We start from the raw sequence: 65,325 nt of genomic DNA on the forward strand, positions 1-65,325 counted from the left end.
TCATTTTGTTTATTCATATCTATAGTGTAATCAGATATATGTGTCAAAGGATGTAAGTCTATTGATGTGCAAGATAGAGGAGAACACGTCGAATCATATCAGTAAAATTCTGATGCATATATAAAAATATAAACTACCCCTCTACCCTTAACTGGGCACACATTTCAAAAATAATACAGACCTAATAGGTCTCCACAGCACATCTGTTTTGAGAGAGTTGCTGAGGTATTAACCTGTCAATCAGATTGGGAACTTCCTGTGTAATACACCAAGCCTGAGGTGGTGACTAAGTCTGTTACTCAACATGCTGCTGTTTTGAAGGTATTTAAACCCTCATCAGACTGAGCACAAGTCAAGCAGCAGCAGAAAGACAAGGACAAGGACAAGGAAAGATGAAGGCTTACTCCCAGCTGTGCCTTCTTATTGGCCTGGTGATCGCTGTGCATTCAGGTCCCATCTCACGCCCAACTGAGAACAACGATGCTTTAGTACAGGTACTGTGTTTGGAAACTTTACTTCACTAGGTTCAGTTTGTTCAATATGATGATGTCTCGGTACCAGACCCCCAGGACTAAATTAACACTTATATTTTTATTGTCGTTTGCAGAGTTACCTGAAGAAGTTCTACAACTTGACGGAGGAGACGGGGAAAGGGAGGACTAGTCACCTGAGCCTGAAAATAGCTGAGATGCAGAAGTTTTTTGGACTCACCGTGACGGGAAACGTTGACCAGGAGACCCTGCAGGTGATGTTGAAGCCCCGTTGTGGTGTTCCAGACGTTGCAGGGTACTCCACCTTCGGTGAGGGTCTGAAATGGCAAAAGAACCAGCTGACATACAGGTGAGTGCATGAACGGACAGAGTAGAACCGCTCAGAAACCAAGTTTCAAACCGAGTTTCTAACGTTAAAGAGAACATGTGTGCTGTGCAGTTTTAAAGGGTCTTATCCAAAGGCAGACTTTCTCAGTAAAGGTTGTGTACACTTATGCTTAAAAATATACACAAACTTGTCATGTAATCCGCACTGTCTTTTGTATAAGCTGATAACTGTTTTTCTACAGGATTGTGAACTACACCCCTGACATGTCCACATCCGAAGTGGACGATGTTATACAGAGAGCACTGCAGGTTTGGGCCAAAGTCACTCCTCTGAAGTTCACTCGCATCAACAGCGGCGAGGCTGACATCATGATCTCCTTCGGCGCAGGATGTAAGTTCATATCTGAAGCCATAAGTATTTATTAAGTAGTCCCTGAAATATTGTAGCCCTTAACCATGTCAAGAAAGAGTGCGTTCAAAATGCTCCCCGTTCAGACACATCCCACATATTGTGAGTGAAGTAGTTAGAGCCATCGGATCTATTATGTATTTCAAATGTAAAGCCCTAAAGTTGTCTATATTCCAGTGAAACATTTTGTTTGTTAACTTTTATTATGGGTGATGCGTGAAGCAATGTCACGGTCATGGGATGATAAGGGCCAGCATACATATCTTCAGCAAATGTATTCTTTTACGTCACGTAGAGCAGGGGTGTCAAACCAAATCCACGGAGGGCCGTGTGGGTGCAGGTGTTCTTTTCAACCACGCAAAAGACCCACACTACTGAAAGTCAAGATCTATTGATTAGATCCAATGATTAAAAACAGGTGGAATGAGGTGTGGCTTCTGCGTGGTTGGAAAGAAAACCTGCACCCACACGGCCCTCCGTGGATCTATTTTGACACTCCTGACGTAGAGTGACAAAGTGTTGAAAATTAATGCATATAAACATGTTTCTACTTGCTTTGACAAAACAAACAATGTAAACAGAAAGGCACTAGAAAGCTATGTGTATTAGGGCTAGAGTAGAAATTGTTTTGTTAACTGATGCTTATAAAACTGAAGATTGATATCTTTTATATATCATATATATATTGAATGAAATATAGCACATTCCAAAACTTGATCCTGTCTTTTTCATAGCCCATGGAGACTTCTACCCATTTGATGGACCAGATGGCACCTTGGCTCATGCTTTTGCTCCCTCTGCTGGCATTGGTGGAGATGCACACTTTGATGATGACGAACTTTTCACCTTCCGTTCCACTAATGGTAAGTTTTACACAAAATATAATATAATATACACAGGTACAATATATATATATATAAACATTTAATAAACAATGTCTAAATAATGTACTCTGTCTTCAGGGTATATTCTGTTCCTGGTGGCTGCTCATGAATTCGGACACTCTCTGGGCCTCTCTCACTCCAACGACCCTGGAGCTCTGATGTACCCCATGTACAGCTACAGGGACCCAGATAAATTTGTTCTGCCCCAAGATGATGTCAAGGGAATTCAGTCTCTTTATGGTACAGAGTGCTTCAGTTGCACTGACATTAATAAATACTATCTCTCACAAAACTTTTTAATAACGTACCCTTGGATATTTCTCCAGGTTCGAACACCGATGTGAGCCCTGACGAGCCTGGGCCCACTGCTCCAGTCACCCCTAATGGCTGTGACCCCAGCCTGGTCCTGGATGCGGTTTCAACTCTAAGAGGAGAGAAGATGTTCTTCAAAGACAGGTACATACATATATACACAGATATGTCTGTTAGGAACGATCCATCATTTACCACTTAACCCAGATCAACCTAGATATGTCTGGTGGCTTGTTTTTTTTTGTGATGCTGTGAGCTATGAGAATAAGGCAATTTTACAATGTAGCGCTGAAAGCAGCAGTCAGACAATTTAGACAAATTAAAGAAGCAATTAATACATGGGTTAAGACTATCTAATTATGTTTTTTTTTGGTTTTAGCTTCTTCTGGCGCAGCACAGGGAGCGATAAAGCCGACCAATATCTGATCAAGAGCTTCTGGCCCGATGCTCCGAATAATATCGACGCTGCTTATGAGAGCACAGCACAAGACAAAGTCTTCCTCTTCAAAGGTAAAGAACTCAGTATATCATTTAGTTTTAAAATGAACAAGGTAACCTCAAGTCTCAAATGCAGTATCAGATAAACACGAACTTGTGCTCACGCTCTTCAGATCAGAAAGTCTGGGCCCTCTTTGGCTATGACCTTGTGAAGGGGTATCCCAAGGCACTCAGCAGCGTGGGGCTGCCCAGTAAAGTGAAGAAAATCAGCGCTGCCCTCTATGATGAGAGCACTGGGAAGACACTTTTCTTCACTGACAACAATTACTACAGGTAGGTCAACAGGAAGTGACATAGTAGAAGATGAAATGTGTACATGTGTAATGTTGGAAGGATTTAACAAACCAATTTAAATATGTTTACAGTTATGATGAAAAGAAGAAGATGATGGACAAGGGTTACCCTAAACTGGTAGAACAGGGCTTCCCAGGGGTCAGTGGGAAAATTACTGCAGCGATCCAAGAGAGAGGTCAGTATTTAAAAAACACATTGACACTGTTGACTCTCTTTGATATCATCAAACTTTAGCCAGTAACCCATACGGTTGCTGATTGGTGTAGCATATTTTGGTGAGGAATCTGTTCTTACAGTGTAAAAAACCCAGCGTAGACCTGGCTCTACTCTGATCTAACCTAGTGTCTAATCTAAGTGTCTGAAAATCCTGACATTTTGTCAATGCTCTTTATGTTCACAGGTCTATACTACCTCTTCAGTGGAACTCGTGTATTTGAGTACAGCCCGAGTAGCAAGAAAGTAACACGTATTCTCAGTAACAGCTACTTTCTGCAGTGCTAGATGTTCTGTGCTGGCACACAGTTCTCGGCCTGCTGAATCTGGGCCATCTGAGCAATCCTAAAGTTGCATTGTTTTAGGATTTGTCATTGTTTACATTTGAGAATTTTTATTTTAATTTTATGTATTTTATTTAAAACATTTCTGTTATTACTTTTTATATTTCAGTAAAGAGTTCTTGATCCTTCTTTGTAATCAGAGTTCATCAGATTGAAAATAAATGTTATTAGAAAATTTTAAATTTGTCCCTGAATTTCTGTTGTAATAACTGCTCTTACACACAACGGCTTTTATTTGAAGAATGCTTTTAAGCCTCATTGTTTAGTAAGGGACTCTTTGTTTAATCTGGGTTCCGTTTGAAAAAAGTCTGATTCCCAAATATAGACCTTGTGGTGAACATCACAGAAAAGCTTTCAGAAAACCATTTCACAGGTAAAACAACACACCTTTAAACCTGAGTGCTGTATTCACTCCATCTATACCTCCACACTGGTTCTCACACCATGGGCCATGGGGTAGTCAGGGCCAAAAGATCACTGGACCTGCTCCTCCAAAATCAGTCAACTTGGAGGAAAAAAGAAGTGGGAGAAAGACTGGAAAAATGTGATAAATGTATCAGTGTCTGGATTAATTTTGATCCCTGTTCTGGACAATTCATTCATTATCTGTAACTGCTTATACAGTTCAGGGTCGCGGTGGGTCGGAGCCTACCTGGAATCATTGGGCGGGAATACACCCTGGAGGGGGCACCAGTCCTTCACAGGGCAACACACACACTCACACATTCACACCTATGGACACTTTTGAGTCGCCAATCCACCTACCAACGTTTGTTATTGGACTGTGAGTGGAAACCGGAGCACCTGGAGGAAACCCACGCAGACGCAGAGAGAATACACCACACTTCTCACAGACAGTCACCCGGAGGAAACCCACGCAGACACAGGGAGAACACACCACACTCCTCACAGACGGTCACCCGGAGGAAACCCACGCAGACACAGGGAGAACACACTACACACCTCACAGACGGTCACCCGGAGGAAACCCACGCATACACAGAGAGAACACACCACACTCCTCACAGACAGTCACGTGAAGGAAACCCACGCAGACAGAGGGAGAACACACCACACTTCTCACAGACAGTCACCCGGAGGAAACCCACGCAGACACAGGGAGAACACACTACACACCTGACAGACGGTCACCCGGAGGAAACCCACGCATACACAGAGAGAACACACCACACTCCTCACAGACAGTCACCCAGAGGAAACCCACGCAGACACAGGGAGAACACATCACACTCCTCACAGACAGTCACCCGGAGGAAACCCACGCGGACACAGGGAGAACACACCACACTCCTCACTGACAGTCACCTGGAGGAAACCCACGCAGACACAGAGAGAACACACCACACTCCTCACAGACAATCACCCAGAGGAACCCCATGCAGACGCTGGGAGAACACACCACACTCCTCACAGACAGTCACCCGGAGCGGGACTTGAACCCACAACCTCCAGGTCCCTGGAGATGTGTAACTGCGACACTACCTGCTGCACCACAGTGCCACCCTTGTTCTGGACAATTGAATTATAGAAAATGACTGAATAAATGAACATGGATTTCCAAGGGAAAACAAATCAAGCATAAATACATTTTTCAAGCTTCAAATACTCTTGAAGCTTTTTTGTAAACTGAACCAGTGAACATATCATGTGAGAGTTGCTTATGTGAGACGTTTTCATTGATGTGGAGGCAAACATTGGTAGCAATAACAACCACACTTTTCAGTAGCAGGAGTCTTTAATCAAGGAACAATTTTTAACCTTGGTTCCTAAATTATTAAACTGTGAAAGTAAAAAGAAACTTGATGTTACACAGAGGTAAGCAAGTCCCTGTCCCAACGTTTCTGGAGTGTGTTCGACGCATTAAATTCTAAATGTGTTTTTATATCCAAAATACAATCATTTTGTATCTTCTACTAATGATCTACTTGTAGCTGCAGATGCTGGTAAGCATTTGTAATAACATTTTTCTGCTCCTTGATTTGAGTGAAGCCTTGAACACAATGAGTCATTCAATTCTCTTATCAAGACTGCATGAGTTGGGCATTAGGGACACAGCTCTGGAATGGTTTACGTCATACTTGTTAGACAGAAAACAATTTGTTACCTTAGGGGGCCATTCTTCTTCAACATCTGCTGTTACTTAAGGGGGTCCTCAAGGCTCAGTCCTTGGACCTCTGCTGTTTATTGTGTACATGCTTCCTCTTGGTCTCATCATACACAGTTTCAAGCTCAGATTTACAACAGTATTTTTTTTAAAACCCACCCATCACTCTCCTAGAAAACTGCCTAACTGAAATCAAAACCTGGATGCAGCAAAATTTCCTTATGCTAAACAGCAGTAAAACAGAACTCATTCTCATTGGCACAAAATCAGTGCTCTGCAAAACTCCACCGCTATCTCTCTAAATTGATAATGTAACAGTGTCACCATCTAGTTTAGTTCACACATTAATTCCATAGTTAAAACCTTTTTTTTCCACCTCCGTAATATTGCAAAAAATCAATCAAGTCTCTCTCAGTCAGCTGCTGAAACTCCTAATACATGCATTTATTTCTAGCCGCCTGGACTATTATAACTCTCTACTAGGTGCAGAACTCTGCAGCTTGCCTCCTCGCTTACATCAACATATCACACCTGTCTTGCAACATCTCCACTGGCTTTCCATAAAATACCGCATTCAATTCAAAATCCTTGTGCTCACCAACAAAGCTTTACACAACACTGCTCCTTCTTATCTGTCTGATCTACTTACCTGCAAGGTAAGGTCCTCCTCTGCTGGATTACTCAATTACTACACCGTCCAGATTGCAGGGGTATGGTGATCATGCCTTCTCAAGGCTGGCTCCTCGTCTATGGAACTCCCTTCCCTTACTTGTTTAAGAGGCCAACTCTATTTCCACATTTAAATCCAGACTTAAAACCTACTACATCTCTTTTGCCTTCAGTTCCTATTAACGTTGGTCTGTCTGTGATTATTTTGTCTCTCTACTGTGATTATATAATCAGGTTTTTTGTCCTTATGTCTGCCTTTTCTGTGCTAGTTCTGAAAACCGTAAGCAACAGTGAGTACTTGAAATATATATATAATGTATTATTATTATTATTATTATTATTACAAAGTTTTTCAGTAAAAAAGTTGGAAATATATTATTTGTGAGTTTTATCATTAAATAAATCCTCTTTTTATAAACTGCATTTTACAATATGCCCCAACTTTCTGGATTTCGAATTTGTAATAAATTAACTGTTACGATTTTCATAAAGTTTGCCCCATCAATGTGTAAATCACGTCTTAACATTAATTTGCCACAAACAGTTTGAGAGTAATCTCATTAGATCATTGTTCTTTGTTTGCTTTATCTGACCCCACCCCTCCAACATCACAGAAAAGAACAGACTCAACCTCTGATTATCCTTCAACCACACAGTGCTGTTTGTTTTTCCTTGTAATGTTAAACAAAAAATCAAATTCAGATTTTAAGATTAATTAAAGAAATCTGCCTCTATGATGTGACATAAGCCTTATAATGAGAACAAAAGTGCACCCAATACATAACCCTATGTATATCATATTCTTCAAGAAAATGTTCACCTGATGAATGAGTTTCTTCTTTAAAAAACATACCACATACCACATACCCAACTCAGATTTCATGGGCATTCAAGGAGAGTTAGGTGTAAAAGTATAAAACTTTTAAACATTATAAAACAGTAGAACTAAAACCATTAGTAGATGCTCTTAAAGCTGTAGAGGAAACATAATGGTAATGTCACAGGGACTGAACTCGCCCCTGTTTCCATTGCAATGTTGGCTTTTCCATGAGGCCAAGAACTGAAACTTCCTCATGACGCACTGAGCAAATTATTGGGTTAAAGGACGTTTTATCAGGAAGAAAGATCTCAAAAAACATGAAAGAGGGTAATGCAATCCTGAAACTGTGTTGTCATTATTATTATTACTATTTTACATATTAAACCCTTGCAGCAGTGTATTGTGAACTTAACATTAAATCTTTTCATTAAAAACCACGACAAACTAATGAATGTGGGTCTTCAGGACCATAAAATGACAAACGATGACAACAGTGCATTGATGGAAACGTTGATGAATGATTTACTGTGGGGCACTGAAATGAATAGAAAAAACATTCTTGTAAAACTACGATTGAAAGCATCTTTTATCCAAATCTATGGTTTTTACATAAAAACTCAAAAATGAAAACGTTCCATACCTTTTACACAATCCACTTTTCCATTTAAATCAGATTTCTCCATAAAGATTTAACTGATATTATTTTAATAATAGCTAATATTATTTAGTGATAAAAATCTAATCAAATGGTCAATAGAGCCCCAAAGGCTTTTATATCTGCTGTTATATAACATGGTAAATGATTTCTCTAACAGCTATAAAGCAGGTAGTAGAATATAACGATAATAAATATGGGAATTTCCTCAAAGATGTGTGTTTGGGTGTGAACCTGTCCATCCATACTGACATTTCCTCACACACTCAGACAATGATTAAGTCTGTTGCTCAACGTGCCTCTGTGTAAAATGTATTTAACCACCGTCCACCTGAATCCAAGCCAAAGAGGAGCAGAAGCACCAGGAAAGATGAAGACCTGCTACATATTCAGTGCTTTTTTTTGCATGGTGGTCATCATTTACGCAAGTCCAGTACCACAGCAACCTGACGGTGACTATGCTTTTGCCGAGGTATTGTAAAAGTTATTCAGTATTTATTCACCTGGAAAAGTAACTACACTTACACAGGTATATGTACAGTTAAATACGTATAAGTTCTTCCAGAGAATATGTGTGCATCTATGAGTACAGGGATCTAGTTTTAACTAATGATTACATCTGGATCCCAAAGGTGTTTAATGGAGCTCCATAGCTCCATAAAATGCAGTTCTACTTCTCCGCAACCCTGTGCTGGTGGGCTTTATCCCCCTCTAGTCAATGCTTGATATTGGGCATGGTGAATTAGACTCATGTGAAGCTTCTCTGGACTATCCCATTGTTTCGTGTGTTACTATGTAGATTATTAAAGATAATTGCACACAAATGAACATCCATGTCTACCGTTGGTTCAAATGGTCATTGAATTCAGTGGTTAGACGTGCTGTCAATAAATGTTAAGATGCAGAGTGGCCCTAAACAAACCTCTCTTTATTTTTTGCAGAGTTACCTAAAGAAATTCTATAATATGACAGAGCAGTCCAAGTCATCCAAAGGGAGGGCAAGCCAAATGAGTCTGAAAATAGCTGAGATGCAGAAATTTTTTGGCCTCAACGTGACGGGATTTCTAGACACAAACACGATCAAAGCGATGAAGAAGCCTCGCTGTGGGGTTCCAGAGGTCGCTCGGTTCTCAACGTTTGCTTCTGGGTGGCAGAAGACGCAGCTGACGTACAGGTGAGGGAAGAATTTACTTGATTTTGAGCATACAAAGACAAATATGAAACCAAGTGTTGTTTTGGCTGGATGTGGGCCAAAGGTCATGAGCTGGGCTTAGCTTGGGTTACGGCATGTGCTGTGTGGGGCAGATGTGAACCAAATATCAATCTGGCTGAACTGAACAGTTGTGTCACATTTTGGCCAGTCATTGATTGTTATCTGGAAACTGGAACTGAAAACTGTTCTTTTCTGCAGGATTGTTAACTACACTCCTGACATGTCTCAGACTGAAGTGGACAACGCTATCACGAAAGCTCTCCAGGTCTGGGCTTCTGTCACTCCACTCAAGTTCACTCGTATCTACAGTGGTGAAGCTGACATCATGATCTCCTTTGTTAGAAGGTGTAAGTACAAAAACAGCAGCTGGATTAGTCAATGTGTAGAAATATATCTAAGAAAGACTTGTTTACATAGGTGTCTGAGCTTCTATTCCACTGAAGGACAACATGTTTCTAAGCACAAGTAATAAACATACTCCTGTAAAAGTCAATGATAGGGGATAACAGATAAAGCCTAGTCCTGTCAGTAAAATTAAAATCAAGTCAGATATATTAAATTAACATAATCAGCTCAAATGTATTTCCCTCTTAATTGTATTAAACATTGAGATGCTGCGTTGAGCTGCTAGTGAGCAATGAGGACAAAGGAAGAGGTGTGAGGACCCCAGCACAAATTACAGGTTTCTTGATATGAAAAAGTAGGTGCATTTTAACATAAGAACAATTTAGAAATACTTACTAAAACCTTAGGAAGATGAAGGTTAGTCCAGTTCTGGTTTAGTAAAGCAAACACATTAACATCAAAACAGAATATCTATGATAAGATATACCACACAGAGATAAGTAAGAAAATATCAGGAGGACGCAAACGATAAGCACCTCAAAGTTTAAATTGCTTAAAATGTTTTATATTTTATTCTTTTTAGCTCATGGTGATAATTCCCCCTTCGATGGACCAGGAAATACTTTGGCTCATGCTTATAGTCCTGGTCAGGGCATTGGGGGAGATGCACACTTTGATGATGACGAGAATTTCACCTCCGTTTCACCTAGAGGTAAAGCTTACCAATCGTCCCTGAACTTACAGGAGCAATCCCTCATTTTCACCACCAAGGAATAGCCAGCAATATTTAAATAATGTTTGTTTATGCTACATAGTGCAGCTCTAATGAGAAGAATAATCAAATTGCTTTGTAGTCCCTAAATGAATCAGTTTATGCTCCATGGAGCGGGTCCCCTACATGTTTAAACCAAAGTTTGTACAAAGTCTCTGATGTATCCAGGTCACTAGACTGACTGCTCCTTTTACAATTGATAATATACCAAACACACAGATTAACTATCCCTGTGCTGTGCTCAGGAGTGGTGCTGTTTCTGGTAGCTGCTCATGAGTTTGGACATTCGCTCGGCCTTTCTCACTCTGACGTACGTGGAGCTCTGATGTTTCCTACGTACCAGTTTGTCAATCCGAATACTTTTGTTCTGCCCAGGGATGATGTCAATGGCATTCAGTCTCTCTATGGTATGTATACGGAAAGGTTAAAGCTTCACTGAAAAAAATCTATATTAGGAAGAAAAATCATATTCCTAATTAAGAGACTGTTATAAAAACATTATGAGATTAATTAACATATTCTGCATAATTTCACTTGCATAATCCACTGAAAATGTCTTATTCCATCGGCAGGTAATTTTACCTTCTTCTAGAAATAATGCAAAGAAGAAGCAACATTAATTAAGAGTTATTTCTTGGATAAAAACCCTTAAAACAAGTAAAACGTAATGAAAACAGTAAAAGTGCTGAGTAGTCTTATAATATTCTTACAACAATCTTTGTGTAATTCTTGTGCTGTTCTAATAATGTCTTTATTTCTCCAGGCCCAAATAGGGCTTAAAACCCTTGATGCCTCCAGCAAGCCCTGATGCTTTGGATGGGACACACTTTCTGTGACGTCCCTTATCCCCAGGCCATCCCTACAGCATAGAACAAATGATTAGATAATTATCAATATTTTTATCAATCCTACATTTAATTATCCCTAAACACATTTCAGTGTATGGTTTTATTTCCAGTGCTTTGGAGAATCAGGGTGACTTTTATAAAATAAACATGAGTCTGAAATGTGGACTTTGCCTCTGAGTGTTCTTTTCATTTGAGATGCTGCATCAAACGTGGTGTAAATGAAGACTGTTAAACATATGGGCCTCAAGTCCTAAGTACAAAACTCCTCACTCAAAATCAAGTGAAATCCAGCCATAAAACTCAATCCTCTTTTAGGCGTGAACTCTTCCAGTGGTTTGACATTCAGGGGCTAGTGAGGATCCAAGGTTTCTGAGTAACGTTATACTGCAGAAATATTTTCCTTTGTTTTTGATCAAGTTCTGAAATGCATTTTCTAAAATGAAGGCCTACCTTGAATTACGACTGTGCTTCACAGATAACTTCTACTTACATTCTTTCACCAAAATCACAGTGTTACACACAGTATCTGATTGACAACAAGGAAGATGTAATAAAAAAACGTATACATGTTTTATTTTAAACACGTTAATCTGGTCATTTGCTCCACCGATTTCATAACGAACATTTTGCTATTATGGACCACGCCCATAGAGGCTGAAACGAGGAGGTGAACTCAGAAGTCTTTTGGGGAAGAGTTCAGGGTGGCTTATGAATGTGTATGAAGCCAGACCCCCAAAAATGTGCAGGAATGCTGGTCATTAAGTGCTGCAGAATGGATAGGTTCAGGTACTCTGGTCAAGGGTTTGATTGGTATCCTGGTTGTGTGTAGATGAATGAAGGGGGTAGTGAGTCTATGAATGAACTACCTTTAATAAACTGGTGCATGACTGAGTGTCATGTGAGACGGTAGAGAAATAGCAAAAGTTGAATGTCCTTTATTGATTATGATAATGGAAATTCTAGCGTGACTGGTAATTCGAATTTTCAGATGCCGCAGTGGTAAAGGGGTGATGATTGCGAAAAGTGATATAGAGTCAGAGTTGGTTTTAAGACGGACAAGATCATCACGTCGGCAGAAATCAAATTGATCAACTAATAATAGAATTTTAAAGGATCACCAGCTAAATGTCATTAAGCTACGGTGTAACAATAATAGTGACATTTATCTGGGGCCACCATGATAGTGCATCATGCTGGATGCACTGGACAGAGTGTTGCTAAGTAATTGATGGTGATTGGGTAATAGTGAGGGGTCTGAGGCTGGCAACAATAGGTGGAAAGTGGATTAGTAGCAGCCTTGAAGTCAAGTACTACAGAGGGGCAGCGTTAATAAAGCGAGATGTGCTTCGTTGGCAGGTGTGCCCTGGTGGTGCCTTTCCAATGGCATAGAGGGAATTGAGAACAGAATGGTGATCTAGAGGGATGAGAGATGAGGCCAGTTAAGAAGCCCAAAAAAGTCAGCACCGCAGGAAAGGCGAGATAGAGAGAAAACTCGGAAAGAGAAAAATACAAAAGGTGCTGAGGAGCTCAAGCAAAGAGGCAAGGTAGAAAGTTGACTACATGATAACGAAGATGCCTAGAGGGTGATGAAAAAACAGGTGTCAGAGGTTGCGTCAAGTGCCTGAGTGCTGGTCCAAGGTAACCTGGGTAGAGAGCATAAGCTGGAACTTAGGGGCTAGATATCAGCGTGGTTGTGAAGATAGGAGGACAGGTTGAAGGTCCACAGCGCCTGGAGGAATCAGTGCGAACAGTACCATAGGAGGCAGGGTGAGGTGCTGTTGCTAGTGAGAGATGAAAGAGTAAGGTCCTCACTGGCACGAGCTGGAAAGTGAAAAGCTGAGAGCGACAAGGCTGCATGTGAGAGGGTAAATTGAATTTGAGGTGGCGTCAAGGGCCTGAGTGCTGTGTAGGGGGGCTGGTCCAAGGCCACGCTTGAGAAGAGAGCATAAGCTGTGAACTTAGGGGCTCGGAGCGGCATGACCGCAAAGAGGGGAGGTCAGGTTGAAAGCCTGCAGCTGCTAGTACGAACAGTACCATAAGAGGCAGTGCGAGGTGCAGTCGCTAGGAGAAGCAGAAGGTAAGATCCAGCAGAAGAGAGTGCAAGCCGTACAGTGGACGCAGGGCGCCGTTTGTTTTTGAGGGGAAGGCATAGGGATGAGCATCCACAGCAGTTTCTGAGGAGAGAGTGCAAGCTGAGAAGTTGGAGGTGGGCGGTGCGGCCAAAAAGCTATGGGGTTGGGACGAAGGTCTGTGGCATGAGAGAGGAGGGCTGTAAAGGAAGAGGCAGCATGCAGCGAAACCACAAGGGGAAGGGGATTAGGATGAAGGTCCACATCAGGAGAGAGGGTGTGCTGTAAAGGAAGAGGTGGGGTGTGGGACAGCCACAAATGAGAGGATTAGGACATGGCCTGTAACGGCACCCAGGTAAACGATGAGCTGGAAAATCAGAGACTCGGAGTAGTGCAGCAGCAAGAAGTGGGGGATGAAGGTCCACCGAAGCACCTGAAAACAGAGCAGGAGCTAGAAGCTGTAGAGTGTGAGCAGCAAGGCAGCACAGAGGAGGGTCCTGTATGATAGTCCACAGCAGCATCTGAAAAGAGAGTATAAACTGGAAGCCGGAGGGTGGGAGAAGCACATCAGCAGAGGATTCAAGATGAGTGTCTGCAGCAGCACCTAAATAGAAAAATGAGAATTGTAATGTTAGAGGCAGGGTATGGCGCAGCTGCAAATTGAAGAGGTTGGGATGAGCGTCCATGAAGTATGCAAGCTGCTGATGTAGAGGCTGGGAGAATGAGACAATCGGATTTGAGCAAATCTAGGGTGTGGAAGCTGTGCAGCAAGGAGACTGCATAGAATGCCCAGAGCACAAGGCAGGAGGCAGGCCCACAACAGCAACCTGTAGAGGGGGTGCGAGCTGGAAAGTAGGAGGCATAGAATAGCAGCAGGGGTACAGGGTGGAAAGAAAATGAATCAGCAATGAGGAAGCCATGCAGTGAGAAGACCGCATTGAGTGCTGGACAGGAGACAGGCCTGCCGCAGCACCTATAGAGGGGTGCGGGCTGGAAGGTCTGAGGCATGCAGCTGCAACTGAAACGGGGGAAGAGGTGGGATGATGAAGTGAGGGTGGGATGATGCGTAGAGTAGATCGTAGAATAGACAGCGTCGAGTGCCCAGAGTGCTGGACAGGAGACAGGTCGCCGCGGCACCTATAGAGGGGTGTGGGCTAGGAGGTCTGAGGCATACAGCTGCCATGGGGGAAGAAGTGGGATGATGAAGGGAGGGGTGGGATGATAAGGGGAGGGGTGGGATGATGCGTAGGGTAGACCTACATAGAGTAGACTGTGTCGAGTGCTCAGAGCGCTGGACAAGAGACAGGCCTATAGAGGGGTCGAGCTAGAAGGTCTGAGGCATGCAGCTGTGGCTGCAACAGGGGAAGAGGTGGGATGATGAAGGGAGGGGTGGGATGATGCATAGAGACAGATGTAGAGGAAGAGAAAGGGAGGGGTGGGATGATGCGTAGAGACAGATATAGAGGAAGAAAAGGGGAAGGGGTGGGATGATGCGTAGATACAGATGTAGAGGAAGCAAAAGGGGAGGGGTGGGATGATAAAGGGAGGGGTGGGATGATGCGTAGAGACAAATGTAGAGGATGAAAAATAGGAGGGGTGGGATGATAAAAGGAGGGGTGGGATGATGCGTAGAGACAAATGTAGAGGATGAAAAAGAGGAGGGGTGGGATGATAAAGGGAGGGGTGGGATGATGCGTAGAGACAAATGTAGAGGATGAAAAAGAGGAGGGGTGGGATGATAAAGGGAGGGGTGGGATGATGCGTAGAGACAAATGTAGAGGATGAAAAAGAGGAGGGGTGGGATGATAAAGGGAGGGGTGGGATGATGCGTAGAGACAAATGTAGAGGATGAAAAAGAGGAGGGGTGGGATGATAAAGGGAGGGGTGGGATGATGCGTAGAGACAAATGTAGAGGATGAAAAAGAGGAGGGGTGGGATGATAAGGGGAGGGGTGGGATGATGCGTAGAGTAGACCTACATAGAGTAGACTGTGTCGAGTGCTCAGAGCGCTGGACAAGAGACAGGTTTATAGAGGGGTTGAGCTAGAAGGTCTGAGGCATGCAGCTGTGGCTGCAACGGGGGAAGAGGTGGGATGATGAAGGGAGGGGTGGGATGATGCATAGAAGCAGATGTAGAGGAAGAAAAAGGGGAGGGGTGGGATGATAAAGGGAGGGGTGGAATGATGCGTAGAGACAGATGTAGAGGAAGAAAAAGGGGAGGGGTGGGATGATAAAGGGAGGCGTGGGATGATGCGTAGAGACAGATATAGAGGAAGAAAAGGGGGAGGGGTGGGATGATAAAGGGAGGGGTGGGATGATGCATAGAGACAGATGTAGAGGAAGAGAAAGGGAGGGGTGGGATGATGCGTAGAAAGGATAAGAGAGAATGAAACGAACTCGGAGGGCTGTGTCTAAATGGGTGCAATGTTGTCAATCAAGGCAGTGTTCAGATTGAAAGAGGAGCCGATTTGGAATGGAGGCTTAAACATGCTGCCTGCTTTCAGATAGGACCATCTTGGCAAGCAGTGTCTACTGCCCTGGAGATGTGCAGAAATATTGCAGATTCTAAGCCATTATCCTATTCAGCTCAGATAATTATATTATTATCAAAACAGCCCTCTAAGGCACCGACCTGTGAGACAGCAAAGACTATAAGACATTGAGGCTAATGTCTCCAGCTTAGACACAACCAGAAAAGGTAACAGGAAGATGAAGAATGCTCCAGCAGGGGGTGTTGAGTAAGAGTTAGAAGGTTGTGACTACAACTCCCAAAATTATGTTATTACATAACTTCACCTATAATTGCGGTTACGCTGCTTTATGTAAACACTGACACCTCAGGGATGTATTATAACTCCAAAAATACTCCAAATGTTGGATGAACAGGTCACATACACACAATCAAGTCATGTCTTTAGCTTTAAAAAAGCAAAATAAGAAATTAAAGTTCTCAAGACCTTTGTTGAGAATGAGAAACCACTGCATATTTTAAAGGTAAATAAGAAGCATTTGCTCATATTAAAAATATCAGAGTGGTACATAGATGAGGAGCATGCTGTTTAAAGTAGATAAGATGTGGGCCAAGCCACAGAAAACAATTTACTGAAGAATGTGGGATTTCACAGGTATTTAGCTGGAGATGTTGTTTAGGAATAAGTCTCGTGGGGGAGGGGGGGTGACTGGGTGTGTGGTATATTATAATGCTTCAGGACCTGCAGCCTCTTTTAGATCTGTTGCCAAGAGAATGCAATGAATAAGTAAGTAAAACCAAATCTTTAACTCCCAGTTTTTAAAATGCAGATTAAAAAATGGATACATGTCTTATTCAGTAAAAGTTGTTAAACATTAAACTGTTAAAATGTCTAAATGTTTTCAGGCTTTGAGTTTGATTATTACACATTTACTGTAAATAACTTTTACCAAAGTGTATTTTCTGATGTTTAATTAAATATTTCAGATGTTCTGAGAAGTAAAATTAAATAAATGACAAAAAATATGCAGTATATTTTCTTGTGGTCTGTCTTTCATTGTCACTGGGACACAGGGAGAACACATCAAACTCCTCACAGACAGTCACCTGGAAGAAACCCATGCAGACACAGAGAACACACCACACTCCTCACAGACAGTCACCCGGAGGAAACCCACACAGACACAGGGAGAACACACCACACTACTTATAGACAGTCACCCAGAGGAAACCCACGCAGACACAGGGAGAACACACCACACTCCTTACAGACAGTCACCCGGAGGAAACCCACGCAGACACAGGGAGAACACACCACACTACTTATAGACCGTCACCCAGAGGAAACCCACGCAGACACAGAGAGAACACACCACACTCCTAACAGACAGTCACCCGGAGGAAACCCACGCAGACACAGGGAGAACACACCACACTACTTATAGACCGTCACCCAGAGGAAACCCACGCAGACACAGAGAGAACACACCACACTCCTCACAGACAGTCACCCGGAGGAAACCCACACAGACACAGGGAGAACACACCACACTCCTCACAGACAGTCACCCGAAGTTAGACTCGAACCCACAGCCTCCAGGACCCAGGAGCTGTGACAGAACTCTAGTTGAACTCTAGTATAACTTCTTCAAGTTTTACATTTTCTATGACCACCATATTGTTTATTAATGATCAAAAATATTTAAAACTTCTGAATTCTGGAGGTGATATCCCGTGGAAAAGTTTGAACACACATGGCATTCTGATGCTGTAATTCATTTTGGGGTAAATATAATGGTCTTCAAGAAACAAAGTAGCATTTTTGAAAAATGTACAATATTAATCATAAATTTATGCAGATTTTATAGCACAATTATACTTTATAGCATTTTTAAAAAACGTAATATTTAAAGGGTGCCATAATATTTGCAAATGCTACTTTTTAAAGAGAACTTTTGATTGGCTATGGATCATCTTAGTGGATGAATATTTAATATGAAATAGTGTCCAAAGCTGTTTATTGAAATTTTACACTAATAACAAAGTATTTCTCTTTTTTAGCTGAAATTAAAGCAAAAGTATTTTCCTGAAAGGACACACAATTCAGACTAACTATAATTTCTGCTTTCTCTCCGGCCTGGCCCAAAGTTTCTAAAAGACACTTACTGGAAAATAATTACAGGAAATATTTACCAGTTTATATCTGAGAAATATTTAAGATTATTAATTTAGATTATTTAAGATTGTGGAAATTAAGCCTAATAAAATCCATTAATGGTGTAAGGATACAGCTCATGTTGTGAGGCAAATTAAATAGTCCCTAAACTTAGTCCCTATAAAAACTGTTTTTCTTTACTATTGTACCACTTATTTAACACCACCAACAACATGAAATATAAAGAAGGTCAGTTAAATTGCTGTTGCTAAGCTGCAGCCATCACCACCGCATGTTTCCTACACCAACACTTTATAGAAACCTGAGAGGTTTTGTCCACAGAGAATCATTTCACAACAAAGCACTCAATGACTTTGTTTACTTCAAGCAATTTATTTAAGTCCTCTTTAACCTGGATTAAATGAAATCTCATCTCAACCCCATGCTCTGCCACCATCCCTAGGCCTATTTGGAGAAATACTACACTCCCAAACAACTGGCTTCATCTCTCCCCAGAAGAAAAGGTCTACAGATATCAGGCCAGTACTAGCTGAAATGCAGAGGTTGATTGCCACCCATGATAATGCTATCAAAAGGCTGAAGACCCACCTGAGATACAGGATAAAGAGCATTGAATTAAATTAGCACTGGACGATCATTACATCAGCTTGACCACAAAGTCTGTTCTTAGATTTGCAGATTGATATCACTAACTCACTCAGTAACTTGTGTTTAGCAGGCTAAAACTCTCCACAGGGGGGAATCAAATTGATTTCAGTAAGTCATTTGGGGCTAGGGTGGCACAGCAGGTAGTGTTGCTGTCACACAGCTCCTGGGGTTGGGGGTTCAAGTCCTGCTCTGGGTGACTGTCTGTGAGGAGTTAGCATTAACAAACATTAAATTAAAACCCTGAAAAATGTGTTGTATTACATTTTAGTTTCTGTTGTATTTTTACGATAGAGTATTTCCTGTTTGAGTGGGTCTATTTTTATTGTTGCCCAGCATCAGGCCAGGTTTATGCTCTCTGGGCAACTCTCCTCTCCAGGCAAGTCTTTATCTGAGACAAGCGGAGATTTCTGTCTCTGACAAAAGCAAAGGGAAAGATGCCTGCAGCAATGAACATGACTCAGAACAGGACGTTTGTAGTCTGTATCATGTCACTTTCTTACATGTTTCTTTTGAGGCCTGGCGTGTGGGTTATTTGTTCAGTGTGATGAGACTTTGAGATGAAGGGTGCTCACGTGATTTGGAAATCACACGCAGACAGAAAGTTACCCCTGTACAACGATAATAATCTGGCAATATTGCTATCAGTCTTAACCAGAGGTTGATAGGTGGGTTTCCTCCTTGAAAAATATGTCATCAGATGAAAAACAAATAAAGGTGGGGTTAAAAGAGAAGCATATGGCCATATATGGACATACAGCAAATACTCAGCTGTGTTGAGGCCTGCTCTCTGCTACCTGAATGTATACCTTTTGCAATAGCTTCAGGCATATGCTATTTACTGGCACAGGATTTGTTATTGCAGACATGCTTCTGTGTCTATAGGGATTATTTGCACTTCAGTAAGCCTTTAATCTCCATCTGTGAATTCCAGACACCCTTTTCCATCATTCAAACCTGTTTTTTTTTATTGTTTGTTTGACTGTGTTGAAAAACAGAGCTCTAATCCATTGTTATTAAACGAGCAAATATAATATACTGAGATTTATCCATTTTCAAAAATAATGCTAATATTAATTGGACGTCTTAATTGACTGTGAGGAGTGTGGTGTGTTCTCCCTGTGTCTGCGTGGGTTTCCTGCGGGTGACTGTGAATGTGTGAGTGAATTTGTGTGAGTGTGTTGCTCTGTGAAGGACTGGCGCCCCCTCCAGGGTATGTCCCCGCCTTGCCCCCAGTGATCCTGGGTTAGCTCCGGACCCACCACGACCCTGAACTGAATAAGGGTTACAGACAATGAATGAATGAATGAATGAATAATTGATTAATCACATCAAGAACTGTTCATTCAGATTGTGATTTTTAATTCTTTTTTATGTTTGCAGAAAAAAACAACTTATCTAAATAATATTCTGAGAAGCTCAAAAACATACTGGAAAACCAATGTCTTTCTTACACTCCTGATTTCTTTTACCCTGTCGTGTGTACGCCACCTAATGGTTAATGTTGTGAAGTACCCAGAGGTTATAACAAAGGAACCTTAAAAGTTTTATCACCTAGCGTTCTTACATTATATGGAGGATATTTCAACTCCTGACACACTTTCAAATATGAAAATGGAATGTTTGTGTACCATTCCTGCGACTTAATGCCAGGTTTGGTAGTGTCTAATAAACTTGAAATAATCTTTTAAGGGTCCACTAGAAATATGTGTACTCTTTATATAAACGTTTTTACAGTGGGAATTTGATTATAAGTTTTTGTGTTTTTCAGGCGTTGATAATTATTAAATACAATATAGCAGTCTACAAGTTACAAAACAACAGTTCCGGAGCCAGAGGGAAAGAAGACGGTCTATTTACAGAGCAGAGTAGCAGAATTTTGTCAAAGAAATGTAAAGGGTGTTAATGTGGATAGAGTGATTGTAAACTCCCAGCATTTAGCATGATGTCATGTGTGCTAATAAACGACTACACACTTTAGCAACATTAGCATTTCTGATTGTGACACACTTGTGTCAAATGATCAGCAAAACACATTGAGTGCTGGTTAATAGCTTATTATTAGACATTGTGATTAGTTTACTCAGACTTGATGATTAACTTACATTGCGTTTGATAAAGGAATTAATCAGTAAAAACTGCTGAAACTTGATTGAACAATGACAACAATCTGAAGCCTTCCAAGGTTTGCTACAATCTTATTTGGGAAAAGGCTAAATTATTATTAGTTGTTTTTGGGGATAATTAAATAAATACAATTATAATTTAAAATCTGATATTTTTTAAATTAGAGCAGTGGGTTCTCATTTATTAAATACATTGATAAATCCACTGATTAATGACATCTATTTTATCTCATAAGTAATGTGAAATACCTACATATTTCCATAATTCACACAGTCTGTCAGTTATTCTGATGTTTTATATGGATTTTATGTGTTCTTTTTCTTTTCCTTTTTCTTTTTTTTTTCTTATCATGGAAATCCTTTACATTGCACGAGGTATAAACAGCTGCTCTCAGGTATGTTCCACTGATGGATGAACGTATATCTGATTGGGGCCCTGTCATCTGCGTCACTACCCACAACAGCTCCCCTCATTCTCTTTGATAAAGGGCTTGTTCGGACAGAGCCCATGCCTCTCTCGATTTGTTGGGTCCCCTCCCACACCCTGCTTTAGGGCTTCTAACACACACCAAAACAACATCACTGCTCCCGAAGACCTTATATAAGCGCTGGATGGGTGCTGGAGAGGCTTAAGTTCCTTTTTTTGCTGAAGAAGAAAGCAGAATATGGAGGACACAGGTCTTTTAGCACTGACCCTGGTGGTGTGTTTGGTGCTTTGTGATGGAGCCCCAGTAAGCGAAACACAAACTGTGTCCACAGAGGATCAAGAAGCAGCAGAGGTAGATGAATATTTATATTTCCTTCCTATATTTAGTGTGTTTTTAATGTTTTGTATGAACAGAAGTTGTCTGCAAGTTTAAGTTCAAATGTGACTGCTCCTGAGAATCCCATCCCATTCTTCTCTTCTGAGATTTAATACCAGCTTAACGTACTGAACAAAGATGTTTTATATTTAAATAATTTTCCACTGTCTTTCTCCAGGCCTATCTGAAGCACTTCTACTCTAACGCTAGTGCTTCATCCTCCAGTGGGAGACGAGTGCATGTACAAGACTTTGAAACTATTCTGAAACAAATGCAGGAGTTCTTTGGGCTGGAGGTGACCGGCAAGCTGGACACAAACACAGTAAAAATGATGAAGAAGCCACGCTGTGGAGTTTCAGATGTAGCCAGATTTGGGCATTTCCAAGGCAGTCCCAAGTGGCAGAAGAAAACTGTCACATACAGGTACAGGGCTTTTCCAGTTTAGTAAGGGACTGAAAATTTCTACACTATACATAATGTAGGGCGACACTTGGCACAGCAGGTAGTGTCTGTGTCACACAGCTCCATGGCCCTGGGGTTGTGGATTTGTGTTCTCCCTGTGTGTGCGTGGGATTCCTCCGGGTGACTGTCTGTGAGGAATGTGGTGTGTTCTCCCTGTGTCTGCGTGGGTTTCCTCCGGGTGACTGTCTGTGAGGAGTGTGGTGTGTTCTCCCTGTGTCGGCGTGGGTTTCCTCCGGGTACCTGTCTGTGAGGAGTGTGGTGTGTTCTCCCTGTGTCTGCGTGGGTTTCCTCCGGGTCACTGTCTGTGAGGAGTGTGGTGTGTTCTCCCTGTGTCTGGGTGGGTTTCCTCCGGGTGACTGTCTGTGAAGAGTGTGGTGTGTTCTCCCTGTGTCTGCGTGGGTTTCCTTCGGGTGCTCCTTTTTCCTTCCACAGTCCAAAAACACATGTTGGTAGGTGGATTGGCGACTCAAAAGTGTCCGTGGGTGTGAGTGAATGTGTGTCACCCTGTGAAGGACTGGCGCCCCCTCCAGGGTGTGTTTCCGCCTTGCACTCAGTGATTCTGGGTAGGCTCCAGAATCCAGAAACTGGATAAGGGTTACAGACAATGAATGAGTGAATAAATTAATAAATAAATATACATAATGTAAACATAACAGCCCTCGTGTGGGAAACCCACTCTTTGGAGTATAAACTGATTAATTCATGGACTATTTACGTGAGTCACACTTTATAAAAAAAACAAGAAACTAATTGTTCACATTCATGAATACTTTAGCTATTTTTGTGGCTATAATAAGCATTTGATTCTTTAATAATGACAAATAGTTTGATTACTCAAATGTCTCAAAAGACTAGCAGGCCCACGGTTACTCTGCACTGTTTCTCTGATGTTGTCTTTTTAAAACCTATGTCAGAATAACAGAGTACACTCCAGATCTGAGCCAGAAAGAAGTGGACACCGCCATCACACAGGCATTCAGACTCTACAGCGATGTCATTCCACTGGACTTCAAACAGATTTACAGTGGCACTGCGGACATTATGATCCTCTTCAAAGCTGGATGTAGGTGTATTCTTCAGAATGGTCAGATCTACTGCTATTTAAATAAAACCTCATTGCATTTTTTTATGTCTTGCTCCAATGTCTCATTTTGTCCAGATCATGGAGATTTTTACCCGTTCGATGGACCCAGTGGAGTCCTGGCCCATGCCATGTCTCCAGGCCCAGAGGAAGGAGGGGACACTCACTTTGATGAGGCCGAGCGCTGGACACTGAGTTCAGCAGGTATGGACACACACCTGACCGGTCAAGAGCTTTAAGGAGAGTTGTGGTTGTCTAGTTGTGAAGTATTCTGAAGACATTGTAAGTAATAACTTTTTTTTTCAGGGGTGAACCTGCTGTTAGTGGCTGCTCATGAGTTTGGTCATGCTCTTGGACTTGATCACTCTCGAGACCCCTCAGCTCTAATGTATCCCACCTACCAATACGTGAACACAAATGGATATAAACTGCCACTGGATGACAAGAATGGAGTCCAAGCCCTTTATGGTATGTATAAATCATACAGTACACTGTAAAAATTTGCTGTATATTTACAGCAAGTCTGCTACAGTATTTTATTGTAAATCACAGTATTTACAGTAAATTATTGTATTATTCAATTACAGTAATATGCTGTAAATTTGAAATACAGCAGTGTTCCTGTAAAAATACAGTAAATGCCTGGGAACTCTGCTGCCAGTATTTTATTGTAAATCACAGTATTTACAGTAAATTATTGTTTTACTCAATTACAGTAATATGCTGTAAATTTGAAATACAGCAGTGTTCCTGTAAAAATACAGTAAAATACAGGAACTCTGCTGCCAGTATTTTACTGTAAAATTTACAAGACTTTTTTTACAGTGTACTTATAAAGCCAAGTATAGCCTACTGCCTTCCACACAGTAGAATAGGGTTCAGTTCCCAGGGACAGGAACACCACAAAGTACAAAATAAGAGTTTGGGCAAGACTTTTAATACTGTCTCTGTAACACAATCAAAATTGTAAGTTGCTATGGATAAGAGCTTCTGCAATGTTTAAATATAATACTAGTTACAAATCCTTTGGAAGGAGAAACTGCCTACAAACTAAACTCAATGTCTGGTTAAATATTATTAGGTGTACGTGAATCTCCAAATCCTCAGCCGAAGCCTGACCCAAAGCCTCAGCCAAAGCCAGACCCTGGATCCAATCCACCAGAGCCATGCAAGAGGGACTTAGTGTTTGATGCAGCAACCAGCATACAAGGAGAGCTGTATTTCTTCAAAAACGAGTAAGGAGAAATTGTTCTCTTTTATACAGATATTCCTAGAGGAAAGAGAAAACTGTTTAAAAACTCATTAAAAAATACAAAGACTTTTGGACTCCTAGGAACCATGTAGGGTTTAATATAATTAATATATATATATATATATAATCAAATTAGTATTTCCCCAGTATTTAACTGGCCTTGACCTTCTCTTGCTGTAAGCTATTACTGGAAAAAAACTGGCGGGAGGAAAATCCAGCAGCTGAAGACCAAGTCCACGTGGCCTGCAATCAATTCTGTTGATGCGGCTTATGAGCTTCGGCATAGAGACATCAGCTTGTTCTTCAAAGGCATGATTTCTTCTTTATTCTTCATTGTTTTTGCATTTTTAGAAAACAGCAACACTCTGATATTAAGGTGTATGAAGCCGGGGATTTTTAGGTCTTCCAGCGAATGTAAATCATAATTTGTTGTTGTTTGTGTTTACTCTTACAGGCCAGCAGTACTGGATGGTCAGAGGGACCGTTTCATTACCTGGTTACCCCAAGCCCATCTCTCAGCTTGGTTTTCCTTCATGGGTCACTAAGATTGACGCTGCAGTCTATGTGGAATCTACGGGTCGTACTCTGTTCTTTGTTGGCAGTAAATACTGGAGGTAATTAATAGATAAATCAATGCTAATAAAATGGTGACAAGATCATGTAAAAAAGAATAAAAATGTGCATATATTTTAAAACACAGCTTCAATGAAAGGACGGGAAAAATGGACACTGGCTTTCCAAAATCTATCCAGAGAGATTTCCCTGGCATTGGCTCCAAAGTGGATGCGGCTTTTGAAAACTATGGTAACAACATATGTTTTCATTACTAACATAATGCTTTAAAATGAATATATAAATGATTTTAAATATAATATATTAAATATATTATATAATAATTATATATAATTATTTGTTTTCTCTTTCAGGCTATCTATATTTCTCTGATGGTGCCCGGCAAACAGAGTACGAATACAGGCTCAGAAAAGTGAGACGTGTCCTTTTGAATTACGGATGGTTGGACTGCTACTAAGTTCATTTTCTAAATGTGAAAAGAGCGTGCTTCAATTTTGTCTCATGATTCTTATTCATGTCGTTAAGCCACTGTTATACCGACACCTAGGGGCTTGGATATATCAGCGATTCTGTCCTTCATCTCACATATAAAATATAATAATAATCAATGTGATTAATGTTGCTTGCTATTATTTTTTGTAATAAAATGATTTTTATTGATTTTCATGGAATATTCAAATATATGGCTGTGCATAATGCTTATATTGTTCATTGAACTGTTTGCAATATTTTGTATTCATAAAAGCACTTGATATCTGTAATTCATTAAAAATAATAAAGAAATATGATTGATTTGAAAAACATTTTCATTCATTCATTCATTCATTCATTATCTGTAACCCTTATCCAGTTAAAGGTTACAGATAATGAATAAATTAATGAATGAATGAATAATTGATTAATCACATCAAGAACTGTTCATTCAGATTGTGATTTTTAATTCTTTTTTTATGTTTGCAGAAAAAAACAACTTATCTAAATAATATTCTGAGAAGTTCAAAAACATACTGGAAAAACAATGTCTTTCTTACACTCCTGATTTCTTTTTCCCTGTCGTGTGTACGCCACCTAATGGTTAATGTTGTGAAGTACCCAGAGGTTATAATAAAGGAACCTTAAAAGTTTTATCACCTAGCGTTCTTGCATTATATGGAGGATATTTCAACTCCTGACACACTTTCAAATATGAAAATGGAATGTTTGTGTACCATTCCTGTGACTTAATGCAAGATTGGTAGTGTCTAATAAACTTGAAATAATCTTTTAAGGGTCCAGTAGAAATATGTACTATTTATATAGACTTTTTTACAGTGAGAATTTGATTATAAGTTTTTGTGTGTTTCAGGCGTTGCTAAATAAACATAGCAGTCTACACGTTACAAAACAACAGTTCAAAGAAATGTAAAGGGTGTTAATGTGGATAGAGTGATTTTAAACTTCTAGCATTTAGCATGATGTCATGGGTGCTAATAAATGACTACACACTTTATCAACATTAGCAATTCTGATTGTGACACACTTGTGTCAAATGATCAGCAAAACACATTGAGTGCTGGTTAACCATAAGAACCCTATCTATATAGCTATTTTGCTATTCCGTTTTTTTCAGTGCCTTTTTCAGTTGCATTTAACCAGCACTCAATGTGTTTTGCTGATCATTTGACACAAGTGTGTCACAATCAGAATTGCTAATGTTGATAAAGTGTGTAGTCATTTATTAGCACCCATGACATCATGCTAAATGCTAGGAGTTTACAATCACTCTATCCACATTAACACCCTTTACATTTCTTTGACAAAATTCTGCTACTCTGCTCTGTAAATAGACTGTCTTCTTTCCCTCTGCCTCCGGAACTGTTGTTCTGTAACATGTAGATTGCTATGTTTATTTAATATTTAGCAAGACATAAAAATCCCTGGCTTCATACACCTTAATATCAGAGAGTTGCTGTTTTTTTTTTTCTAAAAATGCCAAAACAAATGATAAAGAATAAAGAAGAAGTCACACCTTTGAAGAAGAAGCTGATGTCTTTTTGCCGAAGCTCATAAGCCACGTCAACAGACGTGATTCCAGTCAAATCCACAACCCCAGGGCCACGGAGCTGTGTGACACAGACACTATCTGCTGCGCCAAGTGCCGCCCTACATTATGTATAGTGTAGAAATGATCAGTCCCTTACTAAACTGGAAAAGCCCTGTACCTGTATGTGACAGTTTTCTTCTGCCACTTGGGATTGCCTTGGAAATGCCCAAATCTGACAGCAGAATTATGTGTGTGTGTGTTTCAAATAACATATCGACACCTTCCCTTCAATCAACTACCTTTGTCTCCAGACCAAAGAGGTAGAGGGGGAGGCACAGGGCATGTCTGGAAAGGTGTTAGAAATACAGGAGATACAGAGTGGAAAACAAATGGTGGGAAACTCTGAGTTTTGGGAACAGGATACAGCGAAAGATGATTGAAATGTAAAAGAGAGAACAGATGGTGAACTTCAAAGGGTTTTCCAGGTATAAAAGACGCTGATCAAAAATGGTCAGCAGAGAGGTGTAAACAGCGTTGCGCGATGCGTTCCTCACTCACGTTAATAAATTGTCTCATTTGATGCCGACTCAGAGACTCAGCTCTCTTATTTTCTGTCATAATTTTCCACCACAATTTGGTGTAGTCGGCAGGATGAGCAACGGAATGTGGCGGAGAGAGGAGCAGTGAACGCGAATCGAGGATGCTCTCCGGCAGAGACTGGACCCAAAAGCAGGGAAGAAAAAATATTTCTGCAGGGGTACGTGTCTCTGATCATCCCTCTGCTAACAATCCAAGCCTCATCTACAAACATTGGTGGTGAGTGACAATCTAATTATTTGAGATGAATTATAGTTTAAACTATTCCCCTCCACCTCCCTTTAAACACTCCGTCCTGGATGAAGTTTAGTTACATGACGGTGTAATGTGTGATGACTAGCCTGGTCATAGCGAGGCCTCTGGTGGTAAAATATATAACCGGAGTAAAAGAGTAGCCTGCTCATAGCGAGGTCTCTGTTGATAGACGTGTCTCCAGAGTATAGGTCCAGACTGTGGGAAGGAGTGCTAATAGTGTTAAGTAGGTAAAAGGGGGTGAGACGTTGTTGTTGGGGCTAAATTTCTCTGAGTCACTAAATCAAGTAAGAGAGCAAGATGGGATCCCAGTTAACAATTCAAAAAAAATTATACTATATATATATATATATATATATATATATATATATATATATATATATATATATATATATATATATATATATATATATATAATATTATAATTATAAGATTTACACTGCGACTCTTTTTAGTCAGATGACCCAGGACTGTGGCACTGATCACTGATAGTGTAACATATGTCCCATTGCGGATAAGATATTTCGGATTCCCGACTACTGGGAACCTCAGTGTGAAATATTTACATAAGATCAAGGACAGAGTGAAACAACTACACATGAGGTGCCCACGAGTGGTGATTAAACACTGTGTAAAAAAAAAAAAGAAAAAGTACCTGTGGGGAGCCCACAAGCGGTGATTAAATATTTGAAAGGAAAAAAAGGGAAGGGGGCAAAACTAAACCAGTGTCTCAGTGTGTCCCTTTTCCAGCCGATCCTCACCTCGATGCTGCCCCGCCGAAAAGAACCGCACCAGAGAACAACCAAGCCGCAGCAGCACCTGAGCAAGTGGCAGTGCAACCACCTCCACCCACCGGAGCACCAGGCCTCAGTGGACCCGCATACAGCACCCGGCCCCTATGTCAATCTGCAGCGGGAAATCGAAGTGTTGGACAGAGAGCAGGAGGGAATCGGCTTTCACTCTCCACCCGTCTCCACCCGAACCCGAACCAAAACTTCAGGCGGAACTGAAGGGGGAGACCTATTCCCCTGCCCTCCAGAAGCATGACCAACCGAGGACAGGTGATAGCCATGCTCCAGAACCCAAACGGCTCTTTCCCCATGGTAGAAGTGGCTGGCCCAGAAGAACCCCTGTTAGTACGATGGTACAAGCAAGTTGCGATCCCCCCACCAACGTTTCACGTGAAGGAGGCAGAAGAAGTGGACTATGGAGGGGTCGAGGGCAAAGCAGAGGAAGAGGATTTGCAGGCAATGGGCCAGCTTTCCAGCCAAACGTGTTTCAGAGAGAACATGGGTGAATCGGTGCTACAATTGTGGCAAACAGGGACATTTTGTCAGAGACTGCCCGGAGCAATATGCTCAGGAGGAAGAAAAGCCAGAAACAGCACACTGCAAGAAATGATGGGCGGCGGAGAGGCAGGACGCGCTGAGATGGGACCCACTGACACAGCGAAAAAGGGAAGTACTCTCTTCTTCTCAAAACTTAAGTTAACTGCCTGACTAGATAATTACTATAAATCTGCAGATCAGATAATGTTATAGAAACGAATGATAAAAAATAATAAAGGGGTTTTATTGATAGACCATGTGAAGTATTTATTAGGGAAAAATATAAAAATGCTTCTATTCTATGTGTAGATTGGCTGATCCGAAATATGTGATTTCAAGGGATTACCTAAGACTGAATGGAATCCCCCAGAGCTCTGGTGTAAATATATATGCATTTAGCATGATGTATAGATTTATTTATATAGACTGTATGCAAACATCCATTCCATCCATCCATTATCCACCGCTTATCCGGGTCCGGGTCGCGGGGGAAGCAGTCGGAGCAAAGAAACCCAGACCTCCCTCTCCCCAGCCACCGACGCCAGCTCCTCCGGGGGTATACCGAGGCGTTCCCAGGCCAGTCGAGACATATAGTCTCTCCAGCGTGTTCTTGGTCTGCCCCGGGGCCTCCTCCCCGTTGGACATGCCCGGAACACCTCTCCAGGAAGGCGTCCAGGAGGCATCCGAACCAGATGCCCGAACCACCTCAACTGGCTCCTCTCGACATGGAGGAGCAGCGGCTCCACTCCGAGTCTCTCCCGGATGTCCGAGCTCCTAACCCTGTCTCTAAGGGAGAGTCCAGACATCCTGCGGAGAAAACTCATTTCAGCCGCTTGTACCCGCGATCTCGTTCTTTCGGTCACTACCCAAAGCTCGTGACCATAGGTGAGGGTTGGGACGTAGATTGAACGGTAAATCGAGAGCTTTGCTTTTCTGCTCAGCTCTTTCTTCACCACAACGGACCGGTACAGAGCCCGCATTACTGCTGACGCTGCACCAATCCGCCTGTCAATCTCACGCTCCATTTTTCCCTCACTCGTGAACAAGACCCCGAGGTATTTAAACTCCTCCACTTGAGGCAGGATCTCACTTCCAACCTGGAGAGAGCACTCCACCCTTTTCCGACTGAGTACCATGGACTCGGACTTGGAGGTACTGATCCTCATCCCTACCGCTTCACACTCGGCTGCAAACTGGTCCAGCAAGAGCTGGAGGTCCCGGCTCGATGAAGCCAACAAGACCACATCATCTGCAAAAAGCAGACATGGGATCCTGAGACCACCAAACCTCCGAGAAATTCTGTCCATAAAAATTGTGAACAGAACCGGTGACAACGAGCAGCCCTGACGGAGTCCAACTCCGACTGGAAACCAGTCGGACTTACTGCCAGCCATACGAACCAGACTCCTGCTCTGTTTGTACAGGGACTGGATAGCTCGTAACAAAGAGCCCAGTACCCCATACTCCCTGAGCACCCCCCACAGAATACCCCGAGGGACACGGTCGAATGCCTTCTCCAGATCCACAAAACACATGTAGACTGGTTGAGCAAACTCCCATGCACCCTCCAGGATCCTAGCGAGGGTAAAGAGCTGGTCCTGTGTTCCACGACCGGGGCGGAATCCGCATTGTTCCTCCTGGATCCGAGGTTCAACTATCGGTCAGACTCTCTTCTCCAGTACCCCCGCATAGACCTTACCGGGGAGGCTGAGGAGTGTGATCCCCCTATAGTTGGAACACACCCTCCGATCCCCCTTTTTAAAAAGGGGAACCACCACCCCAGTCTGCCAGTCCAGAGGCACTGCCCCCGATGTCCACGCGATGTTGCAAAGACGTGTCAACCAGGACAGCCCCACAACATCCAGAGCCTTGAGGAACCCGGGGTGAACCTCATCCACCCCCGGGGCCCTACCGCCAAGGAGTTTCACTACCACCTTGGCCACTTCAGCCCCAGTGATAGACGAGCCCCCCCCGGGGTCCCCAAGCTCTGCTTCCTCTGCGGAAGACGTGCTGGTGGGATTGAGAAGATCCTCGAAGTATTCCTTCCACCGTCTGGTGACGTCCCCAGTCGAGGTCAACAGTTCCCCACCCCCACCATATACAGTGTAAGTGGAAAACTGCTTTCCCCTCCTGAGTCGCTCCCCTCATTCTCTCTGATAAAGAGCTTGGTATCATTTTGTTTTTAGAAAACAGCAACACTCTGATATTAAGGTGTATGAAGCCAGAGAGTTGTATGTCTTCCAGCAAATGTAAATCATAATTTGTTGTTGTTTGTATTTACTCTTACAGGCCAGCAGTACTGGGGGGTCAGAGGGACCGTTTCATTACCTGGTTACCCCAAGCCCATCTCTCAGCTTGGTTTTCCTTCATGGGTCACTAAGATTGACGCTGCAGTCTATGTGGAATCTAAGGGTCGTACTCTGTTCTTTGTTGGTAGTACATACTGGAGGTAATTTATAGATAAAACAATACTATTCAAATGGTGACAAGATCATGTAAAAAAATGTAAAATCATGTAAAAATGTGAATATATTTTATAAAATACAGATTCAAAGAAAGGACCAGAAAAATGGAGCATGGCTTCCCAAAATCTATCTACAGACATTTCCCTGGCATCGGCTTCAAAGTGGATGCGGCTTTTGAAAACTCTGGTAAAAACATTACCATGTTTTCATTACTGACACAATGCTTTAAAATTAATATATAAATGATTTTAAAATTAATATCTCATTATTTGCTTTCTCTTTCAGGATATCTATATTTCTCTGATGGTGCCAGGCAAACAGAGTACGAATACAGGCGCAGAAAAGTGAGACGTGTCCTTTTGAATTACGGATGGTTGGACTGCTACTAAGATCGTTTTCTAAATGTGAAAAGAGCATGCTTCGATGTTCTCTCATGATTCTTATTCATGTCCTTAATTCATGCCACTGTTATACTGACACCTAGGGGATTGGATATATGAATGATTCTGTCCATCATCTCACATGAGTTTCATGTTTTTTTGCAATAAAATGATTTACCACTGCTTTTCATGGAATATTCAAATAAATGGCATTGACCTATTTATAATATTTTGTATTCTTAAAAGCACTTGATAACTGAAATTCAGTAAAAATAATAAAATAAATATGAAAATCATGATTTGAAAAACATTTTCAATATATATGATATCATTTTTTGGGATATTATATATATTTTTTTCCAGAAATATAACAATAAAAATTAAGAAATTATACTTAACTACAACTGTTATTGGAAATAAGTAGCAGGTGGCTTGCAGGTGGTGTAGTGGAATTAGCTAGAATTAACTATTATTAATGAATTATGCTCATTGACCCGCCATGGGTTCTTGACTCTGAAATGGAATCTGAACTAGAAGTTATAATTCCATACAAGAAAGGTGCACACACAAACAAATAACCAAGCACTGGTTTTATCACACAACTGGTTTATTAATTGTAATATCAAATAATGAATATTAATTAGACATTCATATAATGAAATGGATTACAGCGATATATGAGGGAACAGGGGGATTAATATATGAGGGAATTTCTCTATAATAATTATTACCTTAAGTTCTAAGGAAGGCTATTGTTTATCCCAGCAAACTTTCAGTACCAATCCATGAGCAATGAGAGACATGAGACCATGTGACCTTACGTATCCGGAGATGGACAGGGAGCATGTCGCTGACGGTGCCTTCTGGCACGACTTCCTGGACAATTGCAGACGTGGGCCTTGTAGGTTGCAGCCGCGGGCATTCCTTTTCTCCCAAGGCTTTCAGATGGAGCCGTCGGAGCTGGTGGTGTTCTGAAGGTCTCTGTGGGGATTCTTCGTCGTCGCTGATCTGCCGCCTTGTGAAAGAGAGACACGTCCATGCAGGTCTCTCCTGGGCAGGTTTCTCCTCATCTCAGAAGGTCATTCTGAGGGTGCATGCGGCTGTCTTCTTCGTCGATGCTGGTCCGGAGGCGTTGTCGTCCTTTTGAGGGTCAGAGGTCTAAGGTTTCCTTCAGGCTCTGGGTGTGGTGTTGAAATTTCGCTAGAGATAAACTATAGCTTTTCTTAATCTGTAGTTTCTATCTGGACCACGCTTTAAAGTCCGAAGCTGTTTAAGAAAGCCATGAGTCTGACACCTGCAGAGTCATTTCAAAACCCCCAGGTCATTTTACTCTTTAGCCTTGAAAAAGGCTAAAAGAGGAAACGCCCCAAGTGTCTGGAGCCTTGAAGTGAAGTGTTGAACAGCGGAGAAAAAGGGGAAGAAGCCTGTGTCGTTTGGCGCCACAAGTTTTTAACCAGAGTTTAGAAAACCCACCTTTAATACCTGATTGGATAGGATTGGAGTCTCTCTTGCTCCTGATTGGCTGCTTCCTGTACCTTTTTGGTGACATCACATAAAGTTTATGACACTTGACAAGACAAAGACTTGACCATCCCTGGTGAATGAATATCCCAGGATTCTGAATCATACTTTGTGATATAAACGACTATGTTAACACAAAATAATATCATTCAGACACACCAAGTTTTACATACCAACTACACACATAGTATGTGGCTTGATTGGTTCTTGGTTCTACATAAATTCATATAAAACAAAAATGACTTTAAACACATGTAAATGAGTTCCACCTATTTTGTTTGTCAAAATAGAATTAATTTCAAATAGTTGTGCACATATGTACCTTCAAATTGTTTTAAACCAATGGGAATTAAGGTTTGTGGTTGTTTTGTTTAACAATCTTTTAAAATGTGTGAGAAAACAGTTTTAATCAAGTTTGAGTCTGTGTGTCTCTCTGCATTTTGCAAAGTTTCTCCTCTTGACCCTGGGACCTTGGGTCATAAACGTCCTGGAGTGAGGTTTTACGAGCCCGCTCTGGATGCTATTCTCACATTCCGATCTTGGCTTGTTGCAAGATGTCTCTGAAATGAGCTAAAGTTTGGGTACTTAAAATTAAAATTCTCAAAAAGTCACAATTTCTTATTAGGAATTAATAAACATTCATCGTATCATACTACATATCCCCCCTTTCAGGTCATGCTTTCTTTCTAGAAGCATTGAGCTGATAATGCAGAGATGAATGTGAATAGTAAAGTCAGTGGAATCATTCATTCATACACTCAGGGTTGATACCTTTCTGGGATCATTTAATATGGGAATAAACCTTTATTGGACTTGATCCAATATGCTGGTATGAGTGTTCACCTTACTTTAAAAGTGTCTGTTAACTAGGAAATATTATTGTTATCAAAGGAAATGTTCAAGGGTAGATATTTATGCAAATACTTAAAATAATCTTTGCCTTAGTGATAATTACTGGATAAGCAGGGTGTTCCTCTATAGTTAAGCTAACTAAGAACTCTAATTTAACATGACTAGTGGGCATAGGCCTGTTAGGCATTGAATGTGAGCGTTATCACCTTAGATCGCTGAAGAAACAAAGAAAAATACGTTATCCAGAGGGAAATTTTTTTTAAAAAACAGTACTGTGTGCTGACTGCGTTGAATAGTTTGTGGTGGCTTAATGAATTAGCTGTGTATAGCGACGGACGGCGATACACACGTTAGAATGGGATACAATGCTTGAAGTTGAAATTAGAATTTTTACTCCTAGATTGATATACCATGGATTACTTTATCAGGTGGACGCAACGTAAGTACAGATGAAAGTTTGTTTGTTTGTTTGTTTTTTTATTTGGTTGTGGAAGCTGACGATTAATACCATTAAAGGTATTCTGGGTGTCTGCTGCTTTTTATGACTTAACAAGGGTGTTGTTGTTCCCTACAAGCCTCATGGTGATTTGGTGAGGTTCCATCTGGTTGTGAGGATCCCATTTGAAGTCAGTGCTTTGCTGATCTTTATTCACATTGCTGAACAGAGGATGAATGGTGGGGGAAAGATTTAGGACCCTGTGTGGGTCTGACCCATGTGGCAGGAGCTTATTAGCTTGTTTCGCACTTTTCATTAACTTTTGGGCCAGTTTAACTGAGTTGTACTTTTGCAATTTGTCCCCTCTTTTCAGCCTTTCACGGAACACATTTTGGTCATAACCATATTTGCATCCCCTTTTTGCTCTTTTCCAGTCTCTGCTGGTTGACTGCAAATGCGGCTCTGATGGGTTTTGCAAACTGTCCCTATTCTGTTGTGTGTTGTATGTATTTTGCTGGACTATGTATTGTTTTACTTTAATCCCTTTTTGTCCTGCACTTGGGATTTGAATAGAATCAAAATCACATGGGATGTTTTTGTGGTTACCCTGGTTTGTCAGGTCTTTTAATTTATCTCTTTCTGGAGGACATTTGGGATCCAAATGGGTGTTAGCAAAAGGGACTGTTATTGTGTGGACAGTCATTTGTTCATCATGAGCTGAGATTCTCTGGCTCATGGCATCCTTTGTCATTGTTGGAGTGTGGAAGGTGTTAATAGTCTCTGTGAACCTGGCGTTTAGGTGACAGGACTGAGCTTCAAGGTGATGTGAGTGTGAGATGGGCAGGGGTTTGTGAACCTGGGGCCAGATTTTCAAACACTTGAAGTCAATCAGTGGCTCAAGCCTGTTGAGCAGGTCCTTGCCAGTAAGGAAGGGAATGTTTTCAATAGGAGACACATATACAGGGTGAACCAGGCTTATGGGTCCTATTGTTATGAGCACTCTTGCCACAGACCTTATGTTGATACCAGTGTATGAATAAGGCACAATTTGGAGGGAACAGTTTTGTAACTGTAATTTCCATGGGGCATGGTCTGCTGCAGCCCACACTTCATCAAAGAGTGTGGATGACATCAGTGTGATGTCTGATGTAGTGTCCAAGAGAGCTTCTTGTACAAGCTTCCTTTCCAGGACTGTGGTCAGGTTTAATCTACGAGCACCCCCCTTTTCTGTTAAATGGCCCAGGAACTGTGGTGCAGGTGGATCACCTTGAACAACCGTGACATTAAGAGGAGTCTGATTTTCACCCCCTTTATTAAATTGGTCAGACGTGCTAGTCTGAACTGCAGGGGTCTTTGGGACATTCTCAATTTCACCTGAGGTGTCTGAGAAGAGGTCAGCTGTCTGATGCTCCTCTTTACACAGGTGTGAAAACACCTGTTCAGCGGTTACTGGAATTTCTGGTGCCAGATCTCATCCCTGTTCTCAGTAGTTGAGTTAGGACAGGGGCTTTTGTCTAGGGTTTGGTCGTGTGTGTGAGAGTTTTGGGGCCATCCGTGGTCCAAAATATTTTCGTTGGGTGCTGGATTCTCATGCCCACTGGCGGGGAATTTATTCTGAGGGTGCCCTGATATTAACTGATTAACACAGGGGTTTGTGTGATGTTGAGTTTCACCTGACCAGTGAGGACTGGAGTGAGGAGAACTCCTATTGTGTTGTAAAGGTTTATAATTCCCCTGATTTTCTGTAAGCCTGTGAGATGGAGCAGGTTTTGTATACCATGATTCAGCCCTAGGGCTAACTCCATGGGGGAAGGCTGACGCCTTTGTCTCCGCCTTTGTCTCTGCCTTCTTCTATGCCTCTTTTACGTCACCCTCGTAATTTGTCTCAGGTGCGTCTCGTCTGTGTTTTGCATTAAAGTCCCCTTCCCTCACTTCCTGTTGTCGTTCATTTGTTCTTTGTACTGTTTCGGCCCATTTTGTTCTCGTGTTGTTTCAAGTGCTCTATTTGTTAGAATCCCCAGTCATGTTGTTTCTGGTTCTCATTCTTAGTCCTCGCTTCGTGTCTGCCCTCGAGTTCGTTTATGTTTGTTTTGTTAATTTCTTGTAAAATAAAGTCTGTGTTATTAGCGTGTGCGTCCGCCTCCGTCAGTCCGCACCCCACGAGCCTGACAGAATGAACGACCAATTTAAGGATGCAGCTAGCACAGACAGTCCGTGCGCTGGGTGTGCGATTCGCCGGACGCCATTCCGTACAGGCCCTAAAGATCCTGTGGAGGAGGCTTTAAGAGCGGCCTCGGAATGGAGTCGCCGGCTCCAGCTCATGCCTGGCGCGGTTCCTTATCCCATACCGGAGGAGTCGACTCATGAATCGAGTAATTGCGCCAGTGCGAGTCAAACGAGAAGGAGCCGCTGAAAGAAGCGGGCTGGAGTCTCCCCCTCGCTGATGGATTGCACCCTCAGGTCCGGGGGAATTTTTGGGGGTGGGTTAAGGGTAGGGGCTGTTAGCCTCCAACCTCAGGACAACAGAGGTGAGGCTAACAGGGGCGCACCTCTGGGGGATCCATGGTTGAAGAAATCCGTCAAGAGTGCGCCCATCAGACCCCCTAAACCCTTAACAGCTCCAGTCCATGATGTCGTCACAGGGCCCCCTGCCTCCGTGGACGTCACTGCTGTACCTCCTGACCGCCAGGAGAAGCTTGCAAGCCTCTTGGCAAATCTGGAGGTCTCCATGAAGGCGGCTACCCAGGCCGCTCCTTGTCATCTACCGTGGCTCCGGGGAACCTTTGCAAAAAGAAATCTACATCTCTTTGGTACGAATAGATTTCATTTGAGCCATCCGGTTTTGGCTCGAAGCGCGTTGTATGGTGTGCAATTCTGTCCAGGTCCCTGTAGGAGGGAGTCTGGTACTGTGCTGAGGGCACATAGCTAAACTGAGAGAACCTATGTTCGCCTGTGTTTGGGAGGACTCTGTTAGCCTCCAGTGGTGGAGCAGGTGTATGGGCTGTTGGTGCTGGGAAAGGTGACTCAGGAATACATTTGGACTTTGGATTCTGCAGCACCCTATTAATGTGAGTGGTTCTCTGTTGGTTGCTAAGTAGCTGTGATCGTACCTTCTCTAGATCTGCTTTAGCACTGTTTAGCTTGCTTTCTGTCTCTGACTGCAGGTGCTGAGACAATTGGAGTTCATCTTTGACTGCAGCAAGTTCTGCTGTTTTTGCGTGCAGTGCCATTAAATGATCAGACTCTTTGCGAGCATTTCTGATGTTCTCCATTTCTGGGCTCATCATTTGTGTTTTTACTGCTTCTTAGTCTATATTCTGGAAAGTGTGTTTAAGTTTTTCTGTTGCTAGTGTAGCCATTTGGTGGGCTACCTTTATTAAGGCCTCGCCTTTAGGTTTCTCCATTAAATGGAGAGCCATTAATTGTGACATCAGATTTGCCATGTGAGAGGGCTCAGCGCTGTGGATCATGGCTGTATATTCTGACACTGTGGCTCCTGTTGAGCTTGCTAATTACAAATACACCTCAGTCAGAGGGACTTACCACTGATGCTTGGTGACTGGGTTGTGTGTCAGATTTAATACTAATTAATGTTTAATTAGATATGCAGTTTTAATTTATTTCACCTCAACCAATATAGATTTTATAATCAGTAATTTGTTACTTTCACTTATGGAAGAATGAGTAAAGGATAGAAGCAGTACAACAAATATGACTTACAATTTACATGTGAATTTGCTTTCTATGAAAGAAAACTGTTTTTAATTACCTTGCCCTTACACAAGTCATCCACAAGAGTGCACAAGAGAAAATTTAAATGCAGTAACGCAAGTCATGCGAAAGGGGGCACTATAAATTGAATTCAGTTGCAATAGCACAAGTCATCCACAGGGCTCCTGGTGTTTCCAGGGCTGGGTCAGTGGCGACACCTTATTTACTTAACTCCTCCCCCTGGGGTAGGTTCACTGGTTTGGCGTAATTTAAACCATTCCATTACGGACACTGAAGGGAAAATACACCATTGCCAGTCTTAAATAAAACAAGGACCTTTGTTTGGGCCGCTTTAGAGCGAGTTCACTATTCACGTTGTTTTACAAATTCAAGGCACGAGATTCTGGGTGCGATTATGAGCGCGGGATTTGCGGTCTCATTACTTATGGGTTGAATCAACGCTTCTCACAAACAATTCCTGCATTTATGAACGTATTTTAACAAGCCGTATATCAGAGGTACCAAATTTGCCAATCAAAAGCTGAAATTCTCAGACTTTTGGGTGATTCAGAACGTACACATACACGGAGATTCGCGTGCGGTGATTACGTCAACCTCTCACGGGTGTGTCATACGCTTTTCATGCAGGCGATTAAACAGTGATGCAGCACAGCTGATAAACCCACGGTGTTACTTTACAATTAGGCGCACGGCGGCAGCCTAATAATTTCAAGAATGAAAAGCGTGTTCACACTAATCATTAAATCAAAACAACAGTGAAATGACAATCATTGCTCACATTCAAGGCTTAATTTATAAACAGGTCCTAGTTATGAATTAGAGGGGATTAAGAACCAGTTGTTAGGCCTGTATCTCTTAAACAGGCCGCTTTTATCGCTGAAGCACAAGGCTGCACTTAACTTAATAGTGTGCGGTTTTCTTGTACAGGAATCATAACTACTGATCACTATTATTGTTCAAAGCCTTACAATTGGGCGCCAATAAAATATATATGTAGTGGAAATATTATGCACACGTTGCGGTGACATCCCAGTAAACATTTAGCCGTTGAATCAACGTTGAAATAACGTAATGACTGCCGTCTAATCAACGTTCTCTTAAGGTTGAAAATGAAAGTTGAAAAGACGTCAAAACACAGACATTGAAAAGACGACTATTAGACGTATTTTGGACGTCCATTGACGTTATTAGTTGGTCCCGAAATAAATTACTTGTATAAAACGCATTTTGGACGTCCACTGACGTTATCGATTGGTCACCACGTAACTAACTTATTAAGATGGATTTTGGACGTCCATTGACGTTTAAAATATGTCCTTGACGGACAGACTACTTTTAGACCTATTTTGAACGTCCAGGGACGTTCCTTGTTTACTGGGATTAGCACTACATAGCGGAGACATTCATTCGTTCATTCATTCATTCATTATTTCCATCCATTATTTGTAACCGCTTATCCAATTCCTTTACAGGGCAACACAGACACACATTCACTCACGGACACTTTTGAGTCGCCAATCCACCTACCAACATGTGTTTTTGGACTGTGGGAGTAAACCGGAGCACCCGGAGGAAACCCACGCGGACACAGGGAGAACACACCACACTCCTCACAGACAGTCACCCGGAGGAAACCCACGCGGACACAGGGAGAACACACCACACTCCTCACGGACAGTCACCCAGAGAAAACCCACGCAGACACAGGGAGAACACACCACACTCCTCACAGACAGTCACCCGGAGGAAACCCACACAGACACAGGGAAAACACACCACACTCTTCACAGACAGTCACCCGGAGGAAACACATGCAGACACAGGGAGAACACACCACACTCTTCACAGACAGTCACCCTGAGGAAACCCACGCAGACACAGGAAGAACACACCACACTCCTCACAGACAGTCTTCCGGAGTGGGAATCCAACCCACAACCTCCAGGCCCCTGGAGCTGTGTGACTGCAACACTACCTGCTGCACCACCGTGCCGCCAGAATATTACAATAAGAAGCAATTGACAACCGACTACAATATGTTATTTTTTAAATTGAAATGTAGAAAATAAAGAAATAAAAATAAGAAATTATTTAAAAATTTTGAATTAATTTAAATGGAGGAAAAGTAAACAAGGACGAAATCTAACTAATAAACCTAAGATCATAATTGTTAATCACGTTATAGTAAGAGAGAACTCTGATTTATACGACGGAGTTTTAGGGCCGCGGTAAAAAAAAAAAAAAAAAAAAAAACAAGATTCCGAGATTAAAGTCAGAATTCTGAGAAAAAAAGGCGGAATAATTCTGAGAAAAAATCTCGGAATAATTCTGAGAAAAAAAGTCGGAATAATTCTGAGAAGAAATCTCAGAATAATTCTGAGAAAAAAAGTCGGAATAATTCTGAGAAAAAATCTCGGAATTATTCGCTGCGTGTAATGGAGCAGACACAGTGTAACTGTGGAACGCAATGTGTTGCTTAAGTTATGCTATGGTATAGATTTCAGGAATAAACACTCTTCAGGAATAAACACTCTTGTGACACCTTTTCTTCTTTTGAGGTTCTCTCCACTATTATTACAAATCCGGTCACAAAAAAGGACGCATTTTTATTATGCAACATTTACAGACCACCAGGGCCTTACTTAGAATTTCTGAAAGAATTCAGCGATTTTGCTACAAACCTAGCGGTGTGCAATCATAAAGTTATAATTGTAGGAGATTTCAATATCCATTTTGAGAAGGAAAGTGACCCACTAAAAAAGGCATTTACCTCAATCTTAGACTCTATTGGTATTACTCAAAATGTAACAGGGCCTACACACTACTGCAGCCACACTTTAGACTTAGTTCTGACACTAGGTCTTAACATTGTCAAAATTAATATCTTACCGCAATCCTCAGCAATCTCCGATCATTACTTAATTTCATATGAGCTACGTTTTATCCATAATATATGTAAGAACCCTCGCTATTCTACAAGGCGTATAATAAAACCATCTACCGCCCTACAATTTATAGAAAACCTACCAGAACTATCGACCCCAGTTCCAACTCCATCAGACCCAATGGACCTAGATGTACTAACTGACTACCTAGAAAATACCTGTCGATCTACTTTAGAAAAGGTAGCACCACTTAAACATAAAAGTATAAGACAGAAAAAGCTCGCACCATGGTATAACGATAAGACCCGTACTTTAAAACAAACATTACGAAAACTAGAGCGGAAATGGCGATCAACCAAGCTTGAAGTGTTTCATTCTGCCTGGAAGGACAGCCTTATAGAGTATAGAAATGCCCTCACTAAAGCTCGCTCAGCATATCTGGCCTCGCTGATCTCCAATAATAAAAATAATCCGAGAGCACTGTTTAGTGTGTTTTCTAGAATTACAAAAAATCAAGCAGGTTCTGAACAACTAATTCCAGCAACTCTCACCAGTAAAGATTTTATGGACTTTTTTAATAATAAAATTGAGAATATTAGACAACAAACTCTAGCCACAGGATCAAATCCATCCTGGCTGCCACCTGATGTGAATGAAATAAAACATAATATAACTGTAAAAGAAAGACTTGAAACCTTTTACCCACTCCCACAATTAGAACTAGAGAAGATTATCACCTCCGCAAACTGTACAACTTGCACACTTGACGCAATTCCCACAAAGTTGCTCAAAGAAGTACTACCAGCTATTATTGATCCTCTTTTAACTATAGTAAACTCATCGCTTAGTCTGGGCCATGTACCCAAAGCTTTTAAACTAGCAGTTATTAAACCTATGATCAAGAAACCAAATCTTGATGCTAGTACACTGTCTAATTACAGGCCTATTTCTAATTTGCCATTTCTGTCTAAGATCTTAGAAAGAGCTGTGGCCCAACAACTTAGTTCATATCTACATAAGAATCATATATATGAAAAATTCCAATCTGGATTCAGGCAACATCATAGTACAGAGACAGCTCTAGTCAAGATAACAAATGATCTTCTTCTTCTTGCCTCTGATCAAGGCCACGTATCCCTGTTGGTGCTTCTTGACCTAAGCGCAGCCTTCGATACAATAGACCACAATATTCTCATAGAAAGGTTAGAAAACATGGTTGGAATCACAGGGACAGCCCTATTATGGTTCAAATCTTACTTAACGGAACGTTATCAATTCGTAAAAGTAAACAATCTAAATTCAAATTATTCTAAAGTAAGATTTGGAATTCCACAAGGCTCTATTTTAGGACCATTATTATTTACATTATACATGTTACCGCTAGGCACAGTTATAAGAAACCATGACATTAACTTTCACTGTTACGCAGACGACACACAATTGTATATTTCAGCCAAGCCCGATGACAAACACAGATTAAAGAAAATAGAGGACTGTGTAAAAGACGTGAAAGGCTGGATGTTGCGTAACTTCCTCCTTCTAAACAGCAACAAAACAGAGATCATGCTTTTGGGTCCAAAAGTGACAAGAAATAAATTATCACATTTAATTTTAGATCTAGCTAACTTTCCAGTTAAACCTGGTTCAGCAGCAAAAAATCTTGGTGTCATAATTGACCCGGATTTATCATTTGATCAACACATAGGTAGTATCACTAGGACAGCTTTTTTACATCTTCGCAATATTGCTAGGATTAGAAATGCCTTATCCCTCCAGGACGCAGAAACATTAGTACATGCCTTTATTACTTCAAGGCTTGACTACTGTAACGCACTACTGTCAGGATGCACCAGCAGCAATTTAAGAAAACTTCAACTAGTTCAAAATGCTGCAGCTAGGGTCCTCACTAAAACTAGAAAATTTGAACATATCAGCCCAGTTTTATCATCACTTCATTGGCTGCCTGTTAAATTCCGCATTGACTACAAAATTTTGTTATTAACATATAAAGCTCTACATGGGCTTGCTCCTGAATATCTTCAAGATACAATTTCCTATTATGAGCCTCCACGTTCACTCAGATCACAGAATACTGGATTTTTAAATGTTCCCAGAATTCAGAAGGCCTCAGCTGGGGGAAGAGCCTTTTCTTATAAAGCCCCCCAACTCTGGAATGATCTTCCAAAAAATGTTCGGGACTCAGACACAGTCGCAATCTTCAAATGTAGGCTAAAAACTCATTTGTTTAGTTTATCATTTGGTAGCTAATGCTCCCCCATAGATAAAGGCGGCAGATCCGGGGGGTCCATGGACACAGGGAATTATAGTATACTGAGACGCTGGTGCTGTCGTCCCGCCGCTTCTCGCGATCACTCAGGTTTGTTGACGGTGGAGCGGAGGGATGCCAGTGTTTCAGGATGCTCCCGTGTCTGTGTGTCCTTCTGGTTCTCTCCTTTTAGTTAAAGCTGTCATAGTCAGATCTGCCGGAGTCATTAGCCACACTCTGGAAATTTTCATATTTTCTACTTTACAAACACAAAACAGTTCAAAACTAATTCCATCCCTTTACATCTTTCCGAGTAAATGACTGCCCACCTGTCTGTCTGGACACTGATGGATGACTGTCGAGACCCTCCTCCACGCTTCAGACCAGCTGCCCACGCTCCAACAACCACCAAGTGCCTTGAAGCTGTCCCTACACTGAAGTTCTCATGGACTACTAACTATCATCACCAGTAGATTGACCAGAGGAGGATGGGTCACCCCTTGTGAGCCTTGGTTCCTCCCAAGGTTTCTTCCTCAGCTGGGGGAGTTTTTCCTTGCCACTGTCGCCCCTGGCTTGCTCACTTGAGGGTTTTACATTTGTCTTTACATTTCATGTCAAATCTTGTCTTACTGGAATTCTGTGAAGCTGCTTTGTGACAACATCAGTTGTGAAAAGCGCTATATAAATAAATTTGATTTGATTTGATTCCACATCAGGGCCACAGTGTGATTAGTGTTTAAACCCTGAATCGGTGCACGAACACAGGGCATGTAGTTTTACGATACAATTAATGATCACGAAAATGATGGATACAGAACGAGTAGAACTCCGGCGCCCACGAGGCTCCATCGTGTTACGGCTCGGACTCGTACAAAAAACTAAAGCCTTATGCATGAATTATTTATTAAACGCATTCACAGACATGACGCAGCCCCTGACTGAGAGGCATAAAGGCTTTAGTTTTTTGTACGAGTCCGAGCCGTAACACGATGGAGCCTCGTGGGCGCCGGAGTTCTACTCTGTTACACTGTGTCTGCTCCATTATACGCAGCGAATTATTCAGAGATTTTTTCTCAGAATTATTCCGACTTTTTTTCTCAGAATTATTCCGACTTTTTTTTCAGAGAATTATTCCGACTTTTTTTCTCAGAATTATTCCGACTTTTTTTCTGAGAATTATTCCGACTTTTTTTTCAGAGAATTATTCCGACTTCTTTTTTCTCAGAATTCTGACTTTAATCTCGGAATCTTGTTTTTTTTTTTTTTTTTTACCGCTGTGGCCCTAAAACTCCGTCGTAGATTTATATACGTTTGGATAGTAGTTAATGATTTGAGAAGTGACTACAATACCCACAATCCACTCATTATGTGTGACGTACCAGACACACACCCCTGGACGTGATTGGTTGTTCCTTTAAAGGCGTCGGTCACGTTCGTCCTTGTGCAGTTGGTCAGTATGTCGTCCACGGCTCTTCTGTCCTCTCAGCTCAGCAGACAGCTGGTGGGTAAAGACAAACACAGACAACTGAACTCTAAACTTTGTTTCTGGTCTCTTCAGGTCGATAAAGCACGTCCGTTTAGTGAGATAACGTGTGCAGTGTGAAGTCTGTGATGTAGGGCGCTAGCTGAGTGTGCTAACAAGCTGCAGGTCGCATCTAACTTTCCGTTCCACCTTAAGTGGTGCAGAATTTGACGGTTACATTTCTGTCAAAAGATGAAGTAGAACTTCTTTATGGACTTACGCGTCCCATTTTTATTCTGAACCTTGTGGATAAAATTAGTTTTATTTGGACTTTATTTTCCACCTTAATTGCGTCTGCAGTTACCTTCCTGTGACTGAAGTTTGTTTCTTACTCGAGCTGTCCATTCCACCTTAATTGGGAAAACAGTTATATTCTGGTCACCTTCAATTTTTTGTGTGATTACATTGACGTTAATTTCATCTTCATATATTTTTTCTTCCACCTTAAATAGTGGAACCTCAATTTCTAGCATCAGAATATAACTTAAAAAAATAAAAATGTCTTATTCGAACTGAATAGAAGGCACTATTTATTGAATAATAAACAAATGTAAAATGTTACATTTAAAGGTGGTTTCCCAGATAAAGATTAAGCCTTGTCCTTGACACACTTTCAATGGATAAATCGCTATCCAGAATGCTGTGGAGTCCAGGACGAGGCTGGATCCCTGTCTGGGAAATCAACCCTTAAACTCTGGTGAATAACTTAAGCTTTTAAGTGAATGTTTGCGTTGTTTGAGCTTTGATCTTTTTCATGTGTTCTTAAGAAGAACGGCAGTAACCTTAACACGACTTTATCACCATTTTTGTTTCCAGACTCACAAGTTTCTGTCAAGGTCCTTCGCCTCTCGTCCGTCTCTAAATGTGAGTTACACTGACGTTGTGTGTTAAAGGGGAATTCCACTTGTATTTCAAAATTTATAGCCTACAAACTGCAATTGTTGAGATGTAAACAAAACTCAGAGTGGGTTAATATGACCTTGCAGGGATCTCTCTTGCATGATTTTGTTTTATGTAAAAGCTTCTGCTTCCTCTCACTACACCACTGTAAATTCAGACTCTGAAAGTTATTCTGGAGTGTAGCATTTCACATGACATCAAATTACACCTTAACCACTTAATTATGCTGCTATTTTGGAAGAAAATGATGAGCGTCACATCTACTCCTCAACACTTTCTTGGTTTTTAGCCCCACAAGCTACAAGTAGGACATGTACCAGTGTGAAGGGTTTCCTATGTATGTGCCACTACCTTATAATACTTCAGCTGGAAAACAGAGGTCATAAGAATGTAGTGCTGGATGTATTATCTGCTGTAGCAGTAGAATGTGATGTTGACACACTGATAAATGGCTTATTGTGTTTAGCGTAGTGCAAGTAAGGGTTTATTTACATATTTTTTTTTAGTGGAAGCATAAGTCGCATTTTATTTCATTTAATGGTTTGATGACCTTGAATTTAATCGAAACCATCTCGGATTATAAATTAATAAATGAATGTTTATTGCTGTTTTTTTGTCTTTCCACAAACAGGAAGTGGTCATCGTCAGTGCAGTTCGGACCCCAATGGGGTCATTCAAAGGGAGTCTGTCCACAGTCCCAGCAACAAAATTGGGCTCCATCGCCATTAAAGGAGCGGTTGAGCAAGCAGGTAAACATCTGTTGACAACTTCTGTGAAGCTGCTTTGTGACAACATCAGCTGTAAAAATTCATTCATTCATTCATTATCCCTTATCCAGTTCAGGGTCGCGGTGGGTCTAGAGCCTACCTGGAATCATTGGGCGCAAGGCGGGAATACACCCTGGAGGGGGCACCAGTCCTTCACAGGGCAACACACACACACACACACACACACACACTCACACCTACGGACACTTTTGAGTCTCCAATCCATCTACCAACATGTGTTTTTGGACTGTAGGAGGAAACCGGAGCACCCGGAGGAAACCCACGCAGACACAGAGAGAACACACCACACTCCTCACAGACAGTCACCCGGAGGAAACCCACGCAGACACAGGGAGAACACACCACACTCCTCACAGACAGTCACCCGGAGAAACCCTGCGCAGACACAGGGAGAACACACCACACTCCTCACAGACAGTCACCCGGAGGAAACCCATGCAGACACAGAGAGAACACACCACACTCCTCACAGACAGTCACCCGAAGCAGGAATAGAACCCCCAACCTCCAGGTCCCTGGAGCTGTGTGACTGCAACACTACCTGCTGCACCACCCCAGTTGTAAAAAGTGCTACACAAATAAATTTGATTTTGTGATTGAATTGACAGATTCAGAAAATATAGTTCATTTTCAGCCTCAATAAATAGCCACTCATGACACATCAGCGCTGTACATTTGCTAAAATATTAAGGGTAGCAGATGTGGGGCATTGTGTTGACAGTGTAAATGTTAAATGGACTGCGTATAGTATAGTGTTCTCTGTTTGTGCTAGGAATTCCTCTGGAGGAAGTAAAGGAGGTGTACATGGGCAATGTGCTGCAGGCTGGTGAAGGACAAGCACCGACCAGACAAGCTCTACTGGGCGCAGGTAGGTTGTTGTTTGTTTATTTATTTTTTTTCTCTTCACCTAACACACTAATTAAAGCAGTTTTCTGTACCACACGACATATAAAATACACTGTAATCGACCTGTTTAAATGTCTGCATTATATTCACACAAGTTTACTCTTTCTGGACACACACATTGGGATGTGCACACACAGCTTGTATAATCCTCGTACAGAAGGGCGCTCTGTGTTGACCACACAGGACCCTAAGGGTGACACTGAGTGCCGAGTGTTGGTTAGAGGAGTATAAAGCCCCTTGCTTTGATCTGTGGAGCGGTGGAACTTATTAAACTCTGGAGTTTGATCACTATCCAACACTTCTGGGATGAGTTGGAGTGGTGTTTGTGATTTAGAACTTAACACACAAAACCACTGCATGTCTTCACCAATGTTGTTGTAAATTAATGCCATGAAATTCTCAAAGCTGCAATTCAAAATGTAGTCTAAAGTCTTTCTAGAAGACTAGAGGATGGATACGTTATAATTTCTAAAAGATAATGGATGTGAGTGACTGTGAGAGTTTGCCATCTAGTATAAGATTGTTGCTCATTGACCCTGACACCATGAGACTAGCAAACTCTCCCTAGTACAACCCCCCCACTGCATGATTTGGGACAAGAGTGTGTGAGGGGACCCCCTGAGTATTGAATCTGGAACTGTTTGTGTTCACTACAGGGCACAAGAACTGTGATTTTAAAACAACAAACAGAGAATTAAGTGCTTTTTTTCCTCCAGTGAGGAGAAAAAAAGTAAGAACAGAATTAAACGGTTATGGAGAGAGCGAATGAGAGAGAGGGAGCAAGAATGAAAGAGGGAGAGAACGAGAGAGAGAGAAAGAATGAAAGGGAGAATGAAAGAGAGAGAATGAACGAAAGAGAGAGAGTGAGAATGAAAGAGAATGAAAGATAAAAAAAGGGAGAGAGAGAATGAAAGAGAGAAAGAATGAAAGGGAGAATGAAAGAGAGAGAATGAACGAAAGAGAGAGAGTGAGAACGAAAGAGAGAACGAGAGAGAGAAAAATAAAGGAGAAGGAAAGAGGAATGTGGGAAGGAACATAGCAGAGGTGAAGATAAGGAGAGAAAGGGTTGAAAAGAAATTGAGAGAGAAGAGAAACAGGAAGGAATATGCGAGAGTGGCAGTGTGTGTGTGATCTGGGAAAGAAATGATCTTGTTTTTATGCCATATGTAATTATACATGCTTCATTCGCAGGCCTTCCCCTCTCCACTCCAGCAACAACAATTAACAAAGTATGTGCCTCTGGGATGAAGTCCATCATGATGGCTGCTCAGAGTCTCATGTGTGGACACCAGGTAATCAGCCTTCATCTGCTGTAACATGCCTTACATTATACGCAATAAAACACCACCAACACAAGCTCTAACAATGTGTATAGACGTGTTAATCACACAGAAGTGCTTCTGTTGTACTGAACAGGATTAAACTGCATGTTTTGTAGGATGTGATGGTTGCAGGAGGAATGGAGAGCATGTCTCAGGTTCCCTACATTATGTCCAGAGAGGCTCCGCCATACGGAGGAGTGAAAATGGAAGATCTCATCGTGAAGGACGGCCTGACTGACGTGTACAACAAATTTCACATGGTACTGCACCTTTGTCCTTAAACCAAATTCCACGTGATTTTGGACTTCGTACACAAAACAAACTTGACACTGAGCTGAACTTTGTGCGTCAGTTCCACATGGTGTTTACCCTTTGTCCTAAAGAAAAAATATTTATGTTCTGTTGCCCACTACTTGTGAAATGTTTGCTATAAATTCACAAAGGTTGAGTTAATATTTGAAGCTGGTTTCAAACTTTGGGCTTTTAAACAAATCAATTTAATATTTTTTTATTGGTTTGTTTTCTGTTTTTTCAAGTTTGAACACTTTAAAGTAGAATACAGCTGTTTTCCTTTCTGTATTTCTTTCACTGGGATGTAAACAAGGTGATTTAATGTCAAACCACTGTGTAAACCACACAGAAATAAGGAATGAGTGCACTGTTTGATTTATTTACTTCGTGACATTGATTCCTCTTTTGACGCACCCTGTAGGGCAACTGTGCAGAAAACACAGCTAAGAAGAGCAGCATTTCCAGAGAGGAGCAGGATGCATATGCTATCAACTCATATACACGCAGCAGAGCAGCATGGGAGTCAGGAATCCTGGCCAAGGAGGTGGTTCCAGTGAGCATCCCACAGAGAGGTCAGCTTTAACTGGGGTTGTCCCATGCTTTTTGTTTCTCTGCTTGACAAAAAGGCCTAGTTTTCTGGCCTAAAGTTGACTTAAAGGCTAAGCACCACTAAATAGACCTCCATGAATATTTCACATTATTGTAGTTACTGACAGATATAAGTATGAATTAAAATGAAAATAGCAGCTTAATTTGCTTTAAAACTGACAATTTTATTAAATTGACGGAAAAACCCGAGCTCTCTACGGAAATTCTTGAACGCGACCTTGACGTCACTGGTGGACAACAGCTGAACAACGCCGCGGTAAAACACCGTTATGACTGACTGTTATGACAGTATCTAGCTAAATAACCAACATTATTCATGACAATAGCCTAGCAATAAGCTAAACTCAAATTTAGAGGTACCGTTATTCTTGTAAATGTGATCGAAGTCGAACTCGAATTCATCCGACACTATAAACCTCCGTAATGCAGCTACGTAGCCGAGTATAATCTGAGACACAGAGTTTAGCGAGTCAAGCTAACGTTAACTAACACCAACTAAAACAGGCGAAGTGAGTGTCCTTACCCTGTTTACCTCCATGTTACAGAGGCTCTTGAACACCTTTCGTTGGTGTCCTTACATGCCCATATTGTTGGAAAAGCGCCAGTGAAATGAGCTTTTTTTTTATGAGAATTGCTTCTTAATCTGTGTTGTGTACTGGCTAATGTTTTTTTTTTATTCTTCATATAGGCAGGCCGGATATTGTAGTTAAGGAGGATGAAGAGTGGAGGAAAGTGGATTTCAGCAAAGTGCCTAATCTGAAGACTGTGTTCCAGAAAGAGAACGGTATTAGCCATTTCCCTCAGGATTTGTATTTCCTAAAAAAAAAAAAGGCCTCTAATAGCAGAGCTGTGATGATTTTGAACTATTCCTTCTATAAATCTGCCTGCAGGCACAGTGACGGCAGCTAACGCGAGCACGTTGAACGACGGCGCTGCTGCCCTTGTGTTGATGACAGCAGATGCAGCCAAGAGACTGAACGTTACTCCACTGGCGAGGGTAGCAGGTACAGGAACATTTGAGCATTTCTAACTGAGCTGCGTAATGTAATTGCTTACTATACAAAAGGCAGTACATTATTATCCATCCATCCATCCATTGTCTGTATCCGCTTATACAGTTCAGGGTCGCGGTGGGTCCAGGGCCTACCTGGAATCATTGGGCACAAGGGGGGAATACACCCTGGAGGGGGCGCCAGTCTTTCAGAGGGCAACACACACATTCATTCACACACTCACACCTACGGACACTTTTGAGTCGCCAATCCACCTACCAACGTGTTTTTGGACTGTGGGAGGAAGCCGGAGCACCCGGAGGAAACCCACGCAGACACAGGGAGAACACACCACACTCCTCACAGACAGTCACCCGGAGCGGGAATCGAAACCACAACCTCCAGGTCCCTGGAGCTGTGACTGCGACACCTACCTGCTGCACCACCGTGCCGCCTCTACATTATTATTATTATTATTTGCAGCAATATAACAATATTTATAAAAGTGATTTTCTTATAAAGTACAACTCTAATGAGGTGAATAATTAAATTCTTTGTAGTCTTTGAATAAACCAGTTTATGCTCCATAGAATGAGGCCCCTAGATATGGGGTGACTGATACATTTAGGCCACTAGGTGTCAGTATAAGGATTGATTCATGACATGAAGAAGCATCATCCTCATCATCTTTGAAATAAATGACTGGCTGCTCCTTTAATCAACCCTGGCATTGTCCAGTCCAATACAGGACTCTCTTACTAACCCAGTGCAGCAGCTCCCATTATCTCTGTAATGGCCACTCTCCTGTGTTTTCTTTATTGGAGCTAATTCGATTGTTGCCTTCCTCTTAATTTTTTAGCTTTTGCTGATGCTGCGGTTGCTCCCATCGATTTCCCCATCGCTCCGGCGTTTGCGGTCCCTAAGGTGAGCTAATGGCTATTTGTTTTGGTTCTCCTCGTCTAGATAAGGCGTCTACAGTCGTTTGAACTTGTTCAGTCCATTCTTTGTCTTGTGTAGGTCCTTGAGGCTGCAGGTATTAAGAAGGAGGATGTTGCCATGTGGGAAATAAACGAGGCCTTCAGCGTGGTGGTCCTGGCCAATATTAAGATGCTGGACCTTGATCCGAGCAAAGTCAACATCAACGGAGGGGCAGTGTCTCTCGGGCACCCTATCGGGTAATCAGCGATCGATATTGTCCTTCTATAACAAAGTCGTATTAAACCTGTCTCCATCTGCTGGGTTTGTGTCATATGGGCGTTTACCAGGAAGAGTGTCTTTAACCATTGATGTTAATGTGCATAATATGAACAAAACATAATTTCTTCTCGAATTAAGGCTATTATTTGAGTCATTTACACAGTGCAGCACAGTAAACAACATGTGGTTCTTGTTCATTTTGTTTCACAAGTGTCTCTATCCTCGGCATGACAGAAATGTCTCTTTTAATCAAAGCTAAGCCGTAATTCTTAAAGGCTAAGCACCACTTAATGGACCTCCATGAATATTTCACATTATTGTAGTTACTGACAGATATAAGTATGAATTAAAATGAAAATAGCAGCTTAATTTGCTTTAAAACTGACAATTTTATTAAATTGACGGAAAAACCCGAGCTCGCTACGGAAATTCTCGAACGCGACCTTGACGTCACTGGTGGACAACAGCTGAACAACGCCGCGGTAAAACACCGTTATGACTGACTGTTATGACAGTATCTAGCTAAATAACCAACATTATTCATGACAATAGCCTAGCAATAAGCTAAACTCAAATGTAGAGGTACCGTTATTCTTGTAAATGTGATCGAAGTCGAACTCGAATTCATCCGACACTATAAACCTCCGTAATGCAGCTACGTAGCCGAGTATAATCTGAGCCACCGAGTTTAGCGAGTCAAGCTAACGTTAACTAACACCAACTAAAACAGGCGAAGTGAGTGTCCTTACCCTGTTTACCTCCATGTTACAGAGGCTCTTGAACACCTTTCGTTGGTGTCCTTACATGCCCATATTGTTGGAGAAGCGCCAGTGAAATGAGCTACAGATAACGGAGTGAGCGGATGGTCCTTTCCAAAGTGTCCGTTTAAAGTGGACAAATTTAGTCCATTTTCTGGATATTTTGGGATCTTTGGGCCATTTGTTCACAGATGTCCCACTGTACATTGAATGATTGCAGCCAAAAACAACACACCTTTTCGTCATTTTGCATTAAATTAAGTGCAGCTTCTAGAGTTGTTGTCCACCATCTACGTCACAGGCAAGACGCCTATTAGAGTTTCCCAACACCGTTGGGGGTGGGGGTGGTACCAACGGTCTTTTAAACCTTATTCTTTGAATTAGTAAGAAATAACGTGTTTTCTGACTCTCAATAAACACAAGTTAGGAACTCAAACTCCACTGTATTTATTTGTTTAACACTTTCATAGAGCTGCTGCTTAGCCTTTAATCTTCCTTGTTTATTTTTCCAGAATGTCTGGGGCGAGGATCGTCGGACACATGGTCCACTATCTGAAGTCCGGTCAGTTCGGCCTGGCAGGCATCTGCAATGGAGGAGGAGGAGCCTCTTCTATTCTCATCCAGAAATATTAACCTTTTCGTCATCATCAAATCTCTGTTAGGTCAAACTACAGGAGAATACATTGCATTTGGACAGGACCCAGTATTATACACAGGTTACAGACATCAACTACCATGCCTTATCTCAAACGTTTTGTGGTCACTGTTACTGTCACTCCAAAATAGATCACTCCCCTTTTAATGGAATTACGAAATGTGAATGTTCTCGTCTGACGTTTTTAAATGTTTCTGGAGGAAGGTTATTTATACGGAGCATCGTTCTGTTCTCATGGGTCTGTGTTTTGCGGTGAGTGAAGGAAAGTTTTTTTTTTTTTCTCAAAAATGTCAATGAAACACGCTAGGAACTTCTGGAGCTGCAATAAAAGAGGACATGTATCGTTTTCAGTATTCTTCCTCTATCTCAAACAGAGCTGCATACATCTTTAGAATGGCCTTCAGCATTTTTACATGTATCATAGAACATAAAATGTGATAATATTAGTCTTGGAAGCTTGTTTCTATAACAGATCAGGTGCAGTGGTGGCAGATTAACCAGGATGTTTCTGCATTTTTGCACCAATCACTCTCAAATAGACAAATGATGGTGTCAGGAGGAGTGTGTGGTGTTTGTGGAGGTAAGGAACAATCTGGAAACTGATTTGTTACAAGGTGAGATCATGCTGCCCTTTGAAGACATATGTTTGGGAAGCCCAAGCACTTCAAATATTTGTTTTCAGCTATTTGTTTTTAGTCAGTTCTACCACTAGGGGCTGCCATTGCTCTGAGGCACAGTTTTATTGATTGTAAACCCTTGCCTGCAGTGATGCACGTAAAGCAACACAGGGGAAAAATCTGATGCATTACATGGCTTTTTACTTATTGTTGAATCCCTTTCCCACATAATGTTTGAGAAATAATCAGCGGATGTTGCACTTAGTGTCGTCATTCATCCACCGAGATGTGAACAACTTCAACACTGCTTTGGTGTGAACTGCTGTGTTCTGGAGATGCTTACAGTGGTCATTACAGTCGTGGAGATGGAAGCCCGGTCTCTGAAGAGGTTGTCGGAGAGAGAATGTGTTTCTTTATGGGTTTGAGAAATTTTTGGCATAAGACAAATTTTTGGTTTCTAAAGCCATGGTTATGAGGAACGCTCTGAATGACCTTGTTCACGTCTCAACCGGTGAATTCTGTTGAAAAAGAGAAAAATATGTGGAATTTAAACTGTGTGATGGAATGAGGGAACTGTCTGTAAGTGAGAAAGAATCTTTGGCTGTGACATGGTTATAAAGTAATATAGACAGGCTTCAGAGGCCTAAAGAACGGCCATCATTCACTTAGAGCAGTATAAAAGGATAGTTCAGCTAAAAATGATAAAATTTCACACATTCCCTCATGATTTGGACACGATTCTATACATTTAGTCTTTTTACTAATGGAATGATAGGCTCCTTTTGTCTGTGTTGTAGATTTGTTTGTCATAGATCTTCAGGAAAGACATTTCAGTTCGGTTTTACAGTTCTGTGGTTAAATACTAGTGGGTCACACAGGGATAATACTAAATAGTGGATATTAGTCTGCCTTTATATGTGTGTTTAATAAAAGCAAATCTCTGCAGAACTGGTACTGAGCATAATTAATGCCTAAAACTTGACTGTGTTTATTCATTCGTTCATTGTCTGTAACCCTTATCCAGTTCAGGGTCGCGGTGGGTCCAAGGTGGGAATACACCCTAGAGGGGGCGCCAGTCCTTCAGAGGGCCACACACACATTCACTAACACCTACGGATACTTTTAAGTTGCCAATCCACCTACAAACATGTGTTTTTGGAGCATGGGAGGAAACCCACGCAGACACAGGGAGAACACACCACACACCTCACAGACAGTCACCCGGAGGAAACCCTTGCAGACACAGGGAGAACACACCACACTCCTCACAGACAGTCACCCGGAGGAAACCCACGCAGACACAGGGAGAACACACCACACTCCTCACAGACAGTCACCCGGAGGAAACCCACGCAGACACGGAGAACACACCACACTCCTCACAGACAGTCACCCAGAGGAAACCCACCCAGACACAAAGAGAACACACCACACTCCTCACAGACAGTCACCCTGAGGAAACCCACGCAGACACAGGGAGAACACACCACACTCCTCACAGACAGTCACCCTGAGGAGCCCACGCAGACACAGGGAGAACACACCACACTCCTCACAGACAGTCACCTGGAGGAAACCCACGCAGACACAGGGAGAACACACCACACTCCTCACAGACAGTCACCTGGAGGAAACCCACGCAGACACAGGGAGAACACACCACACTCCTCACAGACAGTCACCCGGAGCGGGACTCGAAACCACAACCACCAGTTCCCTGGAGCTGTGTGACAGCGACACTACCTGCTGCTCCACCGTGCTGCCCTTGACTGTGTTTAGTATAACAGCAAAAAACATACAACCCCTTTAACTCTGTTGATTTTCATTTTATATTTTTATAAAGCAGCCTTTATTACCCTTTGCAGGGTGTGAAAATGTCACATTGAACAAACTAATATCAAGGGCCAAGAAACATTTGGTTCCGCTGGTTTCCGTTCAAAGTTCAAACCTTTTTTCCTTGTTCCAAAGTGACTAGGTCACCCTTCCCAATCCTGATTTTGATCGCGCAGGCTTTCTGCCAAACACATTCAATAAAGAGCTTGTTCTTTTCAGTGTTCATTTGCATTTGTCCTATTGGCCAAAACGCCTCTTCCTCATTCATCTGAAATGCTCGCGTATGTTTGCCTTTACTTATGTATCACAAAGTCAGGTCAAATATTAACAGGACGTGAAGGAAAAAAAAGCTTCCAACAACAAACACAGGAGCATTACACAGCAGAAAAGCAATCTCGGTGATGTTGGGGGCTGTAAAATAATTTTTTTTAAGTGTTGTTTACTGTAGTGCTAATCTACTCTCTGCCCGTAAAATGGCCTTAAAATCACCCTGAAGCTCTTAAGATCTTTGTTCTTTATTAGCACTTTTTGGAAGAACAAACCCTAGATATTTATTAACCTCAGAGCCATGTAAAAGAAAAAGCCCTGAGCCTGAATCTAGATCCATGAGGTAAACAAAGTGTCACATGTTTGGAGGTGTGAGAATCAACCTGTAGATTTGATGAAACTTTAAACCATAATTTAATAAAGAGAAGGATAAAGAGCCTTGACTCGTATTGTACTAAATAAATATGAGTTTCCTGAATTATTTTATCTTAATCTTCATGTTTAATGACTAGTGACATGGTCGTTACTCACAAATCCAGGTGAGTACTGAATTGTCACAGCTGCATTTGTACCACCACTTTCATCATACAGTAAACGTTATGAGAAAGTTGGCTTGTTCCTTGTGTCTGCGGGTCTATTTCCTTATTCCACCGAAGGGTAACTCACTCTTTTACTGAATGTGTATCACACTCATCCATTACACGAATACCACACACTATGCCAATCCACAGTGAAGGCTAGTGATGGCACTAAATGGCTAAAATATAGACTTAATTATTAAATATGGAACTCCACTAATTAAAAGAAAATCCCTTCATTAGTAAAACTGGTAAGAACCCAAGTTGACCCCAAGGGAAAAAAAAGTGTGTCCACTCCAAAGAATAATGGTGAAATTGGGAAACTGGTTCTCTCAGTTGGTTTGTGTGCTCAGTGAGGGCTGAGGAACATGCTGAAGAAGCCCCCTGTAGTTCAGCAAAAGTCTAGTAAACAACCTACATTTTTATGGGAACAATGGCTCTAACAAAAACGTATTAGTCTTACTACAAGAGCATCTGCTAGATCCAAGGCAGAGGCTTGGTTTAACTTTTATTACCAACTTTGCCTTATAAAATAATGGAAACGTTGATAATGACATAACAGATGATGGAATATTAAGCAACATAAAATAATCATGTAATTTGGAAATAATGATCAATGGGTTTGTTGTATTTGGGAAGGACAAGGAACAGCCAGGTGTTGCTCAAAAGTAAAAGGATTATAAAAACTGGATTTTCTGGATTGGCCGGTTGTGCACGGATGATGTCGGATTACCTCTGGTGTTATGTTATGGATGAAGTGACAGGGCACCCTTTGAACATGACATAAGAGCACAATAAAATTGGACACACATTATATCCCAGGGCCAAAAAAAACCTTTACTAACGACGTGATATTCTTTTAATTAGTGTATTTCCATATTTTATAATTAAGTCGATGATTTAGCCATTTTGCCACGTCACTGGAGTTAGCTTCCCAGTTCCTTTAACAACACAGCACTAATCCAGTTTAGAATTCGTGAACATGAACATGAAGAGTTCTGATTGGCTGCTTTTTTGTTGTGCCTCATTCAGGAAGAAGTCCAGACTGAAACACCCCTTTTAACTTCGGAATTGGGTGGAGCTGTAGAGATGTAAAGCTGAAAACTGTGATTATTGGGTTTTGTGACACCTCAAAAACAATGAATTCAAAATGGACTGCTTTGGGTTTTTTGGCTGATTATACATACGGGAACTGGGACGTTAGCAATACATTATTTAAACTTTTTAGCTGTGTTTACACACCAAAATAAACTGGTTTTCCATGGTATGTGCACATCACAATTTCCTTTGGGATCAATAAAGTGTTATCAACCCTCAGTTTACTTTAACCCTAAGGATTGGTTTCCTGAGTAGGAATTCACCCTAGTCCTGTCCTAAATATAGATTAGAGAAACTGGCCCTAAATATCCATGGTATGATGAGCCATAAATGATTAGTCAAATAGCGATAAATTAAAAATAAATAAAAGTCTGAGTGGTTGAAGATTAATAAATGAATAACCGTGTGATAACAAAAAGAGTGATGTTATTTGTATATGATTCCTAAACAAATCGCTTTCTTTTCCTTGTTCTCTTGGCAGCTGATCCCTTCTGCCAGGTGACGAAGGGCTGTTGACTGTGGTCAGGAAATGCTGCTGTTTTTTTTCCAAGATAATAAGTAAAGTGTACGACCCAACAGAGCACAAAGGTGTGGCCGTGGCTGTTCATTACTAGAAGTACAGAAGGACTGACCACACAGACAAACCCAACGAGAGATTCTGAGAGCAGTGAGTCATTTCTGAGGATCAACGGACAAAGGAATAGGATTTAGAGGTAAGTAGTTGATATAATTAGAAATAAATGTCTGAAAGGGTTGTGAGTAGATTTTATGTTCATTACACATTTAGTTTAATTAATTCACTTCTTAATTTGACCAGTGTTTAAACTCTGACATAATTACAGGTAGATGTGAAGAGTATCGTAAGTCCCTACTCAAGGACACATATCATTCCTTGGTTAATATAACAATAATGAATGTAGACGGCACAGAAATGCAACAGTATCTGGTCAGTATTTAAGTACTGAGTAACTTCCAGAGCTGCATGAAACTTGTAATATTATTGTAACTGGGTGAAATGTAGATTACTTCCCTCATCGTAATGAACAACGTAAATGTATAACAATTTGAAACTACTCAAGAAAGTACAAGTTCATAAACAGTCTACTTCATGAAATTATTATTCGCTCTGATTGGACCTCGGTGTTTAATGCCTCTGTGAACACACACACACACCTTACCCTAACCCTTAGGCAACCACCTCACACCCAGGGAGAAGTTAGGGGTTAGGTGCCTTGCTCAAGGGCACTTCCTCCACAGATTTGAGAGACGAAGCACTATTCTTTCACCTCCCCCACACACCCATTTTTCTTGCCTTTACAGAGAATCATACAGGAGTAATCATAAATGATTACTTACTCAGATGTGATTATACAAGTAGTCTACAGTGTGTTACAGGTGCTGGCATACAACCAAATACCTTGAACGAATTTAAACAAAACTTGAAAATCTGCTGCTCATAGCCTTCATCAGCTGAGAGCCGTGCTGTCCTTTAGAAACAGGAGGTGGTTAATGTTCAGGAATGATATTAATGGGTACTGTGATGGCAGTTTACGGTGTAAACAGTTCCACCCATGCAAAGCTCTATGGAATGACCCCAGGCGACAGATGTAGAGGAACTGTAACCAACTTGAGTTTACTGAGGAGCTTTAAAAATTTATCAATGTGTCTTTTCTGGGATGGATTTCTTCACATTACACACAGATACAGGGCACTTATATTTATGAATGTAAACCGTCAAGATAGCCAAAGGAAAGAAAGAAAATCTGACTTGATAAATAGGACCAGTAAGTGAGTCAACTCTATGAACTTCTGAATCTTAATCCACCGTGATACCGACTTTCCACTGGGCTTAACTGGATAAAAAGAACGTAGTGAACATGACGTGCAAATCAGAGTCACTTTCTCAGAGATTAGTCACGTCAAAATTACGAAAGGATTCTGAATGATTCCTTCCAGTAAAGGGTTCAGAGGGTGAGTCTTCAGCAAATCAAAACACTTATCAAAACTGAATATAGAGCTGGACGATACGGCCTTAAATTATAATCACAGTATGTTTCTTAATGCCGGTCTATACGATATAATTCAGATATCAATATGAACAATAAAAAAGCCTCTGAAAATGGCCAAGAACTGAAAGCAACATGACATCACCATCAAACAACAACCTTTTGGCTTTGTCCTTATAAATATTTTTAAACTAACTTTAAAATTGAGTGCTATGAATTGCACTGTAAAAAATATATTGTACATTTTACAGTAAAATACTGGCAGCAGAGTTCCCAGGCATTTACCGTATTTTTACAGGAACACTACTGTATTTCAAATTTACAGCATATTACTGTAATTGAATAATACAATAATTTACTGTAAATACTGTGATTTACAGTAAAATACTGGCAGCAGAGTTCCCAGCCATTTACTGTATTTTTACAGGAACACTACTGTATTCAAATTCACAGCATATTACTGTAATTGAATAATACAATAATTTACTGTAAATACTGTGATTTACAGTAAAATACTGTAGCAGAGTTGCTGTAAATTTACAGCAATTTTTTACAGTGTGATGGCATTGCTCTGTAATAAACGTCAGTTTGTGACAGATGCTGAAATACTGAAAATGTGTCTAAATATCATATTATTATTGAAAGTTTTATATTGCGATATATATAGGCTATTGAATCATTGTCCAGCACGAATTGAATATTATTTTATTATGCACCGTATGCCCTGATATTCATTGTGTGTAATCTCCAAAGACAAGCATGAAATGAAATTGGGCTCTGAGTCTGTGTCACTGAGTTCTCTGGAGTGATGACTGAAAGTAGTGTTTGTGTTCCTGATCATCCAGTTTCAATACCTGCACTGTAAAAAATTGCTGTAAATTTACAGCAAGTCTGCTACAGTATTTTATTGTAAATCACAGTATTTACAGTAAATTATTGTATTATTCAATTGCAGTAATATGCTGTAAATTTGAAATACAGTAGTGTTCCTGTAAAAATACGGTAAATGGCTGGGAACTCTGCTGCCAGTATTTTACTGTAAAATTTACAAGAATTTTTTTTACAGTGTGGCCTCGTTCATGTGTTTATGTGGCTCTAGGCAATCAGATTGTCCTCCATTTACCCCTCTATAGTCCTTCTCGTCAGTGTCGTCTTCACTCATCAAGTATTTCAAGGCTAAAGAAAGGAAGAAAGAGAAGAAGAGCCTCGGCTGTGTTCCATTTCTTGGGATTCTCGGAATTTGTTTTCTTCTTCCTTATAGTTTTCCTGACTTTTTCTCTTAGTTTAGGAAAGTAGTTTTCTGATGCGGGTTTCCTTTGGCTGCCTTGTGTTTGAGCCCATCAGATTTCTTCTGATATCAACTTTTACCACTCTTCCCCTTTCGATGTTGCTCGTGGTATAGTGGTAGTGTGTTGGTCCATTTGTTTGAGGTTGGCGCTTCAAGGCTCTGTGTGTTTCAGGTGTCTCTTGTCTTTTTGTGTTATAGGGAAGCACATGTTTACAGGGGTTCTATCCTTTTAACAGCACTCAGTTTTTTATTAAACACTTCACAAGTAGCTCTATGCTTGGATTAATTTATGGTTACAATTGCTCTGTGTTGGTCTTATATACAAGGAGTATGTGCTGGATCAGGGTGAACCACCGTGTTACACACAGGGGGATATTCTAGCTATTACTACCCTTAATTTTAATAGTCAGTTTACACGGGATGATTTATACATATTTTATTCATTCATTGTCTGTAGGTGCTTATCCAGTTCAGGTGGGTCCACACCCTGGAGGAGGCACCAGTCCTTCACAGGGCAACACACACTCACACACACACATTCACTCACAAACTCACACCTACGGACACTTTTGAGTCGCCAATCCACCTACCAACGTGTGTTTTTGGAGCGTGGGAGGAAACCGGAGCACCTGGAGGAAACCCACACACACACAGGGAGAACCCACCACACTCCTCACAGACAGTCACCCGGAGGAAACCCACACAGACACATGGAGAATACACCACACTTCTCACAGACAGTCACCCGGAGGAAACCCACGCAGACACAGGGAGAACACACCACACTCCTCACAGACATTCACCTGGAGGAAACCCACGCAGACACATAGAAAACACACCACACTCCTCACAGACAGTCACCCAGATGAAACCCACGCAGACACAGGGAGAACACACCACACTCCTCACAGACAGTCACCCAGAGGAAACCCACACAGACACAGGAAGAACACAGCACACTCCTCACAGACAGTCACCCGGAGGAAACCCACGCAGACACAGGGAGAACACACCACACTCCTCACAGACATTCACCCGGAGGAAACCCACGCAGACACATAGAAAACACACCACACTCCTCACAGACAGTCACCCAGATGAAACCCACGCAGACACAGGGAGAACACACCACACTCCTCACAGCCAGTCACCCAGAGCGGGACTCGAACCCACAACCTCCAGGTCCCAGGAGCTGTGTGACCTGCTGCGCCACTGTGCCGCCCTATACATAATTGAATTATGCAGAATTTGCCAGCCAATGTGACTCTTGTTATTTCCTTGCAGATGCATAACAACTCTCATGTAAACTACGGATTCCAGTATGAAGAGCGACCTCCACCATATCGGCCTCCTTCAAACCCATCCAGTTACTCTCATCAGAATGAGTATCCCAGTGTACCACAGTACCGCACCTCCCAGCCCACCCCCATCAACACACACCAAACTGTCACACCAGGCCTGCCTCACCGGTCTGCTGTCCGCAAAGGTGACCGAACCTGCCACCTACAGATTTCATAATATGACAGTGTTTTACAATCTATAGCCTGTTGACCTGAAGCATGTCCATATTTCCAACTTTTCAAACTTCAATCTCACTCCCTTCTCTTCCTTCTGATCTTTATACTCGCGTTGTACACCACCTAGATAAGTGCCAGTAGAAGCCTGGGTGTGGTAACCAGGGCTGCTCAAATTTCAGCATGTTTTTGCTGGTAAATTATTACATTTCATTATATTATCACATATTCTTAATTATACTTAAGTAAAGATCTAGACAGAATGCATAGAATGAGACACTTCAAATATCTTTACACAGTTCTGCGTAAGCATTCTTTAAGATGTGCAGCCCTTCATTAGACTGCTCAGTATTCTTGGAGGAGCATCAATTCTGGGACATCAGTTAATATCAGTGATGGAGGGAGAGCACTAGGAACAAGGTCGTATGTTCTCTCCTGAACTCTCACTTGATGAAACTCTTAAGTTGCCCAAAAGTAACCCAAACAGATGCTCAAACTAAAGGAAACCTGGCCTGTAATCATCACCACTTTAATCGCATGTGTATTAGTGGACCAAAAAAATGGCAATTACTTATTTCCCTGTACATCATCAGTCTGTTACCTGGTGTTCAGTGTTTTGGGAGGTGGAGTTCCCTGGTGTCCGTTGTTTACCTTTGCCAAGTGTGTAATGTTTGACGGTGTTTTGTCTCCTCTGACAGTGTCCAGAGAAAGCCGCTGTCCCTGTATAACAACCGTGGTCATCTTCATCTTAGTCATCTTAGCAGTAGCTGCTGTGCTGATCTGGTATTTCTGTAAGTGAACCCCAAATCCCATCCACACATTTCTGATTTGATATTTAACCATATGAAACTGTTTGGGCGCTTTTGGTTATAAGACATTTTTTGTTAATTTTTGACATGAAAATAAATGAACACCTCTTTAGCAGGAAAAAGTGAACAACAATAAATTGATGCTATCAGGTTAAAAACAGACCAAAAATGTAAAAAACCATAAAATGTGCCATGTGCAGCAGTTGACCACATGGTGGCGCTTCAGCTAGAGTTGTACCACACAGCTCTGGGATCTTTGTGCCCCGGGTTTAATATTCACAGAGTGTGTGAGTGACTGGGTAAACTCATTTAAGTCACATACAGAACATTTTTAAAATGAAAGTTTCTTCCCTCTAATAGATGTGTTAGATTTTTGAAGGTGTGTCGACACTTTTGCATTCGACCGTAGGTAGCCTTCAAATACAACGTTATCCACAAGGTTTACAAAGTTCCATGCAAAAATGTCTTGTATAAATTAATCTAAAGAGAAATCAGAGTTAGCCTGATCATGTTGGATCTCTGTGTTGGACAGTGGCCGGTGTGTGTACCCGGAAGTGTGGTCAGAGCGAGCAGTGTATCAGTGACTCTCAGTGGTGCGATGGAAAGAGGGACTGTTTCGACGGAGAAGATGAGGCTCACTGCTGTAATTCTCTACTTCAACAACTTTTATTATGTAATCTGTAAACGTCAGGTCAATGTTTAAACCAGAGTCCTACACGGCTTATTACTAACTTACACTTATATATTTTAAGTTGAATTTTAAGCTAATGATAACGTACGGTCTTAAAGAAACAAACACCAATCAGCCATAAGATTAAAACCTTTCACAAGGGAAGTGATTACCATTGATTGTCTCATTCAATTCAGTTCTTCAAGAACAGGTGAAGTTGGAAGAGGATAACTGAGTGAAGGGTAAAGGTATGAGTCACTTAAGGACTAGAGCCAAATGGTGGTGGTCATCATGTTTTGGTCGAAGCATCTTCACAACAGCACGTCTTATAGGGTGTTTGTGTCAGACAGGTTACTATTGTCCAAAAGTGTTTGTAACAGAAGGACAACTGACTGTAGGGCCATGAGCCTTGAGCACCCAAGGCTATTGCCTAAGGAAGCGAAGACTAATCCCCACAGCACCTGCTATGTTGGAGATGCTCTGATCAAATGGTTATGACCATCACAGTCATTGTAGTCATTGTCAAAATGGCTTGGATCCTCACACTCAGCCTATACATTTAAGCCTAATATATCCCATCCCCCAACAGGGGCTACTGTAATGAAATGTTCTTCAGGTCACCTGTCAGTGGTTTTAATCATGTGGCTGATTGGTATAAATAATAGTTTAATATTACGGTTCTGTAAGAAGTAACACATTTACAGAAAAGTTAACCTTTGCTGTTGTTTTAGTTTAATAAACTCCACTTCATCTATGTAATGATTCAACTGAGACTGTGTGTGTGTGTGTGTGTGTGTAGTCCGTGTGTATGGACCTAATTTCCTGCTGCAGAGTTACTCGAACAGAGATCAGAAGTGGAAGTGGGTCTGTTCCATGGGGTGGAACAAGGAAGTCGGGAGGCAGACCTGCATGCAGATGGGATACAGCAGGTCAGAAAAACTTATGGCTTGTCTTCCACTGTTAAGGCTTCAGTTTTGGATGTTGATACTCAGGGACATACGTTTATTTTGTGCCTCTGCTCTAGTATTTGCTCAGTTAGTATTTGCTCTGCTCAATATTTCAGTGTCTAGTTCCTTATTTTTTTACTTTGACA

At 41.5% G+C, this 65,325-nt stretch overlaps 4 protein-coding genes across 4 annotated transcripts in view; all 4 read left to right on the forward strand.

Annotated features, from left to right (window-relative positions):
* Positions 1–386: 386 nt before the first annotated feature.
* Positions 387–3,766, forward strand: LOC136674602 (collagenase 3-like). The gene is made up of 10 exons (XM_066650674.1): positions 387–494; positions 608–840; positions 1,061–1,209; positions 1,962–2,090; positions 2,190–2,351; positions 2,438–2,567; positions 2,803–2,933; positions 3,035–3,194; positions 3,287–3,390; positions 3,616–3,766. The coding sequence occupies exons 1-10, from the start codon at positions 393–395 to the stop codon at positions 3,714–3,716; spliced, it is 1,401 nt and encodes a 466-aa protein (XP_066506771.1). The 5' UTR covers positions 387–392; the 3' UTR covers positions 3,717–3,766.
* A 4,681-nt stretch (positions 3,767–8,447) lies between these two features.
* On the forward strand, positions 8,448–26,034 carry mmp30 (matrix metallopeptidase 30). Its single transcript, XM_066650429.1, has 15 exons — positions 8,448–8,513; positions 8,983–9,215; positions 9,453–9,601; positions 10,183–10,311; positions 10,617–10,794; positions 21,357–21,483; positions 21,686–21,930; positions 22,884–23,032; positions 23,129–23,254; positions 23,357–23,518; positions 24,132–24,285; positions 24,484–24,611; positions 24,757–24,916; positions 25,003–25,106; positions 25,229–26,034. Exons 1-15 carry the CDS (start codon positions 8,448–8,450, stop codon positions 25,330–25,332), a joined length of 2,214 nt encoding a protein of 737 aa, XP_066506526.1. The 3' UTR covers positions 25,333–26,034.
* Positions 26,035–45,019: 18,985 nt separating this feature from the next.
* Positions 45,020–55,124, forward strand: acat1 (acetyl-CoA acetyltransferase 1). Its single transcript, XM_066650675.1, has 12 exons — positions 45,020–45,113; positions 45,951–45,998; positions 46,666–46,783; positions 47,595–47,690; positions 48,920–49,020; positions 49,167–49,310; positions 49,763–49,913; positions 50,639–50,734; positions 50,841–50,954; positions 51,802–51,866; positions 51,960–52,117; positions 53,410–55,124. The coding sequence occupies exons 1-12, from the start codon at positions 45,069–45,071 to the stop codon at positions 53,528–53,530; spliced, it is 1,257 nt and encodes a 418-aa protein (XP_066506772.1). The 5' UTR covers positions 45,020–45,068; the 3' UTR covers positions 53,531–55,124.
* A 3,398-nt stretch (positions 55,125–58,522) lies between these two features.
* Positions 58,523–65,325, forward strand: part of tmprss2 (transmembrane serine protease 2) — a 14,495-nt gene continuing 7,692 nt past the window's right edge. The window contains exons 1-5 of the mRNA XM_066651531.1: positions 58,523–58,658; positions 62,524–62,725; positions 63,452–63,544; positions 64,095–64,205; positions 65,032–65,161. Coding sequence (XP_066507628.1) covers positions 62,524–62,725; positions 63,452–63,544; positions 64,095–64,205; positions 65,032–65,161 — 536 coding nt within the window. The 5' untranslated portion in view covers positions 58,523–58,658. The remainder of the gene's footprint in view (positions 58,659–62,523; positions 62,726–63,451; positions 63,545–64,094; positions 64,206–65,031; positions 65,162–65,325) is intronic.

Source organism: Hoplias malabaricus, chromosome 18 (genome assembly GCF_029633855.1).
Source record: "Hoplias malabaricus isolate fHopMal1 chromosome 18, fHopMal1.hap1, whole genome shotgun sequence".
NCBI classification, from domain to species: domain Eukaryota; kingdom Metazoa; phylum Chordata; class Actinopteri; order Characiformes; family Erythrinidae; genus Hoplias; species Hoplias malabaricus.

What these genes read in the sequence shown, in the direction of transcription:
- LOC136674602 (XM_066650674.1), top strand. Translation starts at nt 393, where the DNA reads ATGAAGGCTTACTCCCAGCTGTGCCTTCTTATTGGCCTGGTGATCGCT. An exon ending in AAGAACCAGCTGACATACAG is followed by an intron (nt 841 to 1,060) that starts GTGAGTGCATGA and finishes GTTTTTCTACAG; the next exon opens with GATTGTGAACTACACCCCTG. An exon ending in TGCAGCGATCCAAGAGAGAG is followed by an intron (nt 3,391 to 3,615) that starts GTCAGTATTTAA and finishes TTATGTTCACAG; the next exon opens with GTCTATACTACCTCTTCAGT.
- mmp30 (XM_066650429.1), top strand. Translation starts at nt 8,448, where the DNA reads ATGGTGGTCATCATTTACGCAAGTCCAGTACCACAGCAACCTGACGGT. An exon ending in GATCTCCTTTGTTAGAAGGT is followed by an intron (nt 9,602 to 10,182) that starts GTAAGTACAAAA and finishes TATTCTTTTTAG; the next exon opens with CTCATGGTGATAATTCCCCC. An exon ending in CTGGACACTGAGTTCAGCAG is followed by an intron (nt 23,255 to 23,356) that starts GTATGGACACAC and finishes TTTTTTTTTCAG; the next exon opens with GGGTGAACCTGCTGTTAGTG.
- acat1 (XM_066650675.1), top strand. Translation starts at nt 45,069, where the DNA reads ATGTCGTCCACGGCTCTTCTGTCCTCTCAGCTCAGCAGACAGCTG. An exon ending in AGGAGCGGTTGAGCAAGCAG is followed by an intron (nt 46,784 to 47,594) that starts GTAAACATCTGT and finishes TGTTTGTGCTAG; the next exon opens with GAATTCCTCTGGAGGAAGTA. An exon ending in CGGCGTTTGCGGTCCCTAAG is followed by an intron (nt 51,867 to 51,959) that starts GTGAGCTAATGG and finishes TGTCTTGTGTAG; the next exon opens with GTCCTTGAGGCTGCAGGTAT.